This window comes from Phycodurus eques, chromosome 16, assembly GCF_024500275.1.
Source record: "Phycodurus eques isolate BA_2022a chromosome 16, UOR_Pequ_1.1, whole genome shotgun sequence".
Taxonomy (NCBI): domain Eukaryota; kingdom Metazoa; phylum Chordata; class Actinopteri; order Syngnathiformes; family Syngnathidae; genus Phycodurus; species Phycodurus eques.
Window position 1 is genome coordinate 7,875,642 of NC_084540.1, and position 72,089 is coordinate 7,947,730.

At 43.0% G+C, this 72,089-nt stretch overlaps 1 protein-coding gene and 1 long non-coding RNA gene across 4 annotated transcripts; one reads left to right on the forward strand and one right to left on the reverse strand.

Annotated features, from left to right (window-relative positions):
- Positions 1–18,402: 18,402 nt before the first annotated feature.
- Positions 18,403–25,874, reverse strand: timm29 (translocase of inner mitochondrial membrane 29). 2 transcript variants are annotated; one of them, XM_061701559.1, is made up of 2 exons: positions 25,657–25,874; positions 18,403–19,465 (listed from the first exon to the last, which is right to left on the reverse strand). In XM_061701559.1, the coding sequence occupies exons 1-2, from the start codon at positions 25,760–25,762 to the stop codon at positions 18,858–18,860; spliced, it is 714 nt and encodes a 237-aa protein (XP_061557543.1). In that variant the 5' UTR covers positions 25,763–25,874; the 3' UTR covers positions 18,403–18,857. The 2 variants fall into 2 exon arrangements, with proteins under 2 accessions (XP_061557543.1, XP_061557544.1); XM_061701560.1 differs by lacking the exon at positions 25,657–25,874 and adding an exon at positions 24,689–25,238.
- Positions 25,875–30,402: 4,528 nt separating this feature from the next.
- LOC133415399 (uncharacterized) lies at positions 30,403–33,161 on the forward strand. Of its 2 annotated transcripts, none has more exons than XR_009770120.1 (3): positions 30,403–30,436; positions 30,545–30,663; positions 32,088–33,161. It is a non-coding gene; the product is annotated as an uncharacterized LOC133415399 (long non-coding RNA). The 2 variants fall into 2 exon arrangements; XR_009770121.1 differs by having other exon boundaries at positions 30,555–30,663.
- Positions 33,162–72,089: the final 38,928 nt, after the last annotated feature.

The following is a 72,089-nucleotide window of genomic DNA, read 5'->3' on the forward strand; positions in this document are numbered from 1 at the left end:
AAAAAAATATATATATATATATACAGTGATAACGGTGCCCATTTTGTTAACCAAATTGTGAAAAAGATAGGAGTAATGTTTCACATTGATCTAAAGAATCATTGTGTTTACCACCCTCAAAGGGCTGGATTAGTGGAAAGGATGAATGGAACAATAAAAAACAGACTTAAAAAGTGCATTGAAGAAACAGGAAGACCGTGGACACAGTGTTTGGAATTAGTAAAGCTGTATATAAACAGAAGTACTTCAGGGCTAACCCCCTATGAAACATTGTTTGGAAGGCCTTATAAACTACCTCAATTTAAGAACCAATGGGAAATGATGAAGCTAATTTAGCTGACTACATGAGAAAAATGTTAGAATAACAACAGCAAGCACAAGAACAAGGTGGTGAGGATCCTTTTGTCTCCCAGCAGGACGCCAAATTAGTGGAGCCGGGAGACTGGGTTCTTGTAAGAAGTGTGAAGAAGAAACATTTGTACACACCTAGGTGGGAAGTCCCATTTCAAGTATTGTTGACAACCCCCATAGCTGTAAAGATAGCAGAAAGGTCAACTTGGATTCATATGACACATTGTAAAAAGGTCATTTCGGTTGAAAACTCCGACAAGGGAGGTGAACAAAAGTCTGATAATAGGGTGGTCTCAGACGTTTAGAATCTGGGAAGACCCGAAAGTCAGTGAAGATTTTATAAGACACCAAACTAAAGTAGAGGGGATATTTCAACCAGAATGACCCCTAAGTGTTTAAAATCAGCTGTTGGGTGTTGGATGTCAACGCTATCTGTTTATTTTGATTTTTCTGTTAGTATAGTATTTGTGGGAACCACCCAAGGTTAAACGAACGGACCATAAAGTAACCACTCAACCCTTACTCTTACACAGGGTTAGACATAGTAGCGGACAGTCAGGAACACCAATTCCTGTCATTCCCTGGATAGTCTCATGGGCATATAATAATTCAATTAGCGTAACCATAGCACCAAACACAACGACAAAATTGAGGCTCCAAATTACTAATTTAAAGGGATTTGCAAACACCAAACAGATAACTGGAAATGGTTATGAGACGTATTGGTGGTACCTTACAGGACATGTATTAGATTTGAGTTGGAAATACATGTATGAGTTGGAACAGTGTGTTTCCTGTGACTAGAGTTGATAAGCACAAACCTATGTCTGTCTGGGAGTAAACAAGGGTGTTTATTGCAGTATAATATAAAGTGGAAATCAGATAAGGGTGTGGGAGTTTATTGCAGGAAAGCTCCCACCAGGGTGCATGTGGAGGTCACGGAGAACAGATGTTAGAGAGGAGGTGGCTGCGGGGAGCCACTGTGGACATAAGATGCAAGAACGCGCCTGGAGCCAGCGGCAAATGGCCATCATTCTGTAGGACAATGAGGACGTCAGATGGGACCATGGACCAATCAGATGACAGCGATTCCATACTTCCTCTTTGAAACATTGTATAAGTTGGGGGCAAGAACAGTTAGCTTTGTTCAGTCTGCGCTGTCTCTGCTGAGGCTAGGATAAGCGTAGCTACTGACCCAGAGCTCTGTAAAATGTATAGACTCCTCTGTCAGGTATAAATTGGTTGACTTTTAACACGTCGTTATAATTGTAGCTCTTTCACGAAAACGAGCACACAAGGAACCTCGAGAGTAATAGGTGATTATAAAATTCAGGTTACTACAGTATCAATAGTGGTAGAAATTAACTTCAATCCGCAGCCAATAGGGGACATCTGGTGGCGGTGTGGAAATGCTAGACTATTTGATAAATTGCAAAAGAATGTAACAGGTCTCTGTGCCCTAGTAACCTTGTTGTTACCGATATCGGCACATCCTATGACTGTATAAGAGTTAACAGCTAGTTTATCCACTGTCATGCCAGAACATTGGCGACGTCAGAAAAGAGCAGCAAACTGGCAGGGCCAAAATGATCCAACATACATTGACGCCGTTGGTGTTCCCCATGATGTTTCAAGAGAGTACAAATTCGAGTATCAAATAGCTGCAGGATTTGAGTCCTCGATCTGTTGGTGCTGTACAACCAACAAAAACGTAGACAGAATCAACTACATCCATTACAACGTGCAAAAATTGGGCAATTGGACACAGAGTGGGTTTGAAGCTGTACATGAAAAGCTATCAGCCACATCACTTATGGTATTCCAAAACAGGATAGCTGTTGACATGTTGTTGGCTGAGAGGAGGAGTATGTGCTAAGTTCAGGAGAACAATGCTGCACATTCATTCCCAACAACACAGCTACGGATGGCAGTCTCACCGATGCCATAGAAGGACTCCGAACCCTTAATGGTAAAATGGTGTTGACACTTCCATGTGGAACTCTGGGATGAATGCCTTTGGAAAATACAAAGCCGTGGTGTCCTCAATTTTGGTATCAATCGCTGTTTTTACAGCAATTTTGACCTTGCGTGGATGTTGTTGTATTCCTTGTCTGCGTTCTCTCATTAATAGATTGACAACAACAGCAATCTCACCCATGGCGAACCGGATGGCTCAAATGTATCCTTTACTATATTAACATTGCCTCTGAGTGTAAATGTATTTGTTTTCATAAAAATGATCCTACAGTCGAAAATCTAATTGAAGTCACTGATGTAAGGTGATGTGAGAATTTGAGTAAATATGTGATAATCAGGAGGGAAATGTCAGAATAAAACTATGTAAGTTATCTCATGTTTACTCTAATCCTATTTCAAAGCATGCATTTAGCAGTATAATGTTGATTTAGTATAATGTTGATTGTATCATGTAAATTGAAGTTGTCTGTGAGTCTGTTTACACGTTGCTGCTATGTGCTCCCCCAACTTTATAGCAGCAACAGCTGTGTAACTGGGAACCACCCTAAGAAAATCAAGAGAGAGGGATCAGCAGAGTGTCTTCAGAGCGGAAGGAGATTGTAACTGCGAACAACTCTTTCCGTTCTCCTCGCGAGTATATAAACCATCTCTTGTCTTCCTTCCTTGTTTATTGTTTATTAAATGTTCTAGGTTGTTTGAACCTGACAGACAATGAGCATGGTAATGAAGACAAATTTATTTTCTGAATGTGAAGTTGCTCAATGAAGTAGAGGTGCGCAAGAAAATACTCTTTGGCACGCTGTCCTCCTGCGTTAACAACACATGAAAGAGGAGCGAATGGGACAGCGCGTGTGCGGCTGTCGATGCTGTGGGGTCGGAACAGCGCACAGACGCTGAACTGAAAAAGAAGTGGTCAGACATTAAGGTGGATGTGAAGCAGAGGACAGGTGCCCACCGCCAAAGTGTGCCCAAAACAGGCGGAAGACACGGCGCGGAGGGCCTCTCCCCGTTCGAGGAGAGTATCACTGCGATCATGGGTGACACTGCTCTCTCAGGGGTGGTGTTTCAGTAGAAAATCCACGCAAGTCTTTGTACATGAGGCCCCTGGGGTTGTGCAGTGTCCCCCAGAACTGGACTGGTGTTGCGATATCTCAGATTTTTTTTAACAGATTTTTCAGTCAGAGGTAATGACAGCAAAATATGCATTTTTCAGAGACTTTTATTTTGAAATACAATATCAGATATTCATCAAACCTCTTTTAGTGGAGTCCTTGGTGGTCTGTCACACAGATCTGGACCTGCCTTGCGATACCAATGGGATTATTTTGGGGTGGCTTTGGCTCAGTAGGTAGAACAGGTTCGAATCCCTGCTACAACTGTCCGCATGTCGAAGTGTCCTTGGGCAAGACACTGAACCCTAATTTGCTCCCAGTGGGCCTGGCAGTGCCTTACATGGCAGCAGTCGCCCATTGCTTATGAATGTGTGTTTCCTTTCATTAGGAGTAGCGTTTGGGCTCAAGTTATCTAAAATGTTGGGTGTACGATTTAGCATTGCTCGCTCGCGTAAGATAACGTTGAAGTAAACAGATTAACAGATCATGCGATTTACGTTTCTCGGTCCACTCTGAGAAGGCGTGTACAAAGTAGGCTTACACGATCAGGATTTTTGGATAACCGATCACCGAGACGATGAGTACTGTATCCATCCATCCATTTTCTGTACCGCTTATCCTCACTAGGGTCGCGGGCGTGCTGGAGCACATCCCAGCTCAAAATTATTCTCAAGCATTTTTGACGAGGCTAAAAATAAACTAGCTTTTGGATTCATACGCAACGGCGACGCTGAGTCAAATGTCTTGTGCGGACCCGATCGATGACGTCATTGATCGGATCGGCGAATTATGACATGAAAACCGATCAGCATTAAATGCTAATTATCAGCTGATACCGATCACACCTGCATAAAGTCTTGTACAAAGAGTCATTAAGAGAACACTACAGCAAATTAGTGATGCCAACAGTAGTCATTTGCATGATGCTTAGACTGGAGAAAGAGTGATGGAGGATATTTGTAATGAAAATTCAGTAGTTTGGGGGGAAAATGCAACAAATATGGACATGGGCACCAACACCACTGAGCATGATGCGAACACTTTTGACTGTGTGGATGCAGACATTTATTACTTTCCTCAGTGTAATAGCTCAGACCTGTCTGACTGATGAAGAAAGTGTTGAGCCATGTTGTCTCAAAGACCGCACATGTAGTTGGGCCCTAACCTTCGGAATTTCACTTGTTGCTCTTACAGCACTTTTAAATGTATTGAGATTTTAGCACCCTGACGTGCCAAAAGACACATGAACTATCCTAAAGACTAACACTCAGTACAGTATTCAGAACAAGGTCGGAGGGCAGTATCACTGTTTTGCTAAATTGTACTCCATCAAAAGGACATTGTCTCATATCAAAGGTTTTACACTGAAGTTGCAGATAAACATTGATGGGTTACCCCTGTTTACGAGCTCAACCATTCAACTTTGGCCTATTTTAGGGCTGTTGGTTGGTGTTCCAATGCAAGAGCCTGTCATTATTGCTTTTTTGTGGGACGACCAAACCAAACTCTGCTGTGGATTTTTTTTAAAGAATTTAGTTGTTCAGCTAAAGGAATTGGAAAAGGGCGTTAACTTTGGAGAACTGCTTTTTCTGAATGTTGACTCAGTAAGATGTGATCCTCCGGGAAAAGCATTTTTAAAGAACATAAAGCCACATAATGGGTACTACGGATGTGACAAGCGTGTGCAACAAGGACTATATCTAAACTGAAGGATGACTTTTCCATCAACTGATTGGACTTTAAGGACTGATGAATCTTTTGCTCAGTGGGCTTATGAGGACCAACCATCACAATGGGCCAAATACTTTTTATGGTTCAAATGTTGGCATGTTGTCACCATTTCCAATGGACTATATGCATTTGGTTTGTTTAAGTGTGGTCAGAAAGTTGTTGCTAATGTGGCTCAGGGGTCCTCTCAATGGTATCTTCCAAAATTGTGAATCAAATGTCTGATTTTATGAAAGTGATGCGATCTCATATTCCTGTGGAATTTGCGCACAAATTACAATCATTGATAGAAATAGACAGATGGAAGGTCACTGAATTTAGACTATTTTTGCTGTATATTGGCCCTGTCCTTATGTCTTCATTTTTGTCAAGTAATATGTGCAATAACTTAATGTTGCTGTCCACTGCCATTGCTATTTTAATCGATGTGGACCTCTCATAGACAGTGAATACAGTGAATATTCTCAGACACCACTTAAAGCTTTTGTATCACATTTAGATGAGATATATGGCAAAGATGCTTTTGTGATTTTGCACGCTCTTGTCTTAGTTCTAGCAGCGCGCAAGTCCTCAAAAGTGGGTAGGGGGGTACCGACAATCTTTTTAGCACTTTTGATTGTCCGTTGCAGTCGGAGTTTGTCCTTTTTTGTAGCAGCACCAAACCAGACTGTGATGGAAGAACACAGGACTGATTCGATGACTGAGCAGCTCCTGTGGCAGGCCATGCTTTCTCAGAAGCCGCAGGAAGTACATCCTCTGCTGGGCCTTTTTGAGGACGGAGTTGATGTTGATTGCCTACTTCAAGTCCTGAGAGACTGTAATTCCCAGGAACTTGAAGGTCGACGGTTGACACAAGGCAGCTGGACAGCGTGAGGGGCAGCTGTGGCGAAGGATGCCTCCTGAAGTCCACGTTCAGCTCTGCAGTCTTGAGAGTGTTCAGCTCCAGGTTGTGTCGGCCGCACCACAGCTCCAGCCGCGCCACTTCCTGTCGATATGCAGACTCGTCACCGTCTTTGATGAGGCCGATGACAGTGGTGTCATCTGCAAACTTCAGGAGTTTGACAGCCGGGTGCGTTGAGGTGCAGTCGTGCGTGTAGAGAGAGAAGAGCAGCGGAGAGAGGACACAACCTTGGGGTGCCCCAGTGGTGATGCTGCGTGTGGATGAGGTGGTCTCCCCCAGCCTCACTTGCTGTGTCCTGCCCGTCAGAAAGCTTTAATCCACTAGCAGATGGCAGGCGAGACGGTGAGTTGGAGAAGCTTGGAAGATAGGAGTTCAGGGATGATGGTGTTGACCGCTGAGCTGAAGTCCACGAACAGGATCCTCGCGTAGGTCACTGCACTGTTGAGGTGTTCTAGGATGAAGTGCAGTCCCATGTTGACTGCATCATCCGCAGACCTCTCGGCTCGGTAGGCAAACTGCAGGGGGTCCAGCAGGGGACCTGTGACGCTCTTGAGGTGTTCCAGCACGAGACGTTCAAAGGACTTCATGACCAGAGGTGTCAAGGCGACAGGCCTGTACTCATTTAGACCCGGGATTGTAGGTTTCTTGGGGACTGGAATGATGGTGGAGCGTTTGAAACAGGATGGTACTTCGCACAGTTCCAGAGATCTATTCAAGATCTGTGTGAAGACTGGAGCGAGCTGGTCCACTGCAGCCTTTGAGGCAGGATGGGGACACATGGTCTGGGCCTGCCGCTTTGTTAATCTTTTGTTGTTTGAAGATGCGTCTCATATCCTATTCATGGATGGTTAATGCAGAAGTCAGAGGTGTGCTATTGTTCTCAGCTTGGGGTGATCGTCGCTTGTAATAGGTCAGTGATTGGAATGCATGCCAGACTGATTTAGAGTTGTTAGCGCTAAACTGTTTTTCCAAATTTGCTGCATAGTTTCTCTTTGCAATGTTAATTTCTTTAGTCAGCTGGTTTCTAGCTCGATTATGCAGGCCCCTGTCCTCGCTCTGATATGCGCCTTCCTCAGCTTGGCGAAGCTGCTTAAGCTTGGCAGTGAACCACGGGTTGTTGTTATTGAATGTGCGAAATGACTTTGTTGGTACACATACATCTTCACAGAAACTAATACAGAATGTGACAGTGTCCGTATATTCATCCAGGCTGCCAGCTGAATTTTCAAAGACACGCCAGTCTGTACATTCAAAACAGCTTTGAAGTTCTATCTTTGCTTCATTGGTCCACTTTTTCACTGTTTTCACTGTAGCCTTCACGCATTTAAATTCTTGCCTGTATGTCGGTAGTAAGTGAATTAAGCAGTGATCAGACGCACGAGGTTTGGCACGGTATGTGTTATTTAGCGTAGCAAAGCAGTGGTCTAGAATGTTATTTTCCCTGGTAGGACAGTCGATGTGCTGCTTGTATTTAGGAGTTCGTGGTTGAGTTTAGCTTTGTTAAAGTCCCCGAGAATAATGAGGGGTTATGTATCCGAACGGGATGTTCGTATTCCAATTCCGAACTTTGATTCAACACTATGCTCTTATTGGATGTTTCTAGTTTCAGCAGGTTCATCACAGGAAGTTGGATGGAGGAGAGAAGCTGTCTCCATGGGAGGACGGTGGATAGATGAAAGCTTAGGAAGATATGGTGCATGCATGACTGGTGGGATACAGAGTAGGACCAATATCGGAATGTCTAATGCAATACTGTCGAGGTGATACATGATATGGTAGTAAGTACATTAGCATCACACTGACGGTGGCGTATGATATGATTGAGGGGTAATGAGTAATAAGAAACATCAATTGACACCCCTGCAGAGGTTATGATTCGTAAAGTGGCAGATATATGGAAGTTGGCATTAACAATAAAAATAGAGTAACTATGGTATAATGAGCTATTAGAGTCTGGGGTCTAATATGGACTAGATGACGCAGGCGGGTCCGAACTAGGGTCTATAATATGTACGGGACTAAAGGGGGAACGGTGTGAAAATTAACGCGAATTTCAGTACAACTGAGGGGTAAAACATTGCAAACTGCTGCGGGTTGTTAGGGGAGTGTGCCAAAACTCCACTGGATTGGGGAGAAATCAGGAGGGTCTCATAGTGGCACGTTTTTGGGTCAGCTACTTCAGGAGGAGCATGGGCTAGCTCATGACGCAAGGGGGGTGTAAAGCAAAAAATTATGAAGGAATAGGGGTTTGGGCACCATATGGGCTGGAACAAATTGACTATATTACAGGCAGGTGGCGGAACGATGGGCGACTGGTAAGAGCGTCTGCCTCACAGGCTGAGGACCGGGGTTCAATCCCGACTGTGTGGAGTTTGCAGATTCTCCCCGTGCCTGCGTAGGTTTTCTCCGGGCACTCCGGTTCCCTCCCACATCCCAAAAAACATGCATGGTAGGTTAATTGAAGACTTTAAATTGCCCGTAGGTGTGAATGTGAGTGCGAATGGTTGTGTGTTTCTATGTGCCCTGCAATTGGCTGGCAACCAGTCCAGGGTGTACCCCGCCTCCTGCCCGATGATAGCTGGGATAGGCTCCAGCACTCCCGCGACCCTTGTGAGGATAAGCGGCTCAGAAAATGGATGGATGGAGTCCGGGTGTTTTTTTTAAATTTCGCTTACTTGTTCAGTGAGCATTAGCAGTGCGGCGTCCGTGTTAGCTTGAGGCGGAGTGTAGACACCGGCGAGAATGAATGATGCGAAGTCACGAGGCGAGTAGAATGGCTTACAGTTCAAAAACAGCGACTCTAAATGCGGGCTGCAGTGTGTGCTGAGCTCCGTGACGTCCGTACAGCCTCACAAAGCCAAGTCTCCGTAAAGCACATGGCGGCGGAACGTCCAAAGTCTTTACTGGTCTTTATCAGATGATGAAGCTCGTCCATTTTGTTTGATAGGGAGCGCAGACTCACGAGGTGGACCAACTAATCTGTATCCTCTCTTGCGGAGCTTCACTTGGATGCCGGCTCGCTTCCTTCTGTTGTGTCGCCTTCACCTCCATGCGCCAAAGAACGCGGTCACTGCTCTGGTGAGTAACTCGGGGGGGGGGGCTAACTGAGCGGGTTTGCGAAAGTTGGTGAAAGAAAGTCCGGAGTAGCCTCCTTGATGGTTAGCAAGTCTCCCCTTGTGTAAGTATTTCTGCATTTCGTAATAAAACCACCTCCAAAAGATAGAGACTTATAAGAAAACCAGATCGCCCTTTTGCTCAGCTTATTCGAAGACTGGCAGAGCAAACCTTTTGGGGGCATTTTGCAACGACTGGTAGGATTTCGTGCTCTTTACAAAAACAACACTTTGATGACCCGATTCCAGACGGACTTCATGTGAAAGTACAGCACAGTCAGTTACATACCGATGAATTGACAATGAAAGTTTCAACAGGAAACATCGTTTTTATTGGCGATTATGCTTGCGTGATAAAAAAAAACTTTGAGTGTGCTTATGGTATATTCGTTGTATATACGTTTTCTCAAAGAAGTCGCCCTTTTAGTACCCATTCGGGTCTGACTTTCTGAATATATTCTTTGTGTCTCATCAATCAGACTCAATCAAGTGTGCAAAAGTGTCATAAGTTAAGTGTGTGACCCCCTCATAGGGGAGGTTTTGTGGTCATGCCTCGACGGCATACATTTGAAAAGTAGTGGAGTGTCATCTCCATATTTGAAGGTATGTGAGCAGTCTGTGGTTTGGGATTTTTTAAAATATTTTTATATTGTATACCCTCTTAATTTTTTGCTGATCTAGCATTCCTCTTTCGATAAAGTTGTTTGTATGGGACCATAAACTATCCATCCATTTTCTGAGCCGCTTCTCCTCACTAGGGTCGCGGGCGTGCTGGAGCCTATCCCAGCTGTCATCGGGCAGGAGGCGGAGTACACCCTGAACTGGTTGCCAGCCAATCGCAGGGCACATACAAACACACAACCATTCGGACTCACATTCACACCTACGGGCAATTTAGAGTCTCCAATTCATGCATGTTTTTGTGATGTGGGAGGAAACCGGAGTGCCCGGAGAAAACCCACGCAGGCACGGAGAGAACATGCGAACTCCACACAGGCGGGACTGAGGATTGAACCCGGGTCCTCAGAACTGTGAGGCTGACGCTCTAACCAGTCGTCCACCGTGCCGCCGGGACCATAAACTTACCCGCAAAAACCGTAATTTCTCATGTATAATGGGCACCCCCAAAGTTGACCTCAAAATTCTGGAAAACCCTTCTAACTATGTATAATGCATTTTTACAATTCATGAGTTTGCGTTCTTATTTTGAAATTCACAGCCCCTCTTTTATTTAGTAAATTAGAAAACACACAGTTGTGCTCATATATTTGATTACCCAGGCAGAATGTGTAAGATGGGTACAATTCTTGAAAGAATACATGAAGGACCAGGCGAAACACATTTAATTTTATTTTAATGGGATTCAAATTAAACGGTCAAGCATTTCAGAAAAGCATTATCATTAAACAAAACAAAATACATAATGATGGTTGTTGTTCAGTCATCACTAGACTTTATCGTGCTGATCGGTATCAAACGATAATTAGCATTTTAGGCTGATTGGCTTTGTCATAATTCGCCGAGCCGATCAATGATGTCATTGATCGGCTCCGCAAAAGACATTTAATCTGCGTCGCCATCGTGCACAGTATATTGAATCCAAAAGCTAGTTTATTTTTAGCCTTGTCGCTTGTCTTTTGACGTGGTACTGTAAATATCTGACGGCCAATAAAGTTATTGAAAAAAACAAAAAACATGTCGGCGGTGTGGGACATACAACACATCTGAGACAGACAACACGTAATGCCCGGATCAGACGCCAAGACAAATTTGCTCTTTCACGATTGCACTATGTCAGACTACTGCAATAAAATCTTGTATTCCGATACCACCGCATCCCGTTTTTTTATCATCGTTGGGCTTTATCTTGTCAATTCAAATCCGACCGGATAACACTTGTTACCATGGTGATGACAACAGGAGTGGATCGTGCCGACTGTATTATAAGAAAATAATGGGTAAAAACGTGTGTTGGTGGTCACCGGTGCTCAGGACAGGAGAGGACGTTCGTTTAAGGCTTGCTTGAGGTATGTTCACATACTTTTAATACGATACGGCTCCCAAGCAGGCAACAAAAACGTTATGTAGCCTAGCAAGCTACTGCTAGCACTAACAGTTGCAGGTAAACATGCGGCCGTTCTGTCGAATCATGCTCTAAAGTTTCGGTGTGGGTGAAGTAATTTATTTACAATAAAGTAATTTATTACAGTAAGTTAGCACCCATTATTTCTGTCATGTTGGTTTGACCTGACTGATTAGAATACATGACCTGACTAGACAGTGATTTCCAACCTTTATGGAGCCAAGGAACATATTTTACAATTGAAACATCTCACGGCACACCAACAAACAAAAATGTCACAAAAGGTGGAAACATTAATTACTGTATTTACTTCCTGCCATCTCATAGAAGACTATTCATTTGTTCTGTCTGTCACTGTGCCTCACTGGCATAAATAGATGAACAAAGATACATTATTTATTGTAAATATAATTATTTTAGTAATTAAGTACACAAGTATATACAGTAAATGAACAGGTGATATAAATAGACACATTGCTCCATCTTGTGATCGGATCGGTGATCGGTTATCGTTTTTTTTAAACTCGCTGATCGGTTATCCGCCCCAAAAATCCTGATCGTCTAAAGCCTAGTCATCAGTCATATTTAAAATAAATAAATAAATAAAAAATTCTGCCAGGGTATGTAAATTTATGAGCACAACTGTACATATATGCAGTCATACGTACCTCTGTTATTTTGGAGTGAAAGTGTAAGCGACACCTTTTTTATAACCACTAGGTGGCGTCCACATATTAGAATGATAGCGTGCACCTTTCTCATAACCACTAGGTGGTGGTGGGATTTTGGAATGAACGTGTACATCTTTTTTATACCCACTAGATGGCGGCATTTATAAAATGTGAGTTTTTTTCCCATTTGCCCCAATACCTATGTATAATGCGTACTATTGACTTTTGACAATTTTGTTTTTTTTGGGGGGGGGAATGTGCATTATATACGAGAAATTACGGTACTTGCTTCTCATGAGCAACCTTTTTTTTTTAGCCCTCAATATGTATTTTTTTTATACGCCCCTCTCTCAGCTGCTGAACCTCACATGCTTACACCGATGGAACAAATGAAGCACCAGCTAACACAACTGACTGCCCTGGTAAACTTGATTCCTAGGAGGACGGTTGATGAAAGTTCACCAAAAGTACCCGATGGCATTCGGTTTCCTTTTGGCTCACTGGAGGACGTGGAACACTTTGAGTGGTTGAAAGAACAATCAAATTCCTCACATTAGAGCAACCAGATGTTTAACACTATGATTATCCTTCTCATCACTCTTGATCATTAATAGCTAAAATGACATGTCCTAATTTACCCCCCTCGATTTCCACCCTGAGTTCTATTGGGGGACAGGACACAAAACCTGTTACTTGGAACCAGTGTTGCCACACAGTTACCTTAAAAAAGTAACTTAGTTACTTTACTGATTACTTGAGCTTAAAATTAACTTAGTTACTTTTGAAATCAAGTAATCAGTAAAGTAACTAAGTTAGAAAAAAGTAACTTTTTAGTTTCTTTCAGCAGCTGTCAAGTGGCAGGAATATCATTTATCAACAGTACTGTCATGAACGGAACAGAGGATAGGACCCAAAAATGCACGACTCCAAAACAAATGGACAGTTATATATAGGGGCAGAGGTCGGTACACAGGCAGGCAATCCAAAAAAGGCAACAGTATCCAAAAACATGAGGCAAAAAGGCTGACTGAGTCTTTGACATGGAAACAAGGAATGCTGGAACGCGACGAAAAGGTACAACGAACTGGCGACGAGAAAGAATGAGACACGAGGTTAAATGCAAGGGGTAATTAGGGTGAACGAGGCACAGGTGGTGAAAATGCTCTCAGGAGCAGGTGTGTATGAAACATGGCGAAGACAAAAACCGAAACACACACCCATGACAGTACCCCCCGCTTACGAATTTAAAGGGATTTACAAACACCAAACAGATAACTGGAAATGGTTATGAGACGTATTGGTGGTACCTTACAGGACATGTATTAGATTTGAGTTGGAAATACATGTATGAGTTGGAACAGCGTGTTTCCTGTGACTAGAGTTGATAAGCACAAACCTATGTCTGTCTGGGAGTAAACAATGGTGTTTATTGCAGTATAATATAAAGTGGAAATCAGATAAGGGTGTGGGAGTTTATTGCAGGAAAGGTCCCACCAGGGTGCATGTGGAGGCCACGGAGAACAGATGTCAGAGAGGAGGTGGCTGCGGGGAGCCACTGTGGACATAAGATGCAAGAACGCGCCTGGAGCCAGCGGCAAATGGCCATCATTCTGCAGGACAATGAGGATGTCAGATGGGACCATGGACCAATCAGATGACAGCGATTTCATACTTCCTCTTTGAAACATTGTATAAGTTGGGAGCAAGAACAGTTAGCTTTGTTCAGTCTGCGCTGTCTCTGCTGAGGCTAGGATAAGCGTAGCTACTGACCCAGAGCTCTGTAAAATGCATAGACCCCTCTGTCAGGAATAAATTGGTTGACTTTTAACACGTTGTTATAATTGTAGTTCTTCCACGAAAACGAACACGCATGGAACCTCGATAGTAATAGGTGATTATAAAATTAAGGTTCCTTCAAATGGTGACCCCTTACGTGATCCTGGAAGGGCATTAGATAAAAAGACAGAGGAATGGACAGGGATTCAATTGGACTGCAATCTCCCGGGTGCACCAAGAGATAAAGGTGAGCGGAAACCTATTTGATTAAATCACGAATTCTGACCATTGGAAATTGTGAAATTTGGGAGACTTGTGGTACAGTTGTTTCATTGTCAATAGATACTAGGACGTTGTGTTGTTATTGTTGTGTTAATTGGAATTAAGGGTAACGAGGTTCCTGACTGACCAGGATAATATAAGATCCTGGGAAAAAGTAAGGTAATGAGGTACCTACTCCTCCCGTCGTAGACTGACTTGAAATCGGACGTGGTTTCAAATTGTAACGTTTCGGTAGACGTTGGGGATTTTGGGACCCCCAAAAACCGATTTAGAATAAGATGAGTGTGCCACCAAAACCCTGGGGTGTGTATTGGACAGTCGAGTGTAGAGGTAATGAATGCGATATGTATCAGAGTGATTACCAGAAGTCATTGGAGGATTTGTGGATTGAAATAGAAGGTCAGTTTTTAGCTGGCATTGAAAGAAACAAGCAGGATTTAGAAGTGTGTGGGTAAAGTGGAAAAAGGAAAAGTTGGACGTTGCATGGTGAATGGAGAAAAGAGATTTGAATAAGAAGATAGAAGAGAATGAAAAATTGAGGAGAAAAATTCATGAGATTTGTGTGGTGTCCACAGCCATGGCAGCTGTCCGACGAAAAGAAGAAAAAAAAAAGCGACAAATTCCCCCACTAAATCCAATTACGGACCTTCTCAAAAGCGGCCCCCCAGTGACTTCCCTTTATCCGGCTTTGCCAGTCGAGGGAGCTGCTGAAATGACAGACCAATTGTAGAGGGGAAATAAAACTCCCATCAATTCCGCACGAGCCCGCATTCAAAAAGGTGGGTTACTATACCAAGAATTGTCTTTAAAAGATTTTGAGTTTTTACAAAAACGGCTGCCCAGACTGGCTGCTGGCGGTGAAATGTCGATCCAGGCGCTGAAAAACTCGACGGACAGCATGGGTCTGGCGTGTGGTGACGTAGTGAGATTGATTCACACCTGTTACATTTCGGTTCATTAATCGGATAATATTTTGACACGGTCTGGTCTGAATAATGTCAAACCTGAAATTGTATTTGCCCCTTTTGCTCCTCCAGTGTTTGCGGTCCTCTGAGACAAGTTCCCGCCCTCCTAGCCGACAGTGCCGAAGCTCCCGGACTTCAAACCTCCCATGGATCCCAGTTCTCAATTCGACAATTGCATAAGTATTTGTACAGATAAGAAATGCAGCCCTATGGGGGGCACAAGTCAGTGCAAACTGGAGGCCGGTCCCAAGCCCGGATAAATGCAGAGGGTTGCGTCAGGAAGGGCATCCGGCTTAAAACTTTGCCAAACAAATATGAGCGTTCATCCAAAGAATTCCATACTGGATCGGTCGTGGCCCGGGTTAACAACGTCCGCCACAGGTGCCGTCAACCTGCAGGGCGCCGTTGGAAATTCAGCTACTGAGGGTCAAAGTCAAAGAAGAGGTGGAAAGCGGGTTCTTCGGCAGAAAGAGAAGAGGAAAGCACAGAGCCTAGAACTGAATGTGGGGACTTTGAATGTTGGGACTATGACAGGAAAATCTCGGGAGTTGGTTGATAAGATGATTAGGAGAAAGGTTGATATATTGTGTGTCCAGGAGACCAGGTGGAAAGGCAGTAAGGCCAGAAGTTTAGGGGCAGGGTTTAAATTATTTTACCATGGTGTAGATGGGAAGAGAAATGGAGTCGGGGTTATTTTAAAAGAAGAGTTGGCTAAGAATGTCTTGGAGGTGAAAAGAGTATCAGATCGAGTGATGAGGCTGAAACTTGAAATTGAGGGTGTTGTGTGTAATGTGATTAGTGGCTAGGCCCCACGGGTAGGATGTGACCTAGAGGTGAAAGAGAAATTCTGAAAGGAGCTAGACGAAGTAGTTCTGAGCATCCCAGACAGAGAGAGAGTCGTAATTGGTGCAGATTGTAATGGACATGTTGGTGAAGGTAATAGGGGTGATGAAGAAGTGATGGGTAAGTACGGCATCCAGGAAAGGAACCTGGAGGGACAGATGGTGGTAGACTTTGCAACAAGGATGCAAATGGCTGTAGTGAACACTTTTTTCCAGAAGAGGCACGAACATAGGTAGTGGTAGGGGAGAGTGTGGCTAGACAGCATAGGATGGTTGTATGTAAGATGACTCTGGTGGTGAGGAGGAAGATTAGGAAGACAAAGGCAGAGAAGAGAACCATGTGATGGAAGCTGAGACAGGACGAGGGTTGTGCAGCTTTTCGGGAAGAGGTGAGAAAGGCTCTCGGTGGACGGGAGGAGCTTCCAGAAGACTGGACCACTGCAGCCAAGGTGATCAGAGAGGCAGGCAGGAGAGTACTTGGTGTATCTTCTGGCAGGAAAGGAGAGAAGGAGACTTTGTGGTGGAACCTCACAGTACAGAAAATTATACAAGGAAAAAGTTAGCTAAGAAGAGGTGGGACACTGGGAGGACAGAGGAAAGGAATACATTGAGATGCGACACAGGGCAAAAGTAGAGGTGGAAAAGGCCAAACAAGAGGCATATGATGACATGTATGGCAGGTTGGACACGAAAGAAGGAGAAAAGGATCTATACAGGCTGGCCAGACAGAGGGATAGAGATGGGAATGATGTGTAGCAGGTTAGTATATATATGTATATATATATATATATATATATATATATATATATACATATAAATATATATATTTACATATACATATACATATATACATATATATATATATATACATACATATATACATATATATATATATATACATACATATATACATACAGGTGGCACGGTGGACGACTGGTTAGAGCGTCAGCCTCACAGTTCTGAGGACCCGGGTTCAATCCCCGGCCCCGCCTGTGTGGAGTTTGCATGTTCTCCCCGTGCCTGCGTGGGTTTTCTCCAGGCACTCCGGTTTCCTCCCACATCCCAAAAACATGCATTAATTGGAGACTCTAAATTGCCCGTAGGCATGACTCTGAGTGCGAATGGTTGTTTGTTTCTATGTGCCCTGCGATTGGCTGGCAACCAGTTCAGGGTGTACCCCGCCTCCTGCCCGATGATAGTTGGGATATGCTCCAGCACGCCCGCGACCCTGGTTAGGATAAACAGTAAGGAAAATTAATGAATTAATATATAGACATACACGTTGTATGTTGTATGTAAACATGTGCAAGTTGGGACACAAATTTTTGTCTTTCTTCATTTGACAAAGAAAACAAATCAGGACCATCTGCAGGTAATTCACAGAAAAGATGATAGATTATGAGAAGACAATAGAAAAGAAAAGAGGATTTCCTTTTCAACAATCCAACTCACACAAAATGTTCTCTCCTGCTCCGGGACAGCACAGAAAAGCAACCTGTTTCCAGAACAAGAGGAAGGATACCGCATCGGAGTTGAGTACAGACAGTTCTCTGAGCTCTCGTTAAGTAACATAAAGCTCTCTGCTATAAACTCTTTTCATCTAGTTGCAGGCTCTTAATTTTTATTTAAACTTCCTCAGTCCACTTTTGTTTATAGTTCTCAAAAATAATTGATTTAATTTGGCTGACATGACACCTTAATTTATTCCTATATTTATCTTGGAGATTAGCCTTTTAAAATATTTTTTCTACTTCTCTTGCCCAAGTGAAATTATTGGACATGTTCCAATTAAATGTGTTTCGTTTGTCTACTATCTGGCATACTGATCAGTCTATTCCATAGCTGCACCAAATCATCCATACCAGCATTAATTTCAAATTTTTGAGGCATGTACACCCAAAAAGCAGCAAATTGCTCTATTTCTATTTTTTATGTTCACTTTGGTGGCGTCATGGTGGGCGAATGGTTAAGCACATCCACCCCACAGTTCTGAAGACCGGGTTCAAATCCGGCCTCGTCTGTGTGGAGTTTGCATGTTCTCCCTGTGCCTGCGTGGGTTTTGTCTGGGTACTCTGGTTTCCTCCCACATCCCAAAAACATTCACGGTAGGTTAATTGAAGACTCTAAATTGTCCGTAGGTATGAATGTGAGTGTGAATGGTTGTTTGTTTAAATGTGCCCTGCAATTGGTTGGCAACCAGTTTCAGGTGTACCCCGCCTCCTGCCCGCAGATAGATGGGATAGGCTCCAGCGACCCTAGTGAGGAGACGCAGTGCAGAAAATAGATGGATGGATGTTCACATAGCTATTGGTCATTAAGATTTAATTTTTTATGCATGATTGTCTTCATAGGCCATTATGTACTACTTTTTTTTTTTTTTTTTTAACATTAAACTTCACAAAGAGCTCAAGTAGGAACAAAGAATTTGATTGGTGCTAGATCAGCACTATTCCCGCCCAGTGCCAGCCCATTGAGTTTGATGGGAGAGAATGACAGATACAATTAATTCATGGGTATGCAGGGAGCAGGCATGCCAAAATAAAATCGAGGTAAATACAGAAATAAATATGGAACTATTGAAATTAAAGAAACACAAATAAATTCTTTTTGACACATTTGTTTAATTTTGGCATTCTTGGTCCTCCATACTGTGAACATGTTCCAATTAAGTAAATTCAAAGGACTATTTATTCAGTGTACTTTATCCCCAACTTAAAGGGCAACTTAAAGACATGAGCGTCATTATTTTAAAAAAGTACAGACAACACAATTCATACACAAAGTGCAAAATCTCTATAACTGTATAAGTCAAAATTAACATTCAATATTAAGTGAAAGTGGACGTGTGAAAGGCATGATTGTACAATCTGCCTTTAATTCACCACCTCATGAATATAAAAAAACTCAGACCTATCAAACGATGTGGACCCACACCAAGTCCTTTGATTTACTTATTACTTAGAGGAGAGGAGGGGAAATTACATCCGTTCACCACATTTTAATCATGTGCAACCAATGATCAAATTAAACTTTTTTTTGTTTTTGTTTGTTTTTTTTCAGTGCACAATGGTTTCTTTCTCCTCAGCTTCCAACTTCAGTGCAAACCAAGACTCTTTGTGCAGTCGCTCATTTGATTTCACCACCTGAACAGTGGCTGGTGATGCTAGCCGCATATGCACTGGTAGGTACATGAACTCATCTTCATTAACATCATAGTTGGTCATCTTTGAGTCCAGGATCCACCAGTGGCCAGCAAAGCCGACATCCATTACACATCTAGGGAACTCTCTCCAGAGAACTGACAAACTCGAACACTGAGCTTCATACAGTGTGCTGTCAGGGGTATGGTCAACACAATGAACCAAAGAGAGCATTCCCAGGTTGACATGGCGCAGACGGCCCTCATTGCGAAGCTTAAGCAGACTCTGCACATGGCTGTCAGAGGTTGCATTGCGGACCCATGATGACAGCAGACACAGCTGATTGGAGCACTCAAGGAGGGCAACCTCAAAAGATGAGTAATCAGGCTTTGAGAAGAAACCGATGAAAGCACCTCCAAGCATGGTCATGTAAATGGATGATTTTACAAGATGCTCCCGGATGCCAACTACCATAGCGAGACACGCCTCTTTGTAGTCAGATGTCAGACTGCAGCTCCATACACCTTAACAGAATGAAAGATGCAGAATAACATCAAATCAGACCTGCAATGCATGTTTCAATCCAAATAAGGACTATAATACATTCTTGACCCACTTAAACCACAATGGGTTTCATGTTTTTTTGGGGGGTTCAAGACTAAAAACAAAATCAATAAAAGATCAATCACATCTTTACAGACTAGCAAAAAGACAGAAGACATTTTACACTGTGGACACTCAAAACAAAAAGCTGTAATTTTATTTTAAATTATTTTAATTACAAAATGCTATGGCTTTTTTATTGTGACATAAAATCCCACATAATTTAAAATAATAAATTGGAATCTTTACTTATAATAAATAATAAAGTTCAAGTATTTAATATGTAGACCCAACAGCCATCACAAACATTTACTCAATAATTTAAAAAATATATTTGGATTCAAGTTGCATAAACATACCCAAGAAAGCTAAACTCATTCTGGGAAAATAAGATGTGAACAGATGAGACTAAAATAATTTAGTTTTAAATTATTTTGGGGGGAAATACAGTACAACAGTCAAGCATGGTTTTGGGATTTATTTGCTGCCTCATGGACGGGATGTCTTGAATGTGTGCTTCGCATAATGAAATCTGAATCTGATAGTAGTAGTAAGGCAGGGGTGTCTTCTTCCAAGGGCCACAAACACTACAGGGGAGGGAAGAAGAGGGTGAGGAGGGGGAAAAAAAAAAAAAAAAAAAAATCGAAGGACGCAAGGGCCTTTGCCATTTTTTTTAGCTTTATTTGCCATGTTAAAACCAATTCATCATTGTAAGTAAAGATTCACAAAGCAATCCTAAAACAGCTAGGTGATAAAGCAAAAAGTGAAGACTTTCCGAATTTTTGTGTGTCCAGTGGCCCTGTATCCCACTATTAGTGCCGGTTTCTGATATGTGCGCTATGTGCAGCCGCACAGGGAAGGGCAGCATTTTCAGCAGGGCCCCGTAAGGGGGTCTCGCACAGAGCACCATTCAAGGGAGGATCATTTAGAAACAAAATGAGCAATTTGTACAAAGCTGACCTTGAAACGTAGCAGAAAATGGAGCAAAGTATTTCAATTCCGAAGCGCATCTTGCCGAATGATGTGTAAAGTCTGTGAAAACGAGGACATGAGGAATTCGAACAAATTTATTCTTGTCCTCTCCTGTCTTGCCACCCATTGTAAAAAGTAAATTGTAGACAAACGTGCCGATTGTTAATTATAGTATATGCCGCAGGCAGATATTTACTGGACGGTGGGCCGTAGTTTGGACACCACTGGGGTAGGAGTTAGGCTTTGGAACTGGAGGGTACGGGTTCAAATCCAGCTATAGAGAAAAATAAAATACAGCTAGTTGGAGAGATGTTCGCCTACTTACTGACTACCGTTGAAGTAGGGCTTGGTGACATGACCTAAAATTCATAGCACGGTATAAATTTTATCTCTTCAAAGCTTCAGTGTAAAAAATAATGGGAGCATTTATGAATGGGTTGTTGTTTTTGTTAATATAATAATTGTAGTGTTGTGTTGCGTTATCGGTTGTACAAAAAGATTTAAGATTGATACGAAGAGCTTTTACTGCATCCCAAAACTAAGTCGCAGCAGTCTCAAAACATCCATCCATCCATCCATTTTCTGAGCCGCTTCTCCTCACTCGGGTCGCGGGCGTGCTGGAGCCTATCCCAGCTATCATCGGGCAGGAGGTGGGGTACACCCTGAACTAGTTGCCAGCCAATTGCAGGGCACATACAAACAAACAACCATTCGCACCCACATTCACACCGATGGGCAATTTAGAGTTGTCAATTAACCTCCCATGCATGTTTTTGGGATGTGGGAGGAAACCGGAGTGCCCGGAGAAAACCCACGCAGGCACGGGGAGAACATGCAAACGCCACACAGGCAGGGCCGGGGATTGAACCACGGACCTCAGAACTGTGAGCCAGACGCTCTAACCAGTCGCCCACCGTGCCGCCATGTCTCAAACAATTTTACATATTTTAACGTAACAAATTTAAAGTAACAAATCTTAACAACTGAACCGTTTTAGAGGTTGTCTATCCATCCAGCCATTTTCTTACACTTATCCAAGGTCGGGGCAGTAGCTTTAGCAGGGAAGCCCAGACTTCGCTCTCCCCAGCTCTTCCGGGGAGATCCTGAGGCGTTCCAAGGCCAGCCAGGAGAAATAGTCTCTCCAGCATGTCCTTGGTCGTCCCCGGGGTTTCCTCCCGGTGGGACATCCCCAAAATACCTCACCAGGAGACATCCTAATCAGATGCCCGAGCCACCTCCTCTGGTTCCTCTAAATGTGGAAGAGCAGCGGCTCTACTCAAAGCCCCTCCCGGATGACTGAGCTTCTCACCCTCTCTCTAAGGGAGATACGAAATCTGCATCACTGCAGACGCTGCACCGATCCACCTGTCGGTTTAGAGGTTATGTTTGTCCAAAACCTTTATTTTGGTTCATAGTGGTGTTTCACACAGATACACTTTTAATAAGTGCTCCCACTAGGAAGTACAAACAAAAACGACACTGATAGTTCAACTTTTTTTGTTAAACATGTTCTCTTGCGTTATCGGTCATTTTCTGATCTTTCTCTGTCTTTTATACTCTTATTTTTTGGTTATGATGTGAGTCCGTATGGGACTGTTTCTGGGTCCAGACGCGGAATGCAGTCCGCCAGTTAGTGACCTGCTTTAAACGATGTCACCACCGTCGAGTGAGCCAGAGCGTGCTATTAAGCTCCTTTGCAAGCTACCTAGTTGGCTCCCGGGCTAGCAAAGTGTTCCAGTTGTGTGCATTTACAGATCTAAAGCCGTTCCACCTGCCGCTCGCTGTGTAGTGAGCAGCGTGCCATGTGTTACCACAACAAGCAAAACTTATCCAGAGTCCAGAAAAAAAGTCTCTGTTGTATTTATGGAACATTAACCTACCCTCCTCTCCCTCTGACTGGCTAGCACCAAGACAGGACTCGTACTTTTAGTGGACAATAATTCGCTGAAGCACTTCAGCAACACACGCACGCATGCATGCACACGTAGGTAAGCAATGTTGTGCGTCTGTGGATGCAGATCATGCTTTATGCATCCCTGCTAGGCCTGACATGATAATTACTAGATCGACTTGTCGTTCGATAAATAAAATGGACACGATACTTTTTCCAGACTCGATAAATTGTCACGGTGAGCCAGCAGAGTTGGACGACTGTGTCATTAGCCGCTAGTGGGCTCATGGAACGCTGGTGGACCAGTACATTCTTGCCGGTGTTGGCACAGCCTTGCTCCATATGCAGTGCGCAGATTTATACAACAGAGACACTTCAGGGCAAGTTAACATTTGTTGCACGCTAACGAGTTTGCTCGTGAGCTAACAAGCTAGACTGCAAGCTAACGAGCTAGTGGGTTGAGCTAAACAGCTCGCTCCACTGTGGGGATGTCATTTAAAGCATCCGCGCTTCTGTCTGCGTTCTGTGTTTTAGTCCCAATTAACAGAAACACAGGAACGTTAACTGTTTAAGCATAACCTCAGTGGCAAACCTTATTCAGCCAGTAGTTGACGACAGCAAACGTCAACATAGGGTTTGTCTTCAGCGGAACAACCACACAGTAGCCAGGTTTACATGGAGACTTTTTTTGTTATTCCGATTGAAGATTTCTGGTCAACTGCTTACACGTGACGTGATATATTCTGTTCGGGTGTATACATGGTGTGCATTACTTTTAATCGGAACAGCCGTGTGACATGCACACTTCGTCATGAAAGTCAGGTAATTTATCAGGATGGCAGTCCGTCGTCTATTTAGCATAGTAGTTGGGATTGTTTTTATACATTTATTTTAAAAAAAAACGCTTTGTAATAACAACTTATCAGAATTAAAATCATATTTGTTTGCCAAGTATGTAAACAACGCAGGTAGTTGGAGCCACTTTAGTACGACAATAAACAGCCATTTTGACAATAAATACTTTTGAGACATAAAAACACAATAAGGAGAGTCACAGAGCAATTAAATGTTACCGGTAATGCTGATATAATTACAGCTTACAAGTAGTCAAAAACAAGATCTCTGTTGCATACGAGCTCCGTTGGGAGCACCCAAATTTACGCCGCGCGTAAACGAGAACGTCACCGCGCATTTACGTTGAGACAAAGCATGTGCAGACAGAGCTTTTCCCAGTCTATTCCGAATGGCGAAGATTTACTTCTGAACAGTTTGGCAAAAGGAATATTCCACCCCTGTGAAACCAAATGAAATTCCATTCGGATTCGGCATGTTTAGGTTTTTATATGGAGCATTTCCATTCAGTTTGGGCTTCTAAACCCATTATAATCGGAATAGAAGGCTAGTCTTGCAGCTCTTTATTTCAGACCCACGGGGATCCATATCATAGTGAAGAAAAACAATTTAATAGAGAAACAAGAAAGGAAATTATAACAACAACAACAATACTGATTTAAAAAAGCAATCAAATAAAATCCATCTATCCATTTTATGAACCGCTTAGCCTCACTAAAGGGCGGGCCTTATTTTTCATGATTTCAGAGGCATAAAAAAAAAACCATCGTATATCGTGGTAGTTTCCCAAAAACTATCACAAAAAAATTATATTGTTATCTGCTAATGTTTGTGCGTCTCAGACATGGGACACACAAACGAGATCCCTGCATATACTGTAGTTATTTAATTTGTATATTAATATCTTTGTCTAAGTGGAGGGAGACTACCAAAGTAAGAATTTCATTGTTGTGTTTTCACTGTGCATATGACAAACATCTTGAATCTTTAATATTTTTCATATTAGGCGCAAATAGCAATGACAAAAACAGCATTGACAACACTAGATATGGAAATATAAAATAAAATAATCTGAAAGCAAGTTACATTTGGATTTAGGCGAGGATTAGGAAGTATACCAGTGCGAACTCCCAGACTTTTTTTTCCTCCTCCCAATTTCCGTGTTGCTCTTCACAAGCTAGCATTCATTCCCACAGTCCTTTCTTTCTGAGCAGCTGGTAAAGCAGGAAGTAATGTACATGGACTCACTTGTCTTTTAACCCGTTCGGAGCTGGTTTTAAAATAAATAAATAAATAAAAAATAAATAAACGCCGCTGCCTGGGAGCTCCGTGACCAGACATGAATGAGCCAATTTTATATACTGAGACAGAAACAATTACGTCATCAATAAGCGTTATCGCGATTGATCGGTTAAATCCAAATCTGTACCTTCATCCATATTGATACCTTCTACCGGCGATACTGTTGATACTGTGCACCCCTATGTTGAAGTGCCTTCAAGCAAGGCACTGAGATCACCCCCCCATCACTCAATTTAGGGGCATCTTTTGCACATCCCATCATTCTGATAACTCTTCTTTCATGCCTTGATTTGCGTAGTCTGCTTCTCAATGTGGTGTGCAACAAAAATTTATAGCAGAGTAGGACTGCAAGATATTTTGTTTGAGTATCATCATCGTGATGTCCGACCGTGTGCGCAATAGTCACATCCCAGCGTCTGCAGCGATGGTTCAGGGACGCTGCGTAAATGGTGAATGTGTTCTTTTGTGCTGAGCTGGGTGGCGGCAACAATAAAGGCAAGAAGCACCGATTTGCTGCTTTAATGGCTTTAGTAGCTCCTCTGTACATTCAACGTCAACGGGTCCTCCGCTAATCACTACTCTTCCCCAGTCGTCGTCACTACACTTGCCACTGTACATGCTCGCACCTGCGCGCACTACTTCCTCCTTCACAGTCCAGCCGGACGACGCCTGCGCAGTCCCGTCTCACTCACACATCGACGCACATGCCCACACACACTGAGTTTGCTGTCACAACCACGTGGGACAATATCCGTAACAGAAGTATTTCGACGTAAATTTCAACTTTAACGGTGTAATCCGATTTATGCAGAAATTCGTTTTACGTCGCCAGCGTAGGAACGGAACTCGTTCGTAAATCGAGGACTTCCTGTATTCAGTCATTTTGAATATGAAAAAGCTTAACATGTAAATAAAATATTCGGTGAATGAATAGTACCAGAAGCATGCACTTTAATTTCAGAGTATTTCGATGCATCTGTCGTGAACGGAACAAAACAGAAAGCTCCATATTATTACACGAGTAGGTGCCTGACGTGCCACTTTACGCAAGTTAAAACGTAAATCATGGACTTCTTGGCATACGCAGTTTCTCACCTGCTTTACTATTTTTCAGTTTTTCCCAGCGACTCTTGGAGTGACGAGAGATTGAGGTTTCTCCTATAGCACTAAACATCCTCCTGGCCATCAAACGGAACGCCATATCTAGTACAAATCTTTTTTCGATCAGACTGGCAGCAGTAGCATGTCAAACGGGTTGCTTGGAAATCAACACTGCGCATGTGTAGACCGGTCCGACAGCCATCATCATCTTAATCATCTTCTTCTTCTTCTTCTTCTTCTTCTTCTTCTTCTTCTTCTTCTTCTTCTTCTTCTTCTTCTTCTTCTTCTTCTTCTTCTTCTTCTTTGTTGGCGGGTGGTATCAAACGTTCAAGATGCATTACCGCCAACTACTGTGCTGGAGGATGGACCGGAGTACGTCTATACGTATGTATCGTACTAGGAAGCAAACTAAATAACAAATAAACTTTAGACTAGATTCTCTTTATCAATCTGTTTAATTTAAAATTTGAAACAAGGCTTTGATCTTAATTTCTTCAGTGTTCAGTACATTTCTAAGATTAAATACTGGAACCCCACTTTTCTTCAACTTATCCCTAGCCTCTAGTTATTTCATACCTTTGACAATAACAAACATGTTCAACACTCCTCCTTCACTCCACATTCACAAAAACCTGTATCATGCTTGCTAATTAAATGCATTGTCCCATTTAGCCCTGTGATGTCCTCATCTTAATCTTGTTGTAAATGTTTGTTCCCTTCTGTTTCTACCCACTGCCTTGATGCACCCCACCGTCTGCTGTATTTTATAAAAATGCCGTCCTGTGTGACCTCCATTCCAAAGTTTTTGCCATTCTGTTTTTATTATGTTTTAAACATAAGCCTTGACCTCACCCATCCCAAAAGATATTCCCAACCATTCTTCTCGTGTAAGTGCTTGTTTTGCAAAATAGCCAACTTTTAAATTTCCCCTTTATTCTTTTATGTGCTGGAACCCACATAAACCTGACGCTCATCTCAAATTTACTTAATCTATACAATGTCTCATAAATTTCAAGTAACACATCTGGCCTACTTTGTGATACCATGTTCTTTAAGGACAATAATGCTGATGACAGACTATAACCCGCTTCAACCTGTTTTCTTCAACCAAATCTAGTGCCATCATGATTGCAAGCAATTCCACTGTATATACTGCTAGTTATCTGATGTCCGTTCCTGAATGTTTATCTTTAAATCTGGAATGACACATGCAAATGCTGATCTTCCATTCAAATTATCTTTTGAACCATCAGTAAAAACAGTGGTGTACAATGCATGTGTTGTTCTAAGTCTCTTTTCTACTACTTCCTCCCAGTTTAATTTTTCTTTATCACTGTGTACTCTCTTGTTTATGAAGATCTACTTCCACCAGAGGGTATATCCAAAAGGGTGTTGTTGTATGATAAATTGTTGGACTGTATGTTTTTGCTATTAGTCCCATTTGATTTGCCAATTTATTTGCTGTCCACCCATAACTATCTATCTTGGTTTTGCCACTCTCCCAACATGGCTCTCCCAACCTTCACAGTTGGATGCTGTTTATCTTTGTGACTACAATTTTGCCGAGTAGTTCATCATAAATTGTTTAAATCTTAATTGCAAAGGCAATTCTCCCATCTCAACCTGTACCGCATTAGCTGGAGATGTCTTTAAAGCTCCACAACATAATCTTAATGCATAGTTCTGCATGACTTCTAGTTTTTTCAATAATGTTTTTGCTGCCCCTCGATAGACCAGGCGTCCATAGTCCAATACTGATCGCATTAAACTAACAAATGTTTTTTAACACATTTTTACTTGCACCCCAATCCTGACCCCATAAAGACTTCTCATTATATTTAAAAGCATTTTGCATTTTTTCTCAACATTGTTTATATGCTCACTCCATGTCATCTTTGATTCAAATACAACACCAAAAAACAACAACAAAAAAGAACTTCTAATTGTTATTCCTCTGTCTGGCCAACCTGTATAGATCATTTTCTCTTTCTTTAGTGTCCAACCTGGCATACATGTCATCATATGCCTCTTCTTTGGCCGTTGCCACCTCTACCTTTGCCCTACGTCACATTTCAATGTATTTCTTTCACCTTTCCTCAGTCCTCTCAGTGTCCCACTTCTTCTTAGCTAACCTCTTTCCTTGTATGATTTCCTGTACTGTGAGGTTCCACCACCAAGTCTCCTTCTCTCCTTTCCTGCCAGAAGATACACCGAGTACTCTCCTGCCTGTCTCTCTGATCACCTTGGCTGTAGTGGTCCAGTCTTCTGGAAGTTCCTCCTGTCCACCGATGGCCTGTTTTACCTCTTCCCGAAAAGCTGCACAACACTCTTCCTTTCTCAGCTTCCACCACATGGCTCTCTGCTCTGCCTTTGTCTTCTTAATCTTCTTCCCCACCACCAGAGTCATCTTACACACCACCATCCTATGCTGTCTAGCTACACTCTCCCCTACCACTACCTTACAGTCGGTAACCTCCTTCAGATTACATCATCTGCACAAGATGTAATCCACCTGCGTACTTCTACCTCCACTCTTGTAGGTCACCCTATGTTCCTGTCTCTTCTTGAAAAAAGTGTTTGGGATGGTATGAACATGATGTGACAAGTAAGAAGTGGATGAGAGTGTATTTTTGTGTGTTACGAGTGAATCACGAGGTGTGTATATGCGGGATTTGATTGAGTGTGTGTGGGGATACGGCAGTAGCAGCTATAAATGTTTTCAACTGGTGGTATGGATGTGGCTAAAAGTGTATGTAAAGGGGGAATTTGCTTGGTGTAAAGGAGTTTTTGAAGGTCCGAAAGGGGGAATGCAAAAGACAATAGTCAGGGGTTACAGAATTACTTTAATGTAGTGCTGAAGGGATTGACAGTAAAACGCACAGAAGTTTAATATCCGACTCGTGTGATGACAATGATGTTAGTTAGTAAAGGGCTTGGCGGTGAGCTCAGTTTAGTAGTGATAAATTGAGAAAGGATTGGTAATGTAAATTGGATGGGGGAAATTTATTGCTGAGAGAGCACTTGAGATGATTGCTGTTCTTGCTTGTTCCTAGAAGAGGAGCTTTGACATATGTTGCAAAATAAAGAAAAATGTGTTAACTTGTGCGTCAGAGGGAGACATTTTTCATGTTACGGGGTGTCACACAAGTAAGCGGCTGGGAGACTGTAATGAAGGATAATAAAGCAGGTAATGAGGGAAGAGCATGTTTGGAAATATAAAAGCGCCTTCGGGATTATATTAGGCTGTCTACCAGTCTATGCTACATGAACATTTTGGAATATAAAGAAAGTCGGTAATCATCGTCAGTAGATGTTCCTGTTTGTGGCAAACCGGATTAAGAAATGTACGCAAGGGACACCAGTCGACTAAAGACATCCTTAAAATATTAAATTGATACAGTGTAATGAATATTAATACAGTATAGTGAATGCAGGCCTTTCCATTCACAGAAGTGGGCGCGCATGTGTCAAGTTGAGTTGCTATTTACTTAGCAGAGGGACTTGTCAGTTAGGAAGGAAGGAAAAAACAATAGATGAGAATAGAGGGAGTTAGGGTGTTTATAATGACCAGCTACATACGCCATGAGACAGTGCCTAATTTGTATCCTGTACAAGGGAAATTATGTGGAGTACATGTCTTTGAGAATGACTACGTTATTTGGTATGAGGGTTAATCTGTTTGATTGTCTCCCCAGATTCTGCATTAGAGCAGGGAGGACAAAGAGGATTTTTCCATCGGTCTGGCAAGTACATTTTACGGAAGTTTATTTATTTGCATTCTGTCTCCTAAATTAGGCTGATAACATAATTTGGGGGACAAGCGGAGAGCTACTTTTTGAGCAAAAGGGACAAATTTATCAGGGTTTGTATTCTTAGATTTTGAAAAACCTAAGTCGGTAGGGTAAGGAATGGCCTGTATTCGCGCAAACCCGATTCAGTTAAGAGGTTGTGGAGGAAAATATATTTGTAGGGATTAGATAGTCTCCAAATTCTGAACATCCATTTGTCTAGCAGTCCGCCGCTTAGACTAGACTGAGCATGTGACTCTGGGTTCTTTATAACCAGTGTCACTGTCCAACTGGTGAACTCAAAGGCAATGTGGGTGAACCTAGCCCAGTTGACTTTATAATCATTAGTTAAGGCTCGAGGTTAAGATAACATTGTTGCTAGTTATTTGGGACTGGTTCACTCCAGCGGTTGGGGAGGCTTATTCAAGGCGTTGATCATGTGTGACATAAAGTTATAATACATTAAAGGGTATTAGTAAAGCACAACATATAGATTAATAATGACTAGTTAGGCTTCTTGAAGAAATATCTGACAGAATAATCTGGGAAGTCCTACTGTGCCCCAGAGCCCTCAAATCACAGGGAACTAGCACCAAATTGTTTATGACAGGACACAGGCATCCCAGCGAGGGGGCCAGCTTTACAACTGGGTGCGTGTGCGAGGTTTACGATAGGCAGAGTTTATGGCTGAGCGTAAGGGACGGGGGGTCAGGATGGCTGCAAATCAGGGACAACTGTAAAATGGAGAGCAAGAATAAAGGTTAGTTAGACTTAAAAATCTTCAACTAACCTAGGTGAACAAGCTAGAAAGTAAGCGGCTATAAGAATTTAGAAGGTATGCACTAGACAGAAACGCCGTTTACTGAACAGGTGACTATGGGAGGCCGGTAGTGTTAGCTTGAATTTATTGAAAAGTGAAAACCCAGTGTGTCCCCTCTCATATTCTGTTACAGTGGCTGGTCTGTCAACGGTTTCGGCTTGGCCAGGTGAGTAAAGACCACCCTTGACAGCAACAGAGACTAAAGCAATGCTGTGCAGCCAGGAAGGGGGCCCCAGCTGTTAATCCAAGTGCATTGGAATAATATGATTAAAAGTCTGTTTCAGTGGGGGACAAAGTGGACACGACTAGAAGCCATCAAGGATGCCGTGTGGCTGAGGTCGGAGTTGGTCGGTGCTCAGTGGCTCTTCGGAAAATGGTGGGGACACACTTGAGGTAATTCGTTCTTTCCACCAATCCTGCACTTTGTGGATGATATGAACAATGGTGCTTTAACTGCATGCCTAAATTTTGTCCTGTTTTCTCAACAATATTATTTACAAAATGACTTCCGTTTTCACTCCAAATGATTTGATGATTTGTGGTATGCCGTAGGCGGCACGGTGGCCGACTGGTTAGAGCGTCAGCCTCACAGTTCTGAGGACCCGGGTTCAATCCCCGGTCCCGCCTGTGTGGAGTTTGCATGTTCTCCCCATGCCTGCGTGGGTTTTCTCCGGGCACTCCGGTTTCCTCCCACATCCCAAAAACATGCATTAATTGGAGACTCTAAATTGCCCGTAGGCATGACTGTGAGTGCAAATGGTTGTTGGTTTGTATGTGTCCTGCGATTGGCTGGCAACCAGTTCAGGGTGTACCCCGCCTCCTGCCCGATGACAGCTGGGATAGGCTCCAGCACGCCCGCGACCCTAGTGAGGAGAAGCGGCTCAGAAAATGGATGGATGGATGGTATGCCGTACTGGGGCACGATATACTTACACAATGGCTTTGCCACAGTAATAGCATCTGGATGTTGTGCTGGAACAATTTTAACCCATTTTGAAAACACTTCAATCAGCACTAGGCAATATTTGTATTGACCTACTTTGTTCAATTCAATAAAATCCATATGCACAACTTGAAAAGGATACTGTGCTTGTGGAAATTGGCCTCTCTTGGGCCTGATATTGCCTTGTGAATTATGTTTTGCACAGGTCACACATGCTCGACGAAAGGTTTTAGAGAAATTATTGAATCCATATGTAGTAAAGTGTTGTTCCACTATCTGTACCATCCCTCCTGTTGAGACATGGCAAAGCCCATGACTCATAATTGCTGCCCACTTAAACAAGCCTTTCGGGAGGATGGATTTATTTTCTTCACAACATATGATTCCCTCATTATTTGTTATTGCACCTTTATTTTTCCATTGTGGAGCAAACACATGTAAGGTAGAAAAGGCATATTGACTATCTGATGTCCAAATAGTCACTCTTTTATCTTTCATCAATTTGAATGCTTTTGCTAATGCCACGAGTTCAGCTGCTTGTTCTAAATAATTTGGCGGTAATTATCCTGCTTTTAAAACTTTGTCTGTCGTAGTTACCCGTAGCATTCGTGCTGTTAGGTCTTTTTTGTGATGAGCCATCCACATAAATATGCAATTAATCCTCCAGGGGCACCTCTTTAAGGTCTGCCCTTGGTAGATTAGAGGCTTGACACAATTCCAACCAATTGTGTTCCACGCAATCTAGTGATGTTGGCAGTAATGTGGCTGGATTCAATGTTGTGCATCTCTGTAATGTTATGTGTGGTTGTGATAGCAACAATGCTATTCATGAAAATTGCCTGGCAGGCGATAAAACTGTAATTTTGCTTTGCAGGAGGAGAACTGACACTACATGTGGAACTTTGAGTGTCAGCTGATGAAACAAGACAATATCTGCTGATGCCTGCACAGCCATTGCAGCTGCAACTACAGCCTGCACACAAATTGCCGTTGCTTGTGCAACTGCATCAAGCCTAGTTGAATAGTATGCTACTAGCCTGAGTTTTGCGGCATGTTTTTGCAACAAAACTGAGGTCATGTGAACGTTTCGACAATCAACTGTCTGATCAAATGGTTTTTCATAATTTGGCAATGTCAATACTGCTGTTCCTGCCAAAATAATTTTTCATTCACAAAATGCTCTTTCTCCTTCCTCTGTCCATTGAAATTTGTCTGACATTTTCATTGGTGTTTCATAAATCAAATTTTGCAACGGTGTTATCGCTGCATAATTAGCCACCCAACTCCTGCAATATTTGCACAAGCCCCAAAAAGACATAATCTGTCGTTTTGTTTCAGGTTGTGGAGCTGACAAGATGGCTTCTTTTCTCATTGGGTCCACATGATGACTCCTTGCAGTCAACATATGACCTAAATATTTCACTTCTGTCACACAAAATTGTAATTTAGTTTTGTTCACTTTATTTCTCCATATATATCCTCCATCCTACAGATATGGGTGCTCTCTTTACTGGAAATACTGGTGTATTGCATGGTAAATCTGGACATTCAATTAATACTCCTGCTACAGAAGCTGGCTCTAGGGACGTGGAATGTCACCTCTCTGGCAGGGAAGGAGCCCGAGCTGGTGTGTGAAGTTGAGAAGTTCCGACTAGATATAGTCGGACTCGCCTCCACGCACAGCTTGGGCTCTGTTACCAGTCCTCTCGAGAGGGGTTGGACTCTCTTCCACTCTGGAGTTGCCCACGGTGAGAGGCGCCGAGCAGGTGTGGGTATACTTATTGCCCCCCGGCTTGGCGCCTGTACGTTGGGGTTCACCCCGGTGGACGAGAGGGTAGCCTCCCTCCGCCTTCGGGTGGGGGGACGGGTCCTGACTGTTGTTTGTGCCTATGCACCAAACAGCAGTTCAGAGTACCCACCCTTTTTGGAGTCCTTGGAGGGGGTGCTGGAGAGCGCTCGCGCTGGGGACTCCATCGTTCTGCTGGGGGACTTCAATGCTCACGTGGGCAATGACAGTGAGACAAGGAAGGGCGTGATTCGGAGGAACGGCCCCCACGATCAGAACCCGAGCGGTGTTCTGTTATTGGACTACTATGCTCATCACAAATTGTCCATAACGAACACCATGTTCAAGCATAAGGGTGTCCACACGTGCACTTGGCACCAGGACACCCTAGGTCGCAGTTCGATGATCGACTTTGTGGTCGTGTCATCGGACTTGCGGCCGCATGTCTTGGACACTCGGGTGAAGAGAGGTGCGGAGCTGTCAACTGATCACCACCTGGTGGTGAGTTGGCTCCGATGGTGGGGAAAGATGCCGGTCCGACGTGGCAGGCCCAAACGTATTGTGAGGGTCTGCTGGGAACGTCTGGCAGAATCCCCTGTCAGAAGGAGTTTCAACTCCCACCTCCGATAAAACTTTGCTCATGTTCCGGGGGAGGCGGGGGACATCGAGTCCGAGTGGACCATGTTCCGCGCCTCCATTGCTGAGGCGGCCGACCGGAGATGTGGCAGAATAATAATCTCAATAAATAATAATTACAAATTATACATTTAAAGTACTAAATAACAATTCAAGATCAAGTCAGTTTTTATTATTATTATTTTTTTACTGCTAATAAATGGTAGGAACAGCATTTGCTTTCTCCACATGTGCTGCAATACACTTCTGAACTTCTTGATTCCACTGGGGTTTAGTTTTATTGTCAATCCCGGTTCCTGCTGTTCACGTCTTGGCCTCTGAGGGGCAGTTTGCTACATGCAATGAGATACATACTTGCATGGAATGGACTACTTGTATTACAGTCGTGAAATCTGAGATTTTGTATCCAGTCCGATCCCATCCAATGCTCATTTTTTCTCACCGATTTCCGATCTCAAAGATCAGATAAGGACACCCCTAAAAAATACTGGCCTTATAAACTTTGCCCTTCATCCAAGCAAACACTCTTTTGTCACACAACACACCTGACACCTTCCGCCACCCGTTCCGACCAGCTTGGACTCGTTTCTTCACTTCCTTACCACACTCACCATTGCTCTGGACTGTTGACCCCAAGTATTTAAAGTCCTCCACCCTTGCTATCTCTACTCCCTGTCGCCTCACTCTTCCCCCAGCACCCCTCTCATTCATGCACATACAGTGGGTACAGAAAGTATTCAGACCCCCTGAAATTTTTCACTCTGTTAAATTACAGACATTTGCTAAAATCATTTAAGTAATTTTTTTCCTCATTAATGTACACAGAGAACCCCATATTGACAGAAAAAAACGTAATTGTTTAAATTTTTGGCAGATTTATTAAAAAAGAAAAAGTCAATTATCACACAGCCATAAGTATTCAGACCCTTTGCTACGTATTTAGTAGAAGCACCTTTTTGAGCTAATACAGCCGGGAGTCTTTTTGGGAATGATGCAACAAGTTTTTCACACCTGGATTTTGGGATTCTCTGCCATTCCTCCTTGCAGATCCTCTTCATTTCTGCCAGGTTGGATGGTAAACGTTGGTGGACAGTCATTTACAGGTCTCTCCAGCGATGCTGAATTGGGTTTAAGTCACGGCTCTGGCTGGGCCATTCAAGAACAGACACAGAGTTGTTCTGAATCCACTCCTTCGTTATTTTAGCTGTGTGCTCAGCCTCATTGTCTTGTTGGAAGGTGAACCTTTGGCCCAGTCTGAGGTCCTGTGCACTCTGGAGAAAGTCCAGGATAACCTTGTACTTGGCCGCATTTATCTTTCCTTCGATTTCAAACGGTCTTCCTGTCCCTGCAGCTGAAAAACACCCCCACAGCATGATGCTGCCACCACCATGCTTCACTGTGGGGGAGTCTGAATACTTTCCGTACTATTGTATATTCTGTCTTACTTCGACTAATCTTCATCCTTTCCTTTCCAGTGCATGCCTCCACCTTTCTAACTATTCCTCCAACTGCTCCCTGCTTTTACTGCAGATCACAATGTCATCCACAAACATCAGTCCATGGGGATTCCAGTCTAACCTCATTGATCAGCCTATCCATTACCCCTGCAACGTAAGATATATTAATATATACACCATTCCTATATCCTCTAATACAATAATAGAAATGATTATATAACAGCAGTATCTTGGATTTTAATGGAAAGAAAAAAAGATAGACTACCACAAACAAAACAACTATAGAAAAAAACACCAAATAAGAAACAAAAAAATTATTTATTGGCCCATATAATCGTGATTTAAATGTACATTGATACGACCACATATTTTGTAACAATCATTTGTATTTACAGTATTTTAAACTGCTTGATGTTTGCACATTGTTTCAGCTCCACACTCATCTGTTCAGTAGTCTTACTCCATTATTTGATACCCTCTTTTTTTTTTTAAACATTTTCAGGATGAAGTGCAAGTGGGGGTGCCTACGAGACGTGCAGAACTCCCGGATCGATGCTGTGGTTATGATCATAATGGTGGCTTGTTTTCGCCACAATATGTGCTTCGGAGATCTGTCTGGAACACCCAAATGGATGCCCAAGACAGGCAGATGAAAATCAAGGAGTCAAGGACACACTGCAGATGTCACGAGGCCATGCTGTGAAATGATGCTGGTTTCTTAAAATCTTCATACTTTATATAGGTGTCAATAATGCACTACTGTCGTTACTTTTTTCCCCCTGCCAATAAGTGTTTTACTCAGTTATTTTTGTTATTATTTGCTCCAATTACTCATGCTGCCATGCCTTGAGGACAGCCCAAAGGCTCTGTGGGCTGTCCCACAGAGCCTTTGGGCTACAATTAGCCACCCTTCTTTTGTAAATGCAGTCATTTCTGCCCAAGTGCTTGACTAATTATCTAACAGGGACCTCGGAATGTGGTCGTCCACAAGAATGCTCAGCTTGAAAAAAGAAATGCTTATCAAAACAAGTTTTGGTCAACACCACATTGTGTGATGTTGAAAATAGCATAGGCAAGTTGATGATTATTTTTCACAAAATAATGGCTAAACAGTCAACAGGCCTTTCTCCTATTTCTTTTGTCGTCCATATTCAAGTGGCCTTGTGCAAAACTGCCATTGACAGTTTAATTAAAGTTTTTATTTGATAGTGTTTTTATTTTTTAATATGGTTTTATTTCATTTATTTGTAAGTGTTTTATTGTGGTACACTTTATATTCTTCTTGATAGCACTACTTTCATGTGTATATAAATGGTATGTGTATGTTATATATACCGTAATTTCTTGTGTATAATGTGCATTTTATTCCCCCAAAAATTGTCAAAAGTCATAGTGCGCATTATACATAGGTATAGGGGCAAATGGAAAAAAACGTTGCCGCCATCTAGTGGTTATAAAAAGCTGTACACTTTCATTCCAAAATGTCACCGCCACCTAGAGGTTATGAGAAAGGTGCACACTTTCACTCTAATATGGCACCGCCAGGCGGCACGGTGGGCGACTGGTTAGCACATCGGCCTCATAGTTCTGAGGACCGGGGTTCAAATCCCGACCGCGCCTGTGTGGAATTTTCATGTTCTCCCCGTGCCTATGTGGGTTTTCTCCGGGCACTCTGGTTTCCTCCCACATCCCAAAAACATGCATGGTAGGTTGATTGAAGACCTGCCCTTCAGTGTGAATGTGTGCGCCGATGGTTGTTTGTTTATATGTGCCCTGCGATTGGCTGGCAACCAGTTTAGGGTGTACCCGCCTCTTGCCCGAAGATAGCTAGGATAGGCTCCAGCACGCCCTTGTGAGGATAAAGCGGTACAGAAAATTGATGGATGGATGCCACCGCCACCAAGTGGTTATAAAAAAGGTGTAGCCTACACTTTCATTCCAATATGACAGGGGTACGTATGACTGCATATATGTACAGTTGTGCTCATAAGTTTACATATCCTGGGAGAATTTGTGAAATATTTTGTTTTTTAAATAAGACTGATGGGTGAACAACAACCATCATTCATTTCTTTATGTTTATGTTTTGTTTAATGATAATGCTTTTCTGAAATGCTTGACCGTTTAATTTGAATCCCATTAAAATAAAATTAAATGTGTTTCGCCTGGTCCTTCATGTTTTCTTTAAAGAATTGTACTCATCTCACAAATTCTGCCTGGGTAATCAAATATATGAGCACAAATGTGTGTTTTCTAATTTACTAAATAAAAATGGGGCTGTGAATTTATAAATAAGAGCAAGTACATTAAAAAAAAGTATTACATGTACAAATAAAGTGCTTAACTTCAGAATAATTATTTGAAAAAAAAATAACAAAATACAGATCATACTTCATGTTTTGATCATATGGGTAGAAGCAAAATCATGAATTGTAAAAATTCATTATACATACGTAGAAGGTTTTCCAGAATTTTTAGGTCAACTTTGGGGGTGCGTATTATGCATGGGTGCGCATTATACATGAGAAATTACGGTACATACTTTTTTTGTTATAAACATGCAGCACTTTGTGCAAATGTGGACATTGTAAGTGTGCTATATAAATAAACACAGAAAATTCTGGTAAAAACAACAAAATAAGAAAATAAATTTAAAAGAGAGAACAACATTGACGGAAAATGTAAAAGCAGGCCTACTGGATGTGGTGTGGAGGAAGGGTCGGTGTCGTAACCCTAACCCCCAATCTCTATCACAGCCCAATTGAATCTTACGCTGCAGATGGAGAGCCAACTGCGTTGGTCAGAAGAACAGTGTCGAGTCGCTGACAGAGTTTCCTCTGTATCGTCACTTTTGGCATGCTTCGAAATATTCAGGAGTGGACTGTTCAGCAGGGACGCTAGACAGATCATGACAGTTGGTTCATGGCCCTTCCTGAACAAATGGGGTTCATTGCCATCCTCCTCTTTCGTGGGGTGATCTAACTTCCATCACTTTGCAGGGTCAGCAAAACTGGGACTCCCACTGATCTTCGGAATTATGGCCCAAAACCGCTTCCATGACATCATTCACAACAAAACACAACATTGTAAATTGGGCAAAACAAAGTTAATCCCGGGAGTATGGTAATAAAAATTGTGCAAAAGTGTGTAGCGTATATTGGCGTTTGGATAAAACGTAATTTATTTAAGAAATAAGTTCATCGAAGCAGTGACGCCTGCGTTGCTTCGAGTTTAACGTGATTTGACACTTAACGTGATAAATCAAGCTATTTTGTCTCGTAACGGGCACCACGTAACTTTTTATATGTATAAAACTTAGGAAAAGTGAGGACAAACCTGTTATCCATCTCATAATCTAAAGGTTGCTACATTTTATGAAATATGAGTTCGCGATGACAGGATTCCTTATAAAACTCAAAACACAACAAGGAGTGGAATTTTACAGAATATTGAATGACATCTACAAAGGTTCAAGCTAACACGAACGCCGCACTGCTAACGCTCGCCGAACAAGTCAACGAAATTGAAAAAAAACACCCTGACTCACCCCTCATTATTCTCGGGGACTTTAACAAAGCTAAACTCAACCACAAACTCCCTAAATACAAGCAGCACATCGACTGTCCTACCAGGGAAAATAACATTTTAGACCACTGCTATACTACAAAAAAAAAACGCATACCGTGCTATACCTCGTGCCGCCCTGGGCTCGTCTGATCACTGCTTAATTCACTTAATACCGACGTACAGGCAAGAAATTAAATGCGCGAAGCCTACAGTGAAAACAGTGAAAAAGTGGACCAATGAAGCAAAGATGGAACTTCAAAGATGTTTGGACTGCACAGACTGGAGTATCTTTGAAAATTCAGCTGGCAGCCTGGATGAATATACGGACACTGTCACATCCTATATCAGTTTCTGTGAAGATGTGTGTGTACCAACAAAGTCATTTTGCACATTCAACAACAACAAGCCGTGGTTCACTGTCAAACTTAAGCATCTTCGCCAAGCTAAGGAGGACGCATGTCAGAGCGGAGACAAGGCTGTGTATAATCGCGCTAGAAACCTGCTGACTAAAGAAATTAACATTGCAAAGAGGAACTATGCAGCAAAGTTGGAAAAACAGTTTAGCGCTAACAACTCTAAATCAGTCTGGCATGCATTCCAATCGCTGACTAATTACAAGCGACGAATCCCCCAAGCTGAGAACAATAGCACACTAGCCAACGACTTGAATACCTTCTACTGCAGATTTGAAAAGGAAACTTTCACACCCCACACCCATCCGGACGCAACACCGACCACAATCACACCTCTGACGTCTGCGTTTACCATCCACGAACAGGATGTGAGACGCATGGGGACACATGATCCGGGCCTGCCTCAAAGTCTGCGCGGACCAGCTCGCGCCAGTCTTCACTCAGATCTTCAATAGATTTCTGGAACTGTGCGAAGTACCATCCTGTTTCAAACGCTCCACCATCATTCCAGTCCCCAAGAAACCTGCAATCTCAGGTCTAAATGACTACATCTGTGGTCATGTAGTCCTTTGAATGTGTTGGACCACCTCAAGAGCGTCACAGGTCCCCTGCTGGACCCCCTGCAGTTTGCCTACCGAGCGAACAGGTCTGCGGATGATGCAGTCAACATGGGACTGCACTTCATCCTTGAACACCTCGACAGTGCAGGGACCTACGCGAGGATCCTGATCGTGGACTTCAGCTCAGCGTTCAACACCATCATCCCTGAACTCCTTTCTCCAAGCCTCTCCAGCTCAGCGTCTCACCTGCCATCTGCCAGTGGATTTACAGCTTCCTGACGGGCAGGACACAGCGGGTGAGGCTGGGGGAGACCACCTCATCCACACGCAGCATCAGCACTGGGGCGCCCCAAGGTTGTGTCCTCTCTCCGCTACTCTTCTCTCTTTACACGAACAACAGCACCTCAGCGAACCCGACTGTCAAACTCCTGAAGTTTGCAGATGACACCACTGTCATCGGCCTCATCAAGGATGGTAACGAGTCTGCATATCTACAGGAAGTGGAGCGGCTGGAGCTGTGGTGCAGCCGACACAACCTGGAGCTGAACACGCTCAAGACTGTAGAGATGATCGTGGACTTCAGGAGGCATCCTTCGCCACAGCTGCCCCTCACGTTGTCCAGCTGCCTTGTGTCAACCGTCGAGACCTTCAAGTTCCTGGGAATTACAGTCTCTCAGGACTTGAAGTGGGCAACCAACATCAACTCCGTCCTCAAAAAGGCCCAGCAGAAGATGTACTTCCTACGGCTTCTGAGAGAGCACGACCTGCCACGGGAGCTGCTGAGGGAGTTCTACACAGCGGTCATCGAATCAGTCCTGTGTTCTTCCATCACAGTCTGGTTTGGTGCTGCTACAAAAAAGGACAAACTCCGACTGCAACGGACAATCAAAACTGCTGAAAGGATTGTCGGTACCCCCCTACCCACCTTTGAGGACTTGCACGCTGCCAGAACTAAGACAAGAGCATGCAAAATCCTCTCGGACCCTCCACATCCCAGTCACCAGCTCTTCCAGCTCCTTCCCTCAGGTAGATGCTACCGATCAATGCAAACTGGAACTAGCAGACATTCCAACAGCTTCTTCCCTCTTAAACACCAAACCTACAATTCTATTGCAACATCCATCCATCCATCCATTTTCCGAGCCGATTTTCCTCACTAGGGTCACTGGCGTGGTGGAGCCAATCCCAGCTGTCATCGGGCAGGAGGCGGGGTACACCCTGAACTGGTTGCCAGCCAATCGCAGGACACATACAAACAAACAAACAACCATTCACACTCACAGTCATGCCTACGGGCAATTTAGAGTCTCCAATTAATGCATGTTTTTGGGATGTGGGAGGAAACCGGAGTGCCCGGAGAAAACCCACGCAGACACAGGGAGAACATGCAAACTCCACACAGGCGGGGCCTGGGATTGAACCCGGGTCCTCAGAACTGTGAGACTGACGCTCTAACCAGTCGGCCACCGTGCCGCCCTATTGCAACATGCTGGCAATTATTTTTTTACTTGAGTTCGTCGTCACATTTCTGTGGGGCCAATTATATATTACTCGTTCACTCACTGTAGTAGTCTCGCCACGCTGCACTATTTGCATAACTGTTGTTGACCAATACTGGCCACTCATGCCAGAGTAGCATCTGCTCCATTTGCACACTGACTGTAGAGTATCTGCAACATTTGCACAACCAACATTGTCCCAGATTATCGCGCTACTCGTCACTTTAAACTGCATACACTCCTTGAAGTCTCGGCGCCCTTTGCACAATGGTCATTGGGCCGGACTATTGCTATATTAGTCATTCAAACTGCTCTAAGTGCTCGAGGACTCTGCATCTTTGTACAATTGTCAAAAAAAAAAAAAAATACTGGCATTACCAGATAACTATTAACCCTTTACTGCTCAGTGACTGTTTTTTTTTGTCAATGTCTTTATGTCTCAAAGTGTTCTCTGTCAATTGACTGTTTGTTGTCGTACTAGAGCGGCTCCAACTACCGGAGACAAATTCCTTGTTTTTTGGACATACTTGGCAAATAAAGATGATTCTGATTCTTTTTTTAAAATTTTTTTTATTATTTTTATTTTTTTTAAATCAGTTTATTTGAAATGGGACAATGCAATTTCATAAAAAACATGAAATACGCATGGTTAAAAAAGCCAGAATTAGCCAGAAGGCTAGTTTTCATCTGTCGTCCCCTGGCCATGATGTAAAAAAGCAGTAAAATACATCTACAAGACAATATAATACAGGATACATAATCAAAGACTTACTATACTATAAAGAGAGAATAAAACCACAAATCATTTGATCATAAAAAAAAAAAAAAACATCATAATATACTTGTCTTTTAGTGTTGGCAGCTATAGGTGTTAACTAACCACATTTTCAGTTTTTTTATGAAGGCCTTGTATGTTGTAAGCAGTTTAACCTCCTCAGGTACTGAGTTCCACTCACCAGCGCTCCTCACTGACCAGGCTGACTTACTGAAAGTGCTCCTGCGCAGAGGGATGAGACTGTCACCTCTGACAGAGCCTTGAGTGACATGCTCAGAGCTGTTTCTTTGGCTGATGAACTCAGCCAGAGGAGCTGGAGCCAAATCATGCAGTACTTTATAAATCAAATTTAAATCTGCAAATATGTGAAGACTGTCCCAATTTAAAAGACTGTATTTTTTTTAAATTGCACAGTGATGATCGTGCCTTAGTTTTCTATCCATCACTTTAATTACTTGTTTGTACAAAACTTCCAATGTTTTTTTTGCATTCTGACCAGCCTGGGACCAACTGGTTATGCAATAGTTAAAGTGACTAAGAATCATTGACTATAAGTAAATTTTTGCGGCTTCAGTTGACATTTCATTTCGAATTGCACGAAAATTTGCGAGGTTTAATTTGATATTTTTACACAATTTGTCAATATGGGCTTTAAAGGAAAGCTGTGAATCTATTATTAACCCAAGATATTTGTATTGGCTGACAATTTGCATTTTTTACACACAAGTATGTCGGGGTCAGGTGATACTCTATTTGTTTTAGTGAAATACATGCCTACAGTTTTAGAAACGTTTAGCTGTAGACAGCACTCCTGCAACCAAGTTGTGACACAGGACATTGTATTAGTGAGTTTAGCAGCAACAGTATCTTTGGAGCGACCATGAACAAAGAAAACCGTGTCGTCTGCATACATTACGCACTCTGCACTCTGCTGAACAAACAGTGGGCAAATCGTTGACATAAAGACGAAATAAAAGGGGGCCTAATATTGATCCCTGAGGGACTCCAGAGGTTAGCCTAAGAGACTCTGATCTGCAGTTGTTAACTGATACAGATTGTGTTCGGTCATGCAGATATGATTCAATCCAGCTCACAGCTTTGCGAGAGAAGTTAAATTTTGAGAGCTTGGTAAGAAGAACAGAGTGATTTACTGTATTGAAAGCTTTCCTGAGGTCCAAGAACACCGCCCCTACAACTCCACCCTTGTCGAGAGAAGATTTTATTTTCTCAATGAAGAGGCATGTAGCCATTTCAGTGGAATGCTTGGATCTGAAACCAAACTGCATGGCGTGGAGAGAGGGGGAGCTGCTGTTTAAATAATGGACAATCTGCTCTGACACCCATTTTTCTGCAACTTTGGAAATGGCTGGAAGAATGCTTATAGGTCGGTAGTTATTCAGACAAGTTGAGTCACCGGATTTAAAGACAGGGGTAACAATAGCAGATTTCCAGGCCTTTGTAAAATGACCAGATGAAATTGAAAGATTAATGATTGAGGCAATAGGAGTAGCAAGAGTTGAACCTAGATCTTTGAGCATGTTCGTGTCCATTCGAAAAACATCCTTTGCCTTAGATGGTTTGAGTGAATGAATTAAATCGATAACTTTGGTCTCAGTAATATTTGTAACAGTAAAGAACTGCGTTGCAGACAATGCAGGGTATTCCTTCCTTTGTTTTACTGCAAACTTAGAAGAGATTTCTGACACAGATTCAATGAAGTAGTTGTTAAAAGCATCAGCCATCACTTGAGGTTCCGTCAGGATGTTTCCATTTAATTTAATTTGCATTAGTTTTGTTTTGTTATTTTGTGTATCACCCAATAGTTTTTTAATATAATTCCAGGTTATTTTTTAATTTCCCTTCGCACTATTCAAAGCAGTAATGAAAAAGTCAGCTTTAGATTTTCTTATTTCTTTCACTACCCTATTTCTCAGTGAAATAAAGTGGTGTCTATTGTATCCTGATTTGATCGACAACTTCAAGGAATGATCGCGTTCTTTCATCAGTTTCAGAATAAATGTGTTTAACCAAGGAAGGCCATTCTTTCTAGCTTTTAGTTTAATTATCCATGTAAATTGTATAATAATTTATTGTATTTTGTTGGCAAATTTAGAACAATCCTCATCCAAATTTTTACCAGCGAGTAATACATCCCAGTTTACTTCTTGGATAGAATCTTGGAAATTTTGTTGTTCATGTTTTGGTATCATATTGGATTCAGTGGTGGCCAAGGGTTTGAAGCACTTTTTATTTAATTTTCTTGTGACCATTATAAGATTGTGATCAGACAATCCTGTGAGCATATTGTATGGCTTCAAGATCCTTTCTGGCCTATTAGTAAAAGCTAGATCAATCTGAGTTCGGGTGGAGTTTGTAATTCTCGTAGGGCCATTAATTACCTGAGTCATATCCAGATCATCCATAACCCTTTTCAATTTTTTCCTAACTTTGTTAACTTCCCAATTAACATTTAGGTCACCCATTATTATCACCTCTTTTGCAAGATTGAGTTGTTTCAGTAAAATTTCCAGCTTTTTTTTCCAGCAAATTTCCAGCTTTTCATAAAAAGCGGCATTTGATGAGGGAGGCCATTTGCTGTGACAAAGAAACAGTTAGTCCAAGAAATTCTAATCCGTTCTCATCTGTAACATGTATTTCATTACAATTAAAAGTGTCCTTGGCATAAATCATAACACCTCCTCCCTTAGAACCCTGTCTGTCATTTCTAAACATTTTATAACCAGGTACAGATAGTATTGCTGAGGGCAAAGATTCATGGAGCCATGTCTCAGATAGGCAGAGGAAGTCAATATTTGAGTCAGTGAGAAGGTGATTGACCTGATCACTTTTTGGTAAAATGCTTCGTATATTTAAGTGTGCACAAATAATGCCTTTTGGTTTACGTGTTGAGTCCCATATTAATTTAGAGTTATTAACGGTTTGGAACACCCTGCATTTCCAGTGCTTTAGTATTGCGGGGTTTGGAAGCCCCCTGTTTCTTTTATTGGCAATGTTTGCATATAGCTTTACGCTGCCAGCTTCCACATCAGCCGGCAGAGGTGGAGGTCCAGCCGGCAGAGGTGGAGGCCCAGCCGGCAGTGGTGGAGGCACAGCCGGCAGTGGTGGAGGCACAGCCGGCAGTTGTAGAGGTACAGCCAGCAGAGGTAGAAGCCCAGCTAGCAGAGGCGGAAGCCCAACCAGCAGAGGCGGAAGCCCGGCTAGCAGAGGCGGAAGCCCGGCTAGCAGTGGTGGAGGCCCGGTTAGCAGTGGTGGAGGCCGGGCTAGCAGTGGTGGAGGCCCGGCCAGCAGTGGTGGAGGCCCGGCCAGCAGTGGTGGAGGCCCGGCTAGCAGTGATGGAGGCCCAACTAGCAGTGGTGTTGGCCCAGGTGGCAGTGGTAGAGGCCCAGCTAGCAGAGGTGGAGGCCCAGCTAGCAGTGGTGGAGGCCCGGCCAGCAGTGGTGGAGGCCCAGCTAGCAGTGATGGAGGCCCAACTAGCAGTGGTGTTGGCCCAGGTGGCAGTGGTAGAGGCCCAGCTAGCAGAGGTGGAGGCCCAGCTAGCAGTGGTGGAGGCCCAGCTAGCAGTGGTGGAGGACCAGCCGGCAATGGTGGAGGCCCAGCTCGCAGTGGTGTTGGCCCAACTCGCAGTGGTGTTGGCCCAACTCGCAGTGGTGTTGGCCCAGGTGGCAGTGGTAGAGGCCCAGCTAGCAGAGGTGGAGGCCCAGCTAGCAGTGGTGGAGGCCCAGCTAGCAGTGGTGGAGGCCCAGCCGGCAATGGTGGAGGCCCAGCTCGCAGTGGTGTTGGCCCAATTAGCAGTGGTGTTGGCCCAGGTGGCAGTGGTAGAGGCCCAGCAAGCAGAGGTGGAGGCCCAGTCGCTAGAGGTGGAGGCCTAGCTAGCAATGATGTTAGCTGATCTAGCATTGGTGTTAGCCCGGCTGCTCGAGGTAAAGGCCCAGTTGGCAGTGATGTTGGCCCAGGTAGCAGAGGTGGAGGCCCAGCTAACAGTGGTGGAGGCCAAGCTAGCAGTGGTGGAGGCCCGGCCAGCAGTGGTGGAGGCCTGGCCAGCAGTGGTGGAGGCCCAGCTAGCAGTGATGGAGGCCCAACTAGCAGTGATGGAGGCCCAACTAGCAGTGGTGTTGGCCCAGGTGGCAGTGGTAGAGGCCCAGCTAGCAGAGGTGGAGGCCCAGCTAGCAGTGGTGGAGGCCCAGCTAGCAGTGGTGGGGGCCCAGCCGGCAATGGTGGAGGCCCAGCTTGCAGTGGTGGAGGCCCAACTAGCAGTGGTGTTGGCCTAACTAGCAGTGGTGTTGGCCCAGGTGGCAGGGGTAGAGCCCCAGCAAGCAGAGGTGGAGGCCCAGCCGGTAGAGGTGGAGGCGTAGCTAGCAATGATGTTAGCTGATCTAGCATTGGTGTTAGCCCGGCTGCTCGAGGTAAAGGCCCAGTTGGCAGTGATGTTGGCCCAGGTAGCAGAGGTGGAGGCCCAGCTAGCAGTGGCCCAGGGTTTAGTTCAACATCACCAGCCAAAAGGAGTATCAGCAAGAGATTAAAAACACCCAGGAGTGGTTTGCCTGTGACAGCCTGTTCCTGCTCACCTGGGGGTGGCCTAGCATGGCCATAGTCCAGTACCCTTGTGAATAGCATGTGCTGACTCCATCTGGCTGGATACAAGGTTAGAGTGCCCCTTTTTCTTGGACATGTTGAACTTAGCAGAAGATAGAGGGTTATCCAAACAGCAAAGGAATACGTTGATAACATAATCCATGGTCCTATTTGATCTTTGGATGACTTTTTAAGAAAATGCACAGGACCTGCCAAACTGTGTGGCTGCACCCCGGCAGCCATCTTGTTTTTCACCCTGGCCCCACCCCTGATTCTGATCAATAGGGAAACACACAGAGTCTAATTACCGGAAGAAAATAACACTAATACTGGTGAAAGAAAGAAAGATAGGCACATGAAAAGTGAAATAGAACACCGTGTTGCAGGAATAAAGCTGAAAACGTGAGCGTTTAAGCGTTCAGTCTGGATGAGAGAGCGAGAGGGCAAAGTTGGGATTTTGTGTGAATTTCCCCGAAACTATTAGGCACTAATATTGTACATCGTAGGTAATGCTTGTTGTATGGTACTCACGACCCTGATCAGCTGGTCACTGGGGATGGTCTTTCTCTGCGCATCGCAGGACGAAAATGAAGCAGGTTTGGTTGAAAAAGAAGAAAAGATGCAGAACAATAAAACAAAAACAAAAGAGGTGGAATTGTTGTTCGTCACACCTCGTTGGGACAATATGACCGTCTCTCTACCCACCTGTTTCCGGCATCCGCTAACAAGTTCAGAGAACTCACGTTTGGCTGGGAACGTATCTGGTAGCTCACCACAGGAAGAACAACATCATGTTGTCCTCGGGTCAATAAGGAACAGCCTCTGGTTCCTATTAAAGCCTTCATGGTTCCTATTAAAGCCTTCATTTGCAAGTATGGCATGAGATGGTGAAGAGATGCAGGGAACATTCTCCTCCAAGCTCTCTCACACACCAACATGTTGTGACAGTCTGGGGGGAAGTCAGGGCAGCAAACACAGGGGTTGACAAAGGGTCAATGGGAGGAGTCGTTCAGCTTTTAGCAGAAATTATGGCTCCTCTAAAGCTATAAATCTGGCGCTTCAAAGAGTTGAAAAATATCATAGGCTATAATATTACATAATTGTAATGGAATAATAATAGGTCACGCAAGAATATCCTGTGACATTAGGCAGCAAGTCAGGACAAGTCTGACAGGAAACACGGGATTGACATAGGGTCAGTGGGAGGAGTCTATCAGCTTTTGAACAAGTATATGATACCTAAGTATTGAAGGACGCAGTGGGGTCAAGTGGGTGTGGAAGAGCTCAGGTCTTTTTTTGCAAATTGTCTCCATCATGAGAGGAATGATTCATGTCTTTGTTTTGGAGGACTGATGTACCATGTGTTAGGGCTACAGTGTAGTTGACACATACCCTTTGAGTTAGATGAGGACGATATTAGTGGCAGTGATGATGAATGGAAACCAGATTTTTATTGCCACTCTCAGATGAAGTTTGTTGTCAAATTTAATACAAAACAAAAGAGAATTACATGTTGAGTATTTAAAACAGGCTGCACGGTGGGCGACTGGTTAGAGCATCTGCCTCACAGTTCTGAGGACCGGGTTTCAATCCCCGGCCCCGCCTGTGTGGAGTTTGCATGTTCTCCTCGTGCCTGCGTGGGTTTTCTCCAGGCACTCCGGTTTCCTCCCACATCCCAAAAACATGCATGCGAGGTTAATTGAAGTCTCTAAATTGCCCGTAGGTGTGACTGTGAGTGCGAATGGTTGTGTGTTTCTATGTGCCCTGCGATTGGCTGGCAACCGGTTCAGGGTGTACCCTGCCTCCTGCCCGATGATAGCTGGGATAGGCTCCAGCACTCCCGCGACCCTTGTGAGGATAAGCGGCTCAGAAAATGAATGGATGGATGGTATTTAAAACAACAACACAGCTCTGTCTTGGGAAAGTCGAGATTAATGCGGACAAACTAAGCAAAACGCCTTAGATAGGCTAATGGAATGCGTTAGACAGGGCTTTGGCGGCATCTTAGGGCATTTCAAAATGCACAAAAATGTCTCGAAGTTCAAGCTGTATCAGATACATGGTGAACAATTTTTTTCATAATAGTAATAAGAATGTAAGAATCCTGAAACTATAATCACAGTATACTCAAAAGTATGATGATTTTGCTTAGAAAAACTGCTAACATGTCCTACCGCTGTTTCATTGAGTCTGTCTTATCTTACAGCCTGATGTCTTGGTTCAGCAACCGAACCCTTGAAAATAATAAATCCCTCAACCAAATTTTAAGATGTTTGTTTTTAAGATGGAGACTGATAGGAGAGTCACAGCTGAACCAAGAATCCGTGTTTTACAAGCAGTTAAAGAGGCTAGTTGGGTCCATCCGAGAAGAGGGCTCTTGACCTCTAAATGGAGAATTTCAGATTCTTATCTCTACAGAAGGAGTTTTTTTTTTTTAAAATTCTCAGCCATTAAAACATTGAACACTACACAGTAATTAGATACTGTTGTTACTTGGTTTGTACTAAAATTTTAAGTTATGACTTTACAAGCTTCTTAATCAATGTATATGTTGTTATGTCTGTCTTTTTATTTCAAGGATAATTTAGTTGTAATTAACGTTTAAATACAATTAATTTACATTTAAACTCTAAGGAATGTTTTTATACATGCATTGAGGTACAATTAAAGTTATTTACATTTAAAAAAAAATAAATAAATTTTAATTTAATGTCAAGTACACTTTGTTCAATATTTATGGGGGGGTGAGATAATGTTTATAAAGTGTTTTAAACTATCACTATGTATCTTCTTCTTTTCCTTTTCGGCTTGTCGCTTTAGGGGTCGCCACAGCGCGTCATCCTTTTCCATGTAAGCCAAGCTCCTGCATCCTCCTCTCGAACACCAACTGCCCTCATGTCTTCCCTCACTACATCCAACAACCTTCTCTTTGGTCTTCCTCGAGCTCTCTTGCCTGGCAGCTCCATCCTCATCATCCTTCTATCAATATACTCACTATTTCTCCTCTGGACGCGTCCAAACCATCAAAGTCTGCTCTCTCTAACTTTGTCTCCAAAACATGTCCCTCTGATGAGCTCATTTCGAATTTTATCCAACCTGGTCACTCCGAGAGCGAACCTCAACATCTTAATTTTCGCCACCTCCAGCTCTGCTTCCTGTTGTCTCTTCAGTGCCACTGTATCTAATCCGTACATCATGGCTGGCCTCACCACTGTTTTATAAACTTTGCCCTTCATCCTAGCAGAGACTCTTCTGTCACATAACACACCTGACACCTTCCTCCACCCGTTCCAACCTGCTTTGACCCGTTTCTTCACTTCCTGACCACACTCACCATTGCTCTGGACGGTTGACCCCAAGTATTTAAAGTCATCCACCCTTGCTATCTCTTCTCCCTGTAGCCTCACTCTTCCCCCACCACCCCTCTCATTAATGCACATATATTCTGTCTTACTTTGGCTAATCTTCATTCCTCTGATTTCCATTGCATGCCTCCATCTTTCTAACTGTTCCTCCACCTGCTCCCTGCTTTCACTGCAGATCACAATGTCATCTGCAAACATCATGGTCCACGGGAATTCCAGTCTAGAAAATGGGTCATCAGAAATGTTTGACAAATGACAGAAAAGTTCAACTTAAATGTTACTATTACTCATTGTTGTGTGATTTGAAATTGTTTGGCAGTTTATACTATAGGTAAATATTATAAAAATGTTTATAAAAAATGTCTACTACCACAAGCTAAGATGCATTCATTTGTACATTTGTACATCCATCCATCCGTCCATTTTCTGAGCTGATTATCCTCACAAGGGTCGCGGGAGTGCTGGAGCCAATCCCAGCTATCATCGGGCAGGAGGTGGTGTACACCCTGAACTGGTTGCCAGCCAATCGCAGGGCACATATAAACTAACAACCATACGCACTCACATTCACACCTACGGGCAATTTAGAGTATTCAATTAACCTACCACGCATGTTTTTGCGGTGTGGGAGGAAACCGGAGTGCCTGGAGAAAACCCACGCAGGAACGGGGAGAACATGCAAACTCCACACAAGTGGGGTCGGGGATTGTAATCCCAGAACTCAGTACTGTGAGCCAGACGCTCTAACCAGTCGGCCACTGTGCCGCACATTTGTACATACTATCTATAAAATAAAGTATATTACAAACAACACTAATGTAAAATATTTACATTTTAGCCACCATTGTTTCAAAAAGCTGCTAAAATCTATCCAACTTTTCATCATATAATTTCTGTTCCTCCTCATGCCTCTTTTGGTGTTCCTCGTTAAGTTTTTGTTCCTCCTCATAATGTTTCTGTTCTTTTTCTGAGGCTGAGATGAAAAACTCCATAATCTCATATTTTCTGCGTCTTTTAGGTGTAGAGTTTGTGGATTTAGATTAACGTCAAACATACGCCCCACGGGCCAGAATGTGACACGCAAACTAAAATGAGTATGACACCCCTGCCTGAGATCATTCTGGTCTACATGGTGCTGAATAAGACAATGTACATTGGGTACGGAAAGTATTCAGACCCCTTAAATTTTTCACTCTTTGTTATATTGCAGCCATTTGCTAAAATAATTTAAGTTCATTTCCCCCCATCATTAATGTACACACAGCACACCATATTGACAGACAAAAATGGAATTGTTGAAATTTTTGCTGATTTATTAAAAAGGAAAAACTTAAATATCACACAGCCGTAAGTATTCAGACCCTTTGCTGTGACACTGATATTTAACTCGGGTGCTGTCCATTTCTTCTGATCATCCTTGAGATGGTTCTACACCTTCATTGGAGTCCAGCTGTGTTTGATTATACTGATTGGACTTGATTAGGAAAGCCACACACCTGTCTATATAAGACCTTCCAGCTCACAGTGCATGTCAGCGCAAATGAGAATCATGAGGTCAAAGGAACCGCCTGAAGAGCTCAGAGACAGGATTGTGGCAAGGCACAGATCTGGCCAAGGTCACAAAAAAAAATCTGCTGCACTTAAGGTATCTATGAGCACAGTGGCCTCCATAATCCTTAAAATGGAAGACGTTTGGGACCAGAACCCTTCCTCGAGCTGACCGTCCGGCCAAACTGAGAAATAGGGGGAGAAGAGCCTTGGTGAGAGAGGTAAAGCAGAACCCAGTCGGGAGATGGGAGAAAGTTCTAGAAATCACTGCAGCCGTCCACCACTCGGGCCTTTATGACAGAGTGGCCAGACGGAAGCCTCTCCTCAGTGCAAGAGACACGAAAGCCCGCATTGAGTTTGCTAAAAAAACAAACACCTTAAGGACTCCAAGATGGTAAGAAATAAGATTCTCTGGTCTGTTGAGACCAAGACAGAACTTTTTGGCCTTAATTCTAAGCGGTATATGTGGAGAAAACCAGGCAATGCTCATCACCTGTCCAATAAAATTATGTTTTTTTTCTCTCTTAATAGTATAGTTTGATTATGTATCCTGTATTATATTGTCTTGTAGATGTATTCTACTGCTTTTTTACATCATGGCCAGGGGACAACAGATGAAAACTAGCCTTCTGGCTAATTCTGGCTTTTTTAACCATGTGTACTTCATGTGTTTTATGAAATTGCATTGTCCCCTTTCAAAAATAAACTGATAAAAAAATACAGTCTCAAAAGTGAAACATGGTGGTGGCAGCATCATGCTGTGGTGGTGTTTTTCAGCTGCAGGGACAGGACGACTGGTTGCAATAGAAGGACAGATGAATGCGGCCAAGTACAGGTATATACTGGACGAAAACTTCTCCAGAGTGCTCAGGACCTCAGACTGGGCCGAAGGTTCACCTTCCAACAAGACAATGACCCTAAGCACACAGCTAAAATAACGAAGGAGTGGCTTCAGAACAACTCCGTGACTGTTCTTGAATGGCCCAGCCAGAGCCGTGACTTAAACCCAATTCAGCATCTCTGGAGAGACCTGAAAATGGCTGTCAACCAATGTTCACCATCCATCCATCCATCCATTTTCTGAGCCACTTCTCCTCACTTGGGTCGCGGGCGTGCTGGAGCCTATCCCAGCTGTCATCGGGCAGGAGGCGGGGTACACCCTGAACTGGTTGCCCGCCAATCGCAGGGCACATACAAACAGACAACCATTCGCACTCACAGTCACACCTACGGGCAATTTAGAGTCTCCAATTTTTGCATGTTTTTGGGATGTGGGAGGAAACCGGAGTGCCCGGAGAAAACCCACGCAGGCACGGGGAGAACATGCAAACTCCACACAATCGGGGCCGGGGATTGAACCCGGGTCCTCAGAACCTGCGGGGCATAGCCACTAATTACATCATACAACCCCAATTCCAATGAAGAGAGGAGAGCCATGTTGGGTTTCATATACCGTGGTTGGGGAAATTAATTTGAACTGCTGATCTCCAACCCCAATTCCAATGAAGTTGGGACGTTGTACAGTTTTATGGCTGCAACATGTTGCAAAAATGCTGGGACACGGTCATGTTTACCACAGTGTTACATCACCATTTCTTTTAACAACATTCCATAAACGTTTGGGAACTGAGGACATTAATTTTTGAAGCTTTGTAGGTGGAATTCTTTCTCATTCTTGGTTGATGTACAGCTTCAGCTGTTCAAGACGCCGGGGTCTCCGTTGCCATATTTTACGCTTCATAATGCGCCACACATATTCAATGGGAGACAGGTCTGGACTGCAGGCAGGGCAGTCTCATACCCGCAGTCTTTTACTACGAAGCCATGCTGTTGTAACACATGCAGAATGTGGTTTGGCATTTTCTTGTAATAAGCAGGGGTGTCCATGAAAAAGACGTTGCTTGGATGGCAGCATATGTTTCTCCAAAACCTGTATGTACCTTTCAGCATTAATGGTGCCTTCACAGATGTGTAAGTTACCCATGCCATTGGCACTAACACAGCCCCATACCATCACAGATGCTGGTTTTTGAACTTTGTGTCCATTACAGTCCGGATGGTTCTTTCCCTCAATTTCCAAAAACAATTTGAAATGTGGACTCGTCGGACCATAGAACACTTTTCCACTTTGCATCAGTCCATCTTCGATGAGCTCGGGCCCAGAGAAGCCGGCAGCGTTTCTGGGTGTTGTTGATCAATGGCTTTTGCTTTGCCTAGTAGAGTTTCAAGTTGCACTTACGGATGTAGCGCCGAACTGTATTTACTGACATTGGTTTTCTGAAGTGTTCCTGAGCCCATGTGGTGATATCCTTTACACATTGATGTTGGTTTTTGATGCAGTGCCGCCTGAGGGATCAAAGGTCACAGGCTGTTGGTTTTCGGCCTTGCCGCTTACATGCTGTGATTTCTCCAGATTCTCTGAACCTTTTGATGATATTATGGACCGTAGATGATGAAATCCCTAAATTCCTTGCAATTGTACATTGAGGAAACATTGTCCTTAAACTATTTTTTCACGCACTTGTTCACAAAGAGGTGAACCTTGCCCCATCTTTGCTTGTGAATGACTGAGCAATTCAGGGAAGCTCCTTTTATACCCAATCATGGCACCCACCTGTTCCCAATTAGCCTGTTCACCTGTGGGATGTTCCAAACAGGTGTTTGATGAGCATTCCTCAACTTTCTTTTTGCCACCTGTCCCAGCTTTTGTTGAAGGTGTTGCAGCCATAAAATTTTAAGTTAATGATTATTTGCTAAAAACAGTTTGAACATTAAATATCTTGTCTTTGGAGTCTCCATTTCCATTTTCTGATCCGCTTCTCCTCACAAGGGTCGCGGGAGTGCTGGAATCCTATCCCAGCTATCTTCGGGCAGGAGATTGGGTACACCCTGAATTGGTTGCCAGCCAATCGCAAGGCACATACAAACAAACAACCATTCGCACTCGCATTCACACTTACGGGCAATTTAGAGTTGTCAATTAACCTACCATTTGGCAAATATAGATGATTCTGATTCTGATTCTGAGGTGGGTAGAGTAGCCAAATATTGTACTCAAGTCAGAGCACTGTTACTTTCGAATAATATGACTCAGGTAAAAGTAACTCCATCAGTGAAAAAACTACTCAAGTAAAGAGTAACTGGTGAGTAACTAATGATTTTATTTTTTTTCAACCAGCGCATGAACATCAAATTAAAAAAAAAAAATATTATATATAGGAGTCCACACACAACTGCCACCATTTAAAGTGTAAATGCCCAGAAACCAACAACACATGCGTTGGGCCTTACAGAAACATTCTTTGCTTTTTTCACTTAAATGACGAAATGAAGATAAACTTATTGATAGTGTATGTGTGTGTGCGTGTGTGTATGCTCGTGAGAGAGAGAGAAAGAGAGAGAGAGAGAGAGAGGGAGAGAGAGAGAGAGAGAGAGAGAGAGAGAGAGAGAGAGAGAGAGATGAAGATTACATTTTGGCACGTATCCCCAAAGAAGCATGTTTTGCAGTGATTTATGACCATAAACTAGGGCTAATGTTAGCATATGCACTGCCAAAACAACAATAGAAACATCTGCAACTTACCGCAAAGTGTTTTCTCAAGTTAGAAGTGGCTTAAAATATCCACATTTGGGCAGAGGCAAGATTATACTGCATCATAAGGCTGTTGTTTATCAGAGTCTGTAAACACTCGCGCAGCTGTTCCCCCCCCCCAAAAAATTATTATTTTGATTGGGCCGCGAAGGCCTTGTGTGTGGATATATCTTGTGCCGTCTGATTGGAGAATTGGAGTCAAATGACACAAGTGATCACGTTGGATTGGCGGAACGGCGACCTATTCGGAAGTTGAAGATTAAGTCTAAAAATAGATCACGCACGCAATAATGGATAAATAAAAGTAGCGAGTGGCATGTCGATCATTGTAACGGAGTAAAAGTATCAATTCTTCTAAACACAAGTACTCAAGTAAAAGTAAAAAAATATGATGCATTTAAAATACTCCAGACAATTTATCCAAAATGTTACCTGAGTAAATGCAATGGAGTATATCGATCCATACATTTTCTGAACCGCATATCCTCACTAGGGTTGCGGGCATGCTGGCTCTCATTTGACTCTGGGCGAGAATTGGTTGTCAGCCAATCGCAGGGCACACATAGACAAACAACCATTCACACTCACATTTACCCCGACAGACAATTTAGTCCATAGTCTTCAGCTTTCTTCATACTTTAGTCTTCAATCAACCTACCATGCATGTTTTTGGAATGTGGGAGGAAACCGGATTACCCGGAGAAAATCCACTCAGGCAGAGGAAGAACCTGCAAACTCGACACAGGCGAGGCCGGATTTGAACCTGGGTCCTCAGAACTGTGAGGCAGATGTGCTAACCAGTCATTCACCATTCCGCCGTAATGGAGTAAATGTAGCGCGGTACTACCCACCTATGTACATAACGCCCTCAATTTCAAGTTTCAGTCTCATCACTCGATCTGACACTCTTTTCACCTCCAAGACATTCTGAGCTAACTCTTCCTTTAAAATAACCACTACTCCATTTCGATTCCCATCTACACCATAAAAAATAATTAGAATCCTGCCCCTAAGCTTCTCGCCTTACTGTCATTCAACCTACTCTCCTGGAGTACAATATATCTAACTTACTCCGAATCATCATGTCAACCAATTTACAAGCTTTTCCTGTCATAGTTCCAACTTTCAAAGTCCCTACATTTCAGTTCGAGGCTCTGTGCTTTCCTCTTCTCTTTCTGCCTAAGAACCTGCTTTGCACCTCTCTGTCTTCGACCCACAGTAGCTGATGTTGTTAACCCGGGCCACGACCGGTCCGGTATGGAATTCTTTGGATAACGCTCATATTTGTTCAGAAACGTTTTAAACCAGATGCCCTTCCTGATGCAACCCTCTGCATTTATCCAGGCTTTGGACCGGCCGACAGTGTGCACTGGCTTGTGTCCCCACAGGGCTGGATTGGTGGACTGTAGAGGTAAATCAGAATAAATTAGAATGTGGTTGAAAAGTCAATTTATTTCAGTAATCAAATTTTATATAGACTTATAAAACAAAATAAAATACTTTTCAGAGGGCAAAATCCTGCCCAATTTCTACATTAGAAATCATTTTTATTGTTTCTTGATTGTTTCTTATGTAATAGTAGTAGACATTCCAACAGCTTCTTCCCTCTTGCGATCAACTTCTTAAACACCTAACCTATAATTCCATTACAATAAGATGGCAATTTTTTGACTTGAGTTTCGTTGCCACATTTCTGTGGGGCCAATTATGTATTACTCGTGCACTCACTGTAGTTGTCTCGCCATGCTGCACTATTTGCATATACTGGTCACTCATGCCAGAGTAGCATCTGCCCCATTTGCACACTGATTGAGGAGTATCTGTAACATTTGCACAACCAACATTGTCCCAGATTATCGCGCTACTCGTCACTTTAAACCGCATACACTGCTTGAAGTCTCAGCGCCCTTTGCACAATGGTCATTGCACCGGACTATTGCAATATTAGTCATTCGAACTGCTCTAAGTGCTAGAGGACTCTGCATCTTTTTGCAATTGTTTTTTGTCAATGTCTTTATGTCTCCAAAGTGTTCTGTAAATTGAATGTCTGTTGTACTAGAGCGGCTCCAACTACCGGAGACAAATTCCTTGTGTGTTTTGGACATACTTGGCAAATAAATATGATTCTGATTCTGATTCTGATTCTGATATTCTAGTTTCTACAGATGGTGAATTTAAGGTTTTTGTTTACTGTAAGCGATAATCACCAAAACACTATTAACACTATTCTAATTTATTGGAACATATCTGTATGAATAAATCCCATTACAACCAATCCAAACTTCATTCATGATGCAAAAATATTTTATATTTACAGGGGGAACACCCAGTGGCATACTGCATTTTAAATGCAAATACTATATGCCAATCTTCCGTCTATGGAGCAATATCGGGCTTGAGATCAGGCAGCAGCTTTCGCTTGGCGAGGAGAGCCATGCTGGGTTGCATAGGCTGTTACGCCAAGAGCAGGACCGTGGCTGTGGAAATGAATTCAAACTGATGATCTACAACCCCATTTCCAATGAAGTTGGGACGTTGTGTTAAACATAAATAAAAATGGAATACAATGATTTGCAAATCCTGTTCGACCTATATTTAATTGAATACACTACAAAGACAATATATTTAATGTTCAAACTGATAAACTTTATTGTTTTTAACAAATAATCATTAACTTAGAATTTTATGACTGCAACACGTTCCAAAACAGCTGGGACAGGTGGCAAAAAAGAGTTGAGGAATGCAGGCTAATTGGGAACAGGTGGGTGCCATGATTGGGTATAAAAGGAGTTTCCCTGAATTGCTCAGTCATTCACAAGCAAAGATGAAAATAGTCGAACAGTTTAAGGACAATGTTCCTCAACGTACAATTGAAAGGAATTTAGGGATTTCATCATCTACGGTCCATAATATCATCAAAAGGTTCATAGAATCTGGAGAAATCACTGCATGTAAGTGGCTAGGCCGAAAACCAACATTGAATGCCCGTGGCCTTCGATCCCTCAGGTGGCACTGAATCAAAAACCGACATCAATGTGTAAAGGATATCACAACATGGGCTCAGGGACACTTCAGAAAACCATCCATCCATCCATTTTCTGAGCCACTACTCCTCACTAGGGTCGCAGGCGTGCTGGAGCCTATCCCAGCTATCATCGGGCAGGAGGCGGGGTACACCCTGAACTGGTTGCCAGCCAATCGCAGAGCACATATAAACAAACAACCATTCGCACTCACACTCACACCTACGGGCAATTTAGAGTCTCCAATTAATGCATGTTTTTGGGATGTGGGAGGAAACCGGAGTGCCCGGAGAAAACCCACACAGGCATGGGGAGAACATCCAAACTTGCGGATTGAACCCTGCTCCTCAGAACTGTGAGGCTGACGCTCTAACCAGTCATCCACCGTGCCGCCACTTCAGAAAACCAATGTCCGTAAATACAGTTCGGCGCTACAGCCGTAAGTGCAACTTGAAACTCTACTATGCAAAGCAAAAGACAATCAACAACACCCAGAAACGCCGCCGGCTTCTCTGGGCCCGAGCACATCTAAGATGGACTGATGCAAAGTGGAAAAGTGTTCTGTCGTCCGACGAGTCCACATTTCAAATTGTTTTTGGAAATTGTGTGTCTTATGGACGCAAAGTTCAAAAGCCAGCATCTGTGATGGTATGGGGCTGTGTTAGTGCCAATGGCATGGGTAACTTACACATCTGTGAAGGCACCATTAATGTTGAAAGGTACATACGGGTTTTGGAGAAACATCCAAGCAATGTCTTTTTCATGGACGCCCCTGCTTATTTCAGCAAGACAATGCCAAACCACATTCTGCATGTGTTACAACAGCGTGGCTTCGTAGTAAAAGAGTGCGGGTACTAGACTGGCCTGCCTGCAGTCCAGACCTGTCTCCCATTGAAAATGTGTGGGGCATTATGAAGCGTAAAATACGACAACGGAGTCCCCAGCTGAACAGCTGAAGCTGTACATCAAGCAAGAATGGGAATGAATTCCACCTACAAAGCTTCAACAATTAGTCTCCTCAGTTCCCAAACGTTTATTGAATGTTGTTAAAAGGAAATGTGATGTAACACAGTGGTAAACATGACCCTGTCCCAGCTTTTTTGGAACGTGTTGCAGGCATACATTTCTAAGTTAATGATTATTTGCTAAAAACAATAAAGTTGATCAGTTTCAACATTAAATATCTTGTCTTTGTAGTATTCAATTAAATATAGGCTGAACATGATGGCCATACTGTCCTCACATCCATCTGTTACTGTGCCCATTATTGGCATTCATAATTCATTCGAGAAGAGACAGATAATTGCAAATTAGTTGAATTCATTATAATTTTTTAAAAATGAGTTAGCTATAGGCGGCACGGTGGCCGACTGGTTAGAGCGTCAGCCTCACAGTTCTGAGGACCCGGGTTCAATCCCCGGCCCCGCCTGTGTGGAGTTTGCATGTTCTCCCCGTGCCTGCGTGGGTTTACTCCGGGCACTCCGGTTTCCTCCCACATCCCAAAAACATGCATTAATTGGAGACTCTAAAATTGCCCGTAAGTGTGACTGTGCGCGTGAATGGTTGTTTGTATGTGCCCTGCGATTGGTTGGCAACCAGTTCAGGGTGTACCCCGCCTCCTGCCCGATGACAGCTGGGATAGGCTCCAGCATGCCCTCGACCCTAGTGAGGAGAAGCGGCTCAGAAAATGGATGGATGGAGTTAGCTATAGCATTTTAGTAGTAGAGCTGGAAAATTACCTTGTATTTTTGTTTGAGATTTTCCCTTTTTTTAGGCTCGTTGGGCTGTGACTCTCCCTTCGAGCCCCAAATCTACCAATATCCTGTATAAAGAAAATACCACAAATGTTCCATATTACTTAAAATAATACAACTCACAAGCACACGTAAGAATGGTAAGGATTAGCATGTTTCACTCACTCCCACATTTCCTTGCAGAGTACTTTGATTTTAAGAAGTCTTGTTTGTGCTCTTTTCTGAATCTGATCACGCTTTTGTGTCTTCTGGCGTCCCTGTGGAGAAAACAAAAAACAAACATAAAACGTGTTCGATACTCCTTGGTTATTACGTTACGTTATTACTTCAGCAGGTGCGTTTCACTAGTGTGTAAAATTCAAAACAAACGAATTTAAGTAAAATGTACTACATGAGATGATGGATTAGACAGCTAAATTATGAAAAGCGGACGTCATATTCATAAGCAACAGCTTCGAGCATTGGTGTGCCATTTTGGTGCGGCAGCGTGTTGTTACAATGTTACAAAACATTCACGTTGGGTAGCAAAGAATATAATAAAGTATGTAATAAAACCATGAGTTACTATGAAAAATATAACTTACATTTATGTGTCCCCCTCTTCTTTTCGCTCACCATTGTTGTCAGTAGGTGTCTATAGCCCTTGCCAGTAGGTGTCTATAGCCCTTGGTTTCAAGTGAGCTCTGGGTTTGTCTTCAATTTAAGGGCTATACACGTCTTCATTTTAGCCTGTCCAGACAGGTTATCCTGGTCTTGATCTTCACTTGTCAAACTAGTCTTCTTTTATCTTGAACAGTTTTGACAACTCTCCCCATGATTCAAGAGTTGCGGGGTGCAGAGTAATCCACAATGAGCATAATGTGTCTCCAGGAATTAAATCACGCTTTATTTTATTTGATTTTTGGCACTCCTGAACAGTGATCCCGATAACGCGTTACATAGTAAGTACAAAGTAATAAGTTTTGGAGTAACTTGCTACTTTGCTACGTTGCTCCAAAATGCCTTTTGAGTAACGAGCAAAGCTGTCGTGGGTGTGTGTTCTGGTAGTTGTTTTCCCCCTGTCTCGTACACTCTTCCCCACCTGTGCCTCATTTACCCTAATTACCCCATGCATTTAACCTCCTGTCTCATTCTTTCTGGTCGCCGGTTTGCTGTACCTTGTTGTCACGTTCCAGCATTCCTTGTTTCCACGTCACCGACTCATAGTAAGACTAGACCCTGTTCTGATTTTTGACCTTGCCTCTTTGCCTCACGTTTTTTGGACACTGTTGCCTTTTCAGATTCCCTGCCTGTGTACCGACATCTGCTTGTGGCCCCCAATTCATTTCACGATTTTGGAAAGAGTTTTGCAGTCTTATTGGTGCTACCTTCAGTCTGTCATCTGGGTTTCATCCTGAAACCAACGGACAAACCGAGAGGCTGAACCATGACCTGGAGACCTACAATCCTGGTCTCAGAAACTGGTTTGGGTCAAGTTCTCTCACAACTCTCTCCCCTCTGCATCCACTGGTCTATCGCCTTTTCACATTGTGGATGTTACCAACCATCTCTGTTTCCTGCCATAGCCCCAGAATCCATGGTTCCAGCTGCATTGACCTTGGTGAGACACTGCAGGACGACCTGGGAGTGAGCCCGCCAGATGCTGCTCCGCCAAGGACGGTCCTACAAAACCGCAGTTGACCGTAGGAGGACACCAGCCCTGAACTACAAAGTGGGTGAGCGAGTGTGGCTCTCCACCAAGCATATTCCACTACGGGTGGAGTCCAGGAAGCTCACTCCCAGGTTCGTTGGACCCTTCCCCATCACAAAGGTCATCAACCCTGTCACCATGAAGCTTAGGCTCCCAAGGTCGATGCGGATCCAACCTACTTTTCACGTCAGCCTACTCATGCCCGCCCGGGAGTCCCCTCTGGGCCCGCCTTCCAGGCCCCCCTGGCGTAAATGGGTGGAGGGGTGGTTTGGGGGGTGGGGGTGGGGGGGGTTGGGTACTGTCATGGGTGTGTGTTCTGGTTGTTGATTTCCCCCTGTCTCGTACACACCTGCTCCTGAGAGTATCTTCCCCACCTGTGCCTCGTTTATCCTAATTACCCCATGCATTTAACGTCCTCTCTCATTCTTTCTGGTCGCTGGTTCGTTGTACTTTGTTGGCACGTTCCAGCATTCCTTTGTCTCCACGTCACCGACTCGTAGTAAGTTCTGATTTTTGACCTTGCCTCTTTGCCTCACGTTTTTTGGATACTGTTGCCTTTTCGGATTGCCTGCCTGTGTACCAACCTCTGCCCGTATATTAAACCTCTCTTTTTTTTTTTTTTTTTTTTTTTTTTTTAAACTGTCCATTTGTATTGGAGTCATGCATTTTGGATCCTGTCCTCTGTTCCGTTTATGACACAACGTACCGTGTTACTTTTCCCGGGAAAGTAATTAAACTACAGTTCAAACCAGCAATAGTTACTTTTGAGTCATTAATTACTGATTGAACAGATTAATCTATCCCAGGCTCCCCCATGATGGGAACCACTTGGTGGATTAAACTTCCACTTAATTCCTTTCTGTAGTTAATCATAGATCTGAGACTGATTCCACTGTTCCAAAGATCTCTTCAACGCTCGATAAGCGCCGACAAAGTTGGTTCCCTTGTCTGAGCAGAGTTCTTTGACTTGGCCTCTTGCTATAAAGCGACGGCGTTAGTGAAGGAATCTGTTTCTAGTGATGGAGCTACTTCAAATACGCACAGCTCTTAGGGCTAACCAGGTGAATAACATTCCATAACTTTTCACTTTAGATCTTCCCCGTTTCACTTCAAATGGAGCAAAACAATTAACTCCCACCAAGGTGAATCGTGGTTCATCTGAAGAAATCCTGTTGAGTGGCAAGTCTGCCATCTGTTGGCTGGCTGGCAATGCCAGAACCCTTCGGCAGACAACACATTTAGCCAAGATCTTTTGCATAGCCATACGGGCCCCAGTAATCCAGTATTTCTGGCGTAGTTTTGCTAGCATGTGGGTTCTTCCACCGTGGCCGACTTCTTTGTGTACATGTGAATGAGATCAGAGCTATGTAGATCTTTGGTCAATATGAAGGGATGCTTTGACTCTTCAGGCATTGCTGCCCACTTACGTCTGAAAAAGTATGTAATTGGGCTGAGGTTTAAAACATCTGCTAATCTTGGAATCCTCAAGCAAATGGAGCTACTCTATCCAATTTGTCCACTCCAGTGCAAAGGGTGTGGGTACAACATCATCCCACCCAAGGCCTTTCCGACACAAACCCTGTGAAATTAATTTGGCTTTTAGCACCACTAGCACAAGCACTCCAAGTGGATCGTAAATGGAACTGACCACAGAAAAGAGCCCGCTACGGGTCGAAGGTTGATCTTGGATTGAAATCTTGAACTTGAATGCATTTGACTATATACACCATTTCACACCCAGTACAGGGAGGATGTCATGGTCCAGATTAATCTCTTTTACATCCTTAGCCCTCTCCTCTTCAGGAATTGCAGACAACACATTTCTGCTTTTGCTTATCCACTTATTTAGTTGAAAGCCACCGCTGGCTCGAAGGTCATGACAGCAATAGCGTCAGACTCAGAGGGCACTGAAACAAGAAAGTCATGCACATAAAAGCTGTACATAATGGTATCGACCACCTGCTGACTGAAGGAATTGCTGTTACCTGAACATGTGGACTGACCGAAAAATGAGAAGTTGCAATATCTTCACATTAGCATCCATCAAGTGCCCAGGTGACCTCTGCTGGACTATTTGAGGCCCAACATCAGCCGTAATTGTTCTTTCATTAACATTTGTTAGATGGGACTTGGATGTGATTCGACTTTAAAAATGACCTTGGCCACCAGGCACAAATGAATCAACATCAGTATTAAGACTAGCATGAGCCCCTCTGGCCATGTAGGATTCCATAGCATCAAATTTTTTTACATCTGCTGCCTTTCACATGGCTTCCCGAGGCTCTTAGGACATCCATTCGAGCCTGAGGAGCTGCTATCTCCACTTCAAGCTCAAATCTCTTTTTTTGATGGTCCAGCTCTTGTTTTTTCTTGAGTAATTTCTGACAAGTGAGAAGATCAGCCAATTCGGCCTCTGCGTTTACACGAGAAGAGGATATAGAGGAGCTTGTAGTTCTTTAAGTCCCAGAGTTTGATCCATATTTTGTGCTTCCAACATTTGAGATACTGTCATGAGGCTGAACATCATTGTGCACCACTCCAAACAAGGGATTCTTATCAAGATTATGTGTGGTTTGAGGGAAGACATCCTTTTCCATGATTTACTATCTACTATTCTACTATCTACTATTCATTTTACTATCAAGATATGGGTCAAGCAATGGCAAGTATTGAGGACTTTCACATTCTTTGTTATTTAGTGCTTTCGCCACACTCATTTATTGCATGTCTTGAGAGTAGTCTTAGTTCTGGAGAGCCATTATTTTATATCCTCAATGAATCCTTTGTTGTCTTTATTGACGTTTGCAAACCACACTTTGTCGATCCTTTTCCACATCGCGTACCACTTCCATCAGTGACCCATGCAGGGAAATTGCCTCACCATGCAATAGCATCAAAATGTCCAGTTGAGTTTGCACCTGTGAAACATTAGCAACATTCTCCAAGCTCCTTTAAAGCAACGATGGCACCTTTTATTTTATTCACCTTTACTTGGCATTCCTTTTGAAGTTTTTTTCGTAACACACATCAGAATCAACTGTGTCCAGGCAAGTACAAACATCACAGTATGAATAAATTGAGTTCAAAATACAATGGCTTGTGCTGCGCTCCGTCACTACTTACAAATTTACTCAATTTACTTAATGTTTTTCATGCGCAAATCCAGCGAAGCATCGGAAGCGTTGCATATGTAGTAGCCGATTTCTGTTGACAATGTTCTGTGACTATCAAAATTTAATTAGTCACTCAGAGGGGAATGCAGGGATCTGTCTTACGCGCTATAGCCAGGATGCAGACTTGTAGCCATTACTGATGTTTGAGGGTGTTTATTGGACTCTTGCAATAAACCATACTTTCAGATGTACATTTGATGAAGATGTATTTGCAGTAATAGACTATTATATTAACAAGCCTGAAGTAGTGTAGTGTAGCGTAGTAGTGTAATACAGGTAAACAGATATATCAGCACCCTACCTCCACTCTCCCTGTACCAAGCAACAAACATTTCCAGGCAGATGCAAGTAATATTCATTAGGCAATCATTCAGCCCCAGTGATACACCCAAACACACAGCTCCACCCAGACACAGACACACTCACACCAACTATCTTGATGTGATAAGTGAGGAAATACATCCCTGCCTCTACAGTAACCATGAACCAGTGTATTGTAAGACATTTTAGTATTAAATACTGCCCAAAATAGAACAGAAAATGTGTACTGTTTATCCAAACTAAAATAATCAAGGAATGAGAAAATCAGAAGCTTAACTATGCAAATGTAAGTCCTCTCCGTTTACGATCCAGCCAGTACATGCCTATTTTTATAAACCACCGCTGAGTAGCTTTTTTTTTTTAAAAAAATCCTCTCTTTAAACAATACAATAAAAGTACATAAAGTCTGACTTTAGTGGGTTGAAATTCAGTTTGCACCCAAATTGATCATAAATTAATAGATCAACATTTTCATCCATCACATCTGACAGGGACAATATTATATTCCTCTAAAACCAATCCTTGAAAAATAAGGATTTATTTTGGTCTACTATTGCAGAGCTGCCAACCTATAAAAATTCACTTCCAGCAAAACTTGTCCTGAATTTCCATATTTTCAAAGTTTTGTCAAGAAAATGTCCGTGCGACAGTCATAATCATAATAGTTAATAAATTATGGCTTAAATATTTGTCATTTTAATGTTTTTATTACATCAATCTTGTAATGGTGGATTCAGTTCCAGCCTGAGTTCTAGTATATGAGATTTCAACGTTCAATCTTCAAAAATATCTGTCTACGGATTAATTCACCTTTGCAAATTTTTTTCAACCTTTCAAAAAAGGCAAATCTGGTTAAACCAGATTAATTAGATCTCAAACGTCAAAATTAAAACACAGCATTCTATTTTGCAAACAAACAAATAATGCTGATCGACTGAACTGGATAGTTTATGTATGAACAATAGTTTCTGTTTCTATTTTGTGCAATGTACTTCTTGTCCATGTACAAGAAGTATACTGTATGTAAGAAGAAGAAATGTAATTACATCTTTTCTGGCATGCTATTTATATTATATATTTATATATCGTATATCCACATTTGCTGCTGAAACGATGCAGATTTCCCCAATGTTGGACTAATAAATTTTATCCTAGATAACAAATATTCAATTATATTAATATACTTTTAACCTGCCCACGTTCAGGGACGTACTAATTCATTTTCAGTTCAGATGCGACGTCCTGTGTGTACGTGTATTTTTTATATCTCTATATCTGAATCGGAATTCCAGCCAGACCTATGTGACAAGTGTATTGTTTCACCAAATCACTTATTTTGATGTTTTGCGACTACTTGTAACATTATCTTAGCAATTAGCATTGACATTGTCTTTGACATCGTCTTCGCCTATCCACTCCTTGAAGTGTAGCTTATTTGCTACCATGGAGGCAATGATCAGTGGTGACAATGCGTTGACACCAGACGCAAAGCGAACATTTGCCTTCGCAGCTTGGAAGCCGAGTGGCGTAATAAAATAGCATGCACCAACCAACTGTTTAATGTGGACGCGCCGGTAATGTCTGACGCTGGATTTTTTTCCCCCCAATATCCGGAACATTCAGTATTACGGCCGTAACGACTCAATGTTTAGTTATTTGTGGAACAAAATACGGAAGTTCCGTAACATTTGGCAGCTCTGACTATTGTAATCATAATTGCAAAGAGCAGTAGTGGTTAGTGAATAGTTGGTACATACTGTATAACATTTTTCAATACCAGAATCAGAATCAATCATCTTTATTTGCCAAGTATGTCAAAACCACACAAGGAATTTGTCACCGGTAGTTGGAGCCACTCAAGTACGACAAAAGACTAATTTGACTGAAAATACTTTTGAGACAAAAAAAAACCATAAAAACACAGCACGGAGATTCACTGAGCAATGAAAGGTTACCGGTAATGTGGTAATGCCGATAAAAAAAATTATTTTCATTTTTATGACTATTGTGCAAATGATGCAGAGTCGAGTAATTGAGAGCCGTTTGAAATTACTAATGCAAAATTGGCAGCATGTTATAATGGAATTGTAAGTTAACTGTTTAAGAAGTTAATGGCAAGAGGGAAGAAGCTGTTGGAATGTCTGCTAGTTTTAATTTGCATTGTGCAATAGCGCTTACCTGAGGGAAGGAGCTGGAAGAGGTGGTGACCTGGATGTCCACCGTCCAAGAGGATTTTGCATGCTCTTGTCTTAGTTTTGGCAGCGTGTAAGTCCTCAAGAGTAGATAGGGGAGTACCCACAATTTCTTCAACAGTTTTGATTGTCCGTTGCAGTCGGAGTTTGTCCTTTTTTGTGGCAGCATCATACCAGACTGTGATGGATGAACACAGGACTGATTCGATGACTGCTGTGTAGAACTGCCGCAACAGTTCCTGTGGCAGGCAGTGCTTCCTCAGAAGCTGGGCCTTTTTGAGGATGGAGTTGATGTTAGTCTCCCACTTGAGGTCCTGAGAGACTGTAATTCCCAGGAACTTAAAGGTCTCGACGGTTGACACAGGGCAGTTGGACAGCGTGGCGAAGGATCCCTCCTAAAGTCCACGATCATCTCTACAGTCTTGAACGTGTTCAGCTCCAGGTTGTGTCGGCCGCACCACAGCTCCAGCAGCTCCACTTCCTGTCAATATGCAGATTCATCACCATATTTGATGAGGCCAATGACTGTGGTGTCATCTGCAAACTTCAGGAGTTTGACAGCTGGGTGCGTTGAGGTGCAGTCGTTCGTGTATGAGAGAGAAGAGCAGCACAGAGAGGACACATCCTTCGGGCGTCCCAGTGCTGGTGGCGCATGTGGATGAGGTGGTGGACCCCAGCCTCACTTGCTGTGTCCTGCCCATCAGGAAGCTGTAAAACCATTGGCAGATGGCAGGCGAGATGCTGAGCTGGAGAAGCTTGGAGGAGAGTAGTTCAGGGATGATGGTGTTGAACGCAGAGCTGAAGTCCACGAACAAGATCCTCGTGTAGGTACCCGCGCCGTCGAGGTGTTCTAGGATGAAGTTCAGTCCCATGTTGACTGCGTCATCCACAGACCGACAGCGGCTGAAACAAGTATTTAACACGTCACCATTTTTCTCACTAAATATACTTCCAAAGGTGCTATTGACCTGAAGATTTCACCAGATGTTGGGAACAACCCAAATAATCCATACGTACAAAGAAAGTAGGAAAAATAAACTCAGAAATTAAGTTGTGTGTAAAAACGTGAAAACTAAAAAGTATTGAACATGAAGAAAGGGAGGTGCAAAAGGCAGGGAAAGCCAAGACAACACCTAAGAAATATCAATAATCAAGGAGCAATCCAGCCCCTTGTCAGTGCAAATGAATATCAACTGGTTCAGTCCTCATTGATGGCCTACAAAAAGGTCTTATTGCCAAGTTGTGAGTCAAGACACATCTTATGATGGGTAAGAGCAGAGAGCTGTCTCAGGACTATCGCCAATTAATTGTTGCAAAACATAATGATGGCATTGGTTACAGGTGCATATCTAACCTTCTGAACGTTCCAGTGAGCATGGTTGGGGCCATAATACGTAAGTGGAAAGCCAATCATACCACCATAAATTGCCCTCGATCAGGTGCTCCTCGCAAGATTTCTGACAGAGGAGTGCAAAGAATAATCAGAAGAGTTGTCCAACAGACAGTGACCACCTGTGGAGAGCTTCAAAAAGACGTGGAATTAGCAGGTACTGTTGTCACAAGGAAAACAGTGAGTAATGCACTCTGCCGCCATGGCCTGTATACACGATCACCACGCAAGACCCCAATGCTGAAAAAAAAGCATGTCAACGCTTGTTTAAAGTTTTGGACAAGCCAGTTAAATACTGGGAGAATATAGTCTGGTCAGATGAGAGCAAAATTTAACTGTTTGGATGCCATAATGCAGACCATGTTTGGAGGAGATATGGCACTGCAGATCATCCTAAAAACAACATACCAACAGTGAAGTTCGGAGGTGGGAACATGATGGTATGGGGCTGATTTTCACCACATGGTACTAGTAAACTTCACATTATTGAAGGAAGGATTAATGGCCAAATGTACCGAGACATTCTTGACAAAAATCTGCTGCCATCTACGAGGATGATGAAAACGAAACAAGGGTGGACATTTCAACAGGATAATGACCCAAAACATACTGCCAAGCAAACTCTCAATTGGTTTCAAATAACAAAAATAAAGCTGCTATTATAGCCCAGACAATCACCTGATTTGAATCCAATCAAACATCTATGGAAAGAACTGAAACACAATGTTCATAAAAGAAGCCCACTGAACCTTCAAGATTTGAAGACTGCTTGTGTGGAGGAATGGGCCAAAATCACACCAGAGCAATGCATGCGACTAATTTCTCCATACAGGACGCGTCTTGAAGCTCTCATTGCAAACAAAGGCTTTTGTACAAAGTATTAAATAAATAGCAGCTGGCGTGTTCAATACTTTTTCCCTGTGTCATTTCACATTATTACACACAGCTTAATTTCTGAGTTTATTTGTTCTACTTTCTTTGTATGAATTTATAACTTGGGTTGTTTCCAAAATCTGGTGAAATTTTGAGGTCATAGCACCTTTGGAAATATATTTAATGAGAACAATTGTGACGTGTTAAATACTTTTTTCAGCCGCTGTATTTGCTTTGTAGGCAAACTGCAGGGGGTCCAGCACGGGTTCCGTGACGTTCTTGAGGTGGTCCAGCACGAGGCGTTCAAAGGACTTCATGACCACAGATGTCAGGCCTGTAGTCATTCATACCTGAGATTGCAGTTTTCTTAGAGACTGGGATGATGGTGGAGCATTTGAAACAGGATGGTATTTCACACAAATCTTTTGAAGATCACTGTGAAGACTGGAGCGAGCTGGTCCACGCAGACTTTGAGGAAGGATGGGGACACAAGGTCTTTGTTGATTTTTTGTTGTTTGTATGTATGTCTCACATCCTGTTCATGGATGGTCAACGCAGGATGGGGAGTCAGAGGTGTGATGGTGGTCGGTGGTGCGGCTGGGTGGATGTGGGGTGTGAAAGTCCATCCATCCATCCATTTTCTGTACCGCTTTTCCTCACTAGGGTCGCGGGTATGCTGGAGCCTATCCCAGCTATCTCCGGGCAAGAGGTTGGGTTCACCCTGAATTGGTCGCCAGAAAATTTCAGGGCACATATTGTTAGAATAAATGTACACAAGTTATCTCATGTTTACTCTAATCCTATTGCAAAGCATTTATTCAGCAGTATAATGTTGATTATATCATGCAATTTGAAGTTGTCTGTGAAAAAGAACTGCGCCCTTATCAAAAGATAACGGCTGGAACATTTTGCGGTCGAAGGTTGAAACTATCAGCGCCGAAGAAGAACACATCTGCATTATCATCTGCACAATGAGTCATATCTGTGATTGTTTCACGTTGCTACTGTGTGTGCCCTTAACTCAAGATAGCAGCAGCAACAGCTGTGTAACTAGGAACCACCATAAGGAAATAAAAAGAGAGGGATCGGCAGAGTGTGCTCAGAGTGGTAGGAGGTTGTAACTGCGTACAACTCTGTCCGTTCTCCTCGCGAGTAAAAAAACCAGTCTCTTGTCTTCCTTCCTTGTTTATTGTTTATTAAATGTTCTAGGTTGTTTAAACCTGACACATATAGACAAACAACCATTCACACTCACATTCACACCTATGGGCAATTTAGGCAGTTTATTCTTTATTCATCAATTAACCTACCACGCATGTTTTTGGGATGTGGGAGGAAACCAGAGTACCCGGAGAAAACCCATGCACAGAATATGCAAAAATGTCCTTTTAAAATCTGCAGTAGAATGTGTTCAAGTCATCAGCTAGTCCTTTATTGTTCCCTGTTTGGGGGCGATGGTCGCTTGTAGTTCGTTAACGATTGTAATCCACGCAGACTGACTTAGAGTCATTAGCGGGAAAAAGTTTTTCCAGCTTTTCTGCATATTTTCTCTTTGCAATGTTAATTTCTTTAGTCAGCTGGTTTCTAGCACCATTATACAGGGCTCTATCCCAACTTCGATAGGTGTCCTCTTTAGCCTGGCGAAGTTGCTATAGTTTGGCAGTGAACCACGGCTTATTGTTATTGAACGTGCAAAATGTCTTTGGTGGTACAGACACATCTTCACAGAAATTGATATAAGATGTGACAGTCCGTATATTCATCCAGGCTGCCTGTTGAAGTGTCAAAGACACTCCAATCTGTGCAGTGTCAACAGTCTTGAAGTTTTAACTTTGTTTCATAGGTTCACTTTTCACCATAGGCTTCACACATTTACGTTTTTGCCTGTATGTAGGTATTAAGTGAATTAAGAAGTGATCAGACGAGCCCAGAGCTGCACAATATGCGGCATTTAGGGTAGAAGAGCAGTGGTCTAGAATGTTGCTTTCACTGGTCGGACATTCAACGTGTTGCTTGTATTTAGGGAGTTCGTGGTTGAGTTTAGCTTTATTGAAATCCCCAAGAATAATGAGGGGTGAATCTCGGTGCTTTTTTTCAATTTCGTTTCGTGTGACACTATGTGTCAATGTGGGGGGTTGGGAGAATACAGGTGGTAAATACTTAGGAAAATCTTCTTCTTTTCCTTTTGGCTTGTCCCTTTAGGGGTCACCACAGCGCGTCATCCTTTTCCATGTAAGCCTTTCTCCTGCATCCTCCTCTCGAACACCAACTGCCCTCTTGTCTTCCCTCACAACATCCATCAACATTTTCTTTGGTCTTCCTCTAGCTCTCTTGCCTGGCAGCTCCATCCTCATCATCCTTCTACCAATATACTCACTATTTCTCTTCTGGACGTGTCCAAACCATCGAAGTCTGCTCTCTCTAACTTTGTCTCCAAAACATCGAACCTTGGCTGTCCCTCTGATGAGCTCCTTTCTAATTTTATCCAACCTGGTCACTCCGAGAGGGAACCTCAACATCTTCATTTCCATTTCCGCCACCTCCAGCTCTGCTTCCTGTTGTCTCTTCAGTGCCACTGTCGCTGATCCGTACATCATGGCTGGCCTCACCACTGTTTTATAAACTTTGCCCTTCATCCGAGCAGAGACTCTTCTGTCACATAACACACC

Excerpts from the sequence above, each read along its gene's own strand:
- timm29 (XM_061701559.1), bottom strand. The coding sequence starts at position 25,762 with ATGGCGTTCCGTTTGATGGCCAGGAGGATGTTTAGTGCTATAGGAGAA. Across the intron at positions 19,466-25,656 it reads ACTGAAAAATAGTAAAGCAG|GTGTATGGAGCTGCAGTCTG; the intron begins GTGAGAAACTGC and ends CATTCTGTTAAG.